This window comes from Littorina saxatilis, linkage group LG14 (genome assembly GCF_037325665.1).
Source record: "Littorina saxatilis isolate snail1 linkage group LG14, US_GU_Lsax_2.0, whole genome shotgun sequence".
Classification (NCBI taxonomy): domain Eukaryota; kingdom Metazoa; phylum Mollusca; class Gastropoda; order Littorinimorpha; family Littorinidae; genus Littorina; species Littorina saxatilis.
In genome coordinates, this window is record NC_090258.1 from 42,845,571 (window position 1) to 42,914,972 (window position 69,402).

The 69,402-nt window shown below is 40.5% G+C and overlaps 3 protein-coding genes across 3 annotated transcripts; 1 reads left to right on the plus strand and 2 right to left on the minus strand.

The window, feature by feature from the left end:
* Positions 1–28,125: 28,125 nt before the first annotated feature.
* LOC138946609 (uncharacterized) lies at positions 28,126–34,547 on the minus strand. Its single transcript, XM_070318054.1, has 4 exons — positions 34,543–34,547; positions 29,371–31,066; positions 28,385–28,634; positions 28,126–28,154 (listed from the first exon to the last, which is right to left on the minus strand). The coding sequence occupies exons 1-4, from the start codon at positions 34,545–34,547 to the stop codon at positions 28,126–28,128; spliced, it is 1,980 nt and encodes a 659-aa protein (XP_070174155.1).
* A 331-nt stretch (positions 34,548–34,878) lies between these two features.
* On the plus strand, positions 34,879–43,219 carry LOC138947818 (uncharacterized). Its single transcript, XM_070319373.1, has 19 exons — positions 34,879–35,395; positions 35,589–35,660; positions 35,806–35,934; positions 36,045–36,116; positions 36,260–36,388; positions 36,593–36,649; positions 36,895–36,939; positions 37,240–37,275; positions 37,534–37,656; positions 37,868–38,171; positions 38,478–38,684; positions 39,262–39,337; positions 39,732–39,755; positions 40,037–40,261; positions 40,632–40,702; positions 40,836–40,940; positions 41,091–41,302; positions 41,671–41,835; positions 42,038–43,219. Exons 1-19 carry the CDS (start codon positions 35,073–35,075, stop codon positions 42,285–42,287), a joined length of 2,625 nt encoding a protein of 874 aa, XP_070175474.1. The 5' UTR covers positions 34,879–35,072; the 3' UTR covers positions 42,288–43,219.
* Positions 43,220–44,084: 865 nt separating this feature from the next.
* On the minus strand, positions 44,085–46,003 carry LOC138947819 (uncharacterized). The gene is made up of 5 exons (XM_070319374.1): positions 45,894–46,003; positions 45,400–45,573; positions 45,176–45,266; positions 44,758–44,906; positions 44,085–44,207 (listed from the first exon to the last, which is right to left on the minus strand). Exons 1-5 carry the CDS (start codon positions 45,986–45,988, stop codon positions 44,201–44,203), a joined length of 516 nt encoding a protein of 171 aa, XP_070175475.1. The 5' UTR covers positions 45,989–46,003; the 3' UTR covers positions 44,085–44,200.
* Between the last annotated feature and the right edge of the window lie 23,399 nt (positions 46,004–69,402).

Consider the following 69,402-nt stretch of genomic DNA (forward strand, 5'->3'; position numbering starts at 1 on the left):
GGAGAAAGGGAGAATGTACGTTCTGGCTCACCGATTCCGACAGACCCTAAATATTAACGCAAAATAGGCTTCTGGACTAAACTTTTACTAAAATGAAACATGCGACAAAATCAGAAAAATACTGCATAAATCCATACAAAAAAAATACAGTAAAGTAAGGTTGTTTTGAACCAATCCCGGGTCTGTCGGAATCAGTAACCCAGAACGTACATTCCCCCTTTCTCTCTGTACAACGCTAAATTTAGTTTCCATTGAAATATTAACCAATCAGCCAGTCGTCGCAACACTGCCCGTATTGATCGGTAGCCAAACACTAGCCGCGTGTGTTTTGCGAAACCAGCAAGCTGTCTTCTATATTCCTCCAATGGCAAGACAAGATTAAATCATGTGATAGCAACAGTTACGTCACGTCCGCCCACCACTTGGTGTTGATTGTAACATAGCCTGGTGATTTTGTCATTTCATTCCGGACTCGCCAACCGTGCAGTTGTGTTTTCTGTGAGAGAAGTGTTTTTACTGTCACTATATTTGCTAAATATTTAGTCTCAAGATAGCATTTCTGAAGAATAGAGAGAGAACTTCTTCCTCAAGATATGGATCAAACAAAGCAGATGGAGTGTAGAAAAACTTGGTATCATTGAGGAGCAATATTCATCATAATAATTATGTTGATGTATTGAATAGAATGAAAAGAGAAGGGCCATCAGAAAGTAGGAAACTACCTAGATTTCTCTCCCAACCAAAAAGAAAACTGACATCTCTGTATGGGGAGCAGGTGAAAAAACGAAGGTTATGTCACCAGAAGAACTCCATCAATACTTTGCAGTCAAAAGAGGTTGATGTGAGTAAGACAGTTAGGAAAGAAGTTTTCTTTTTTTCCTCAGAGAAAATAGGGTCATCAGATGCTGCTATTGAAAGCTGAAGGAAGGATACAGGCAGATTCAAAGACAGGAGGCCACCAGTATGTGTTTTAAACTTCAGTATGGTTCTCTTCTGGATGCATCTTTCAAATTCTTTCAGGAAGAAAAGGAACGAGGAATTCACAAAAACAAGTGGGAAGAGTGGTTGCAGGCAAACATTGGCATCTCACCAGCTTATTCACGCAAACTGAGAGAGATTGCTCGTTTGCTGAAACCATACTTTAGCAGGTTTTCTACAGTTGTCTGTCTTTTCATTGAAATCTACTCTCTGAAAAAGATTTGAAGACAATGTTTGAAAGTAATGAGGAGATCAGAAAATATTGGACTTCTCCCATGCAAGAACCACTACAACTCCAAACACGATCCTCTCAGGTAGAAACACTCAGTGTGAGAAGTCAGTCACGGTTGAGTAGAGCGCTCCAGGCTGGAGCGCCAGGTCTTTGTATTGCCTGCTATTGATGTTTCTTCCAACCCGTACTCACTCAGTTGTGAGAGTCAGTCACGGTTGAGCAGAGCGCTCCAGGCTGGAGCGCCAGGTCTTTGTATTGCCTGCTATTGATGTTTCTTCCACCCGTCAAACAACTTCTAAAGGCTGCCTTTTCAGGCGGCCGCCGAGTGCACTTTATTCAAATGACTTGTTTATTGATTCAAGCTTTGACAAGTGTACTTGGTGGCTGCTTTGAAACTCAACAAAGCCTAGTATCCCCTTTCACAAACACTTCCCAAACGCAAGCAACTTCCTTTTCCCCGCTGCAGTCAAAACAAAGCTGTCATAGCGGGTTTTCCCGATTGACAAAAATTCTTATTACACACTCAGACTATTTGGAGCCGCGTTTATTCTCCAGTGCCCAATTGCATAAGAATATTCTGGTGATGAATAAACGCGCTTTGTGTCATTAGCATCTAAAGATTTCTTGTTTACAATAGTTGTGTTGATCTGATGAAGCGCGGAACTGATCTTAGGGTTGTCATGGTGAAACACTCGCTTCTGAAACAGTGCTTCCTTGTAGTTATCATGCGATATGCTCGACTTTACAACCTGTTTGCTTACACCCTTTGCTTTTTTAACCACCCCTTTCTCACTTGCAACACTGTACATCTTTGCACGCAATCCAACATACTCCTTAATTATCTTCCCATTCATTTCATCTTTCATCTTTCCAATAACCTTCTTGTTAACATTTGAGTGCAATGGTGATTCTTTAGGGTAGTCGCAAGTGTCATAAAAAGAATCTTTTCCTTTTACTGCAGGACTTTCAGCTTCTAGATCTTTGTAAATGTCATCCGCTGGAATGTCAAGTAAGAATGAATCTGTGTCTGTGTAAAGTACTCTCGATTTGGGATATCTTGGTTTCAAATAATCATACAAAAACTCAAGCATCAACAGTTTTGACAACTCTAGCACAGTAAAGCCTATGAATACTGGTTTGTCAAGCTTGACTACAAGTTTTTTCATTAAGATACCATACAGCTGTTCATGAAAGTATTTAAAGTTTTGATACTGTGGTTTGGATGTCAGCTTGATGGCCTCATTTTCTCTTGTAACAAGTCTAACATCCTTTCTCTTGTGTGGGTTTTCCATTGTCTTACCAAAGCAACTGTTGTTCATCAGTTTAAAAAAGTCTTTCTCTGATGCATCAGCGGCTTTGGTTCTCAGTTCTGTGTTTTTCATGATGTAAGGTTTCATAAACTGTTCTTGATCAAATAAAATTATACGATGAACAGCCTTCAAAATTAATCCATGTCTAATGTAAAACTGTAACAGTCTGTAGTGACACACATACTTCTTTTTGTGAAACAGATTGGGCACCAGCTTTGGAGGTTCTCTTGGGTTTACTTTTAACCTCTCAGCCGCTAAAGGATAATCATTATGTAGATCATGAAGTGATAGTGGATAGTCTAAGTCAACTTCTAGTATCCATCCCTTTCGACTGTCTGGGCCTGCTTTTAATATTGTCAGCACAACACATTGTGAAAATGGTCCTGAATAGATCTTAAAGTTCCGAAGTGGAAGCGTCTGACACATTGCCCAACCATACAAATTGTTTGCATCTAGATACATGATGTAATTAGAAGGTTTCATAGGATCAAAGTCGTCCAAGTATTTGTTGTTGGCTTTGCAGTAATTGTGTGAAGCCATACTGATTCCTCCACGTAGTCCATTTTCAATCATCTGAAGTGTAGGTAGATCTGATAGCAAGTCAATCTTTACTCCTGTAAATCTAAGAAATGCATCCCAGCTCATGCCTGGTGCAGATATGTAATGTGAAGGATCTAGATTGTAGTGCTTCATACATGTTCTTCTGTAATTCTCAAATATATCTGCAAGTAAACAAACATCAGCCAACAAATATTGATCATGATAATCACCCATTGTATTACATCCTAATTTATTCCATGCAGTCTTAGCGTGTTCATAGTCTTCGTCACTTATACCTTTACCCTTCAGCCGTGAGAAGTAAGCATCCTTTGGTGGTAACTCATCTTCATCAAACCTCTCCCACGAATCCATGTATTCATATGGATAGACTCCCTTTCTAACTAAGTCACTGTCAAAGTACTTACATGTGATTGGGAAAGCAGTTAGTGATGAAGATAAAGACTCAAGTGTTCCCATCAGATGTTGAGCAGAATCGTAGAAGTGTAAACTATTCAGAGTAAAGGCCATGTACTTTTCTGAAGACTGCGCAATGCATCTTGCTTTGTATTCATCAGTTACTGCCTGCATGATCAGATGTGAATCATAACCGCGCAAGTTATGGAAGAAGATTGGAAGCTTCCAAGTCTTAGGATCAAACTTTAATTGTAGATTACATTTGCTGTGTGCTGCTCCTCGGAACTGCCCACTTACATGATCATGATCTCTTACTATTGGATTGTCTGTGTTTGGTGTTAGACTTTGTTCGCATATCCAACACTGTGTGGTAGAGTTAAACTGTTCTTGGTCTTCAGGTTTCATAACAATGTCTGAAAGATTCAGTTGTTTGGAGCAGTCATTTCGCACTTGGTTCATTTGCTGTAAGAAGTTCTTTGCTGCATTAGGTCCTCTGTACAATTGCGGTTTAGAATGTTTACCATCTGAACTAACAACAATAAATGCATATGAACAGACTTGATGATTACTTAGAGTTACTGTTTTAGGTAGGTCTTTTGGTAAAGGTCCTTCATATGGCACAATGATAGATTCAAAGTCAGCATAAACAACATAAGGATTTTTCTGTAGTTTGCATACATTCTTAAAATACACTTTGCTGTCTGGCGGTGGTGTTGTTAACTTCACAACCGCATCATCAACGCTCTTACAATGTTGCTTGTGTATAAGTGCTGCATGAATTGATGGAATACGCAAGAGACATCGCCTACAAAAGTCTTGTTTACTATTGTGATTGCTTGTGCTCGCCATCAGTCTACTCATTGTACGAATCAAAGTGTAATGATATTTTACACCATCAGTCATTAGTAACATGTCAACATGGTTAGTATCACAATCACCAATCGTTGGTGAGTTCTTTGATATTCTGACTGGTTTCAGTTCATCTTCTTCATCCCACGTGTAAACATTTACGGTGATGGGTTTGTTTTGCTGTTCAAATTTGTCAATGCTTGTAATGCTGACAGGAAATTCAATACCAGTAAAGTTTAGTTTATTTCTGTATGCATGATAGTTAGACACTCTTTCTGCATTTTTCTTTACACTGTACAGTCTTGCCAGAACACACCACATAAAACATTTGTCATCATCATTCTTTATGTTCAGCACAGCACGTTTTTTGACAAGAGCAGGAGGTAAAGGTATGTAACTTCTACCTCTGATGGGGGCAAATTTACTTAGCTTCAATTCTATTTTTAGAATTTCACCTTCTGACCATCCGGATCCTTTCATCTTTGCATCCTCTGCAGCTTGCTCAAACCGTTTCATCATTTCATCTGCCCAGTTTCCATTCAATTCTGCCATAGAATTAAGTGCTAGTTGTCTGGTTGAAACATGAACTTCTAGCACCTCATCACTGACTGTTTTGTATTTTATTAAACTGACTATCTGCACTTTTACTGGAGGTTCAATCAATAAATTGTTTGGAATTTGTTCAATGGCGTCTTGCACACTGGACTGCACATTTTGAGGATCCGTTACTTGTAATTCAACGGTGTCAAATACTGTCGATAAAGATTCTAATACAGAGTTTTCCATCGCTGTGAGTTTGATTTTATAACTCAAAATAAAAATATAAATTAAAAAAATGAAGTTGCTTAGAATTCTTTCTCAGAGCTTCCATTTTTGTTAACACTATAAAATCTGAAATAAAAAATCATTTAACATTTGTACCACGTGGAACTAATTGTAATTCCTCTTTTACAAAGGCTCTTTGCGGTGCTGGTTCTCTCAAGTAATATATAGGTGGATTTGTCTCTACTACTCTCTTGATTTCATGAATGTCAATACTCCAGATTGGATCCGTTGCACGCTTCCTGCTGTCACCCTCAGCTTCACCGGGTGCATATAAATATCTGACTTTCTGATTGAAAGGTAGTAATGCCACTGGTGTTGTTGACTTTGGAGCAACAGGTATTGTTTTCTGTTTGATTGCATCAACTGGTCTTAACCCTGTAGCTTTAAATACCTCCAGATTCATTGCTCTAAGTACTGATGGTAATCTTTTGACCCATTCAGTGTTACGCAATTTACTTTCTGTGTCCAAAAATTCCTGATGGTACTGATATGAAAACAGTTTTTCTGCCAACTGTTTGTTAAAGCTCTCAACAATAGCCTGTGACCTGTGGTTTCCTGGAATACCTCTCTTCACTGTAACATGATGTTTTAACAGAAGCTGGTTGACAGCTCCTTTAAACTCCTTACCATCATCGCACTGAATCATTCTGGGATACTTTAGTGGTCCACGTCTGTAAATTTCTTGCAGGGCAACAGCTGTAGCTATAGCACTTTTCTCTGTCAACGGTTCAGCATCTTTGTATCTTGTTGCAACATCAACTACAGTCAGTGCATACTTATATTTCTTCCTTCTGACTGTGTCATGCGGTAAATAGAGCAGGTCTATTTGATGAGTGTCATTCGGTTTAATGTTAACAAAGTGTGGTCGTGTAATTTTTCTTGGTGCAGGTAAATAGATCTGCCAAACTGCCTGCTTTGACAACCATTTCTTTGCTATATCTTGAGAAACACCTGCTGCGTCACTGAGCTTGTCAATAGCAGTTCTTCCTTTCCAGTATCCTTTTGGGGAATAATATATTTTAGATAACAAAGCATCACTCATGGTTTTTTAAATGACAGAATATTAAGATTTGACAGCACGCGCAATAAAGTAAACAACAGCCATACCAATAACAATGAAAACAATCTCGCCCACCTTCTGCTCTTCTGAAGGCTGATAAAAGTCACCCAGTTTTGGAGGAGCACTTGTCTTCATTTTCTTTCCAGTTACAAGATAGTATTCTTGAATGGCTGCATCAACATTGGCAAAGGTTTTGTTTGCATGTCCTTGCTGCCTGAGTTTATCATTCATAAAGTCTAACTGCGCAATTCGTTTCTTCTCGTATTCATCCTGTGCTTTCGCCAGTTGTTCCATGGCTTTGTTGTGCCTTTCCCTCTCTTCACCATTTTGCAGTTTAGAAAACAAATAGTTGCTGCCAGAAAATGCAAGCGCATTTACAATCGCACCTCCCACCATCATAACCAAGCTAGCCATTTTATTGTCTTACATGTTTATATTTTCTGGAATAATTCCTTGCTTCACCAGGAAGTCTTTTGTTGCAAAGGAAGCTGTCACAACACCAATTAGTTTAGCACCGTCTTCGAAGTCTAACTTTCCCAAGTCGGCTGGTTTCATTCTGAGGAGACTTTTACCCAGCATTGTGTAACCTACACTCAAGCCTCCAATCACTGCAGCGTGATAAACTAGATTAACTATTGTCTTTTCAGAACTCATTTTTATGTTATCAAAATTAAAATATTAAAATTATTCCATATGAAATGAATCCACTGCAGGTACTACTGTGGGCTTTTTTATTGTTTGTACTGCTTTGTTTGTTGGTTTTGGTGTTTCTGATTTTGGTGTTTCTGATTTTGGTGTTTCTGACACTTTATATTTGCCTTGCCAAAGTTTGTAAAGCAAGTATCCACCTCCTCCAACAACAGCTGCTACAGCTACTTTTCTGTATGATAGAAATGAAGATTTTAATTCTTGATCAGTTTGTGTGACCTTAGTCACTTCAGGAATGTTTGGTGTCTGCTCAACTTCAGACATAATGTTCTGCTTTGCCTTTTGATTTAACTTTTTTTGTCTGTTCCATTCGGCTAGTTTTTTTCCTGCTTCTACTCTACCAGGTTTCTTTGTCACTGTGTTCACTTCTGGTATTTTCGTCTGCTCCACTGTCTGCTTCAACTGATCCGTCATCTTTTTTATTCTGAAAATTAATGTGTTTGAAAGTAATTAATCCAGCAACAAATGGTACTAATAAAGCACCAAATCGATAATACAGGCCACAGGCAAGAGATTCGAGGGACTTGGAAACAACAGGGTCATGAGTTAGATCATGTGTTAAGTCTTCCTCCGAGTCGAGAGGTGTAAAATGTCCAAAAATCTTTGTGTACAAACCTATAACAGTCTGTCCAATACTTCTAACCATCTTAGAACCAAGCACTGATTCATACCGTCCATGATACTTTTCTATATCTTCTGAGGAAAGATGTTGTACTTCTTCCACAGTTAACTGCTGCCCAAGGTAGTGTTTTGTTTTTCCACAAACAGCAAGTGAATACAATCTTTCTTTTTTATCAGGTATAGTCCTACTGTCACAGATTTCAATATCTGTAGCAGTCTGCATCAGCAATTCATCACAGTTCATTTTATTTTGATGCAGAATAAAATTAAAATCTAGTAATTAAACTTGAGTAAGAACTTAGGTAGGAACTTAACAAGAACTTAGGTAGGAACTTGAGTAAGAACTTAGGTAGGAACTTAACAAGAACTTGAGTAAGAACTTGAGTAAGAACTTGGGTAAGAACTTAGTAAGAACTTGACAAGAACTTGACAAGAACTTGACAAGAACTTGACAAGAACTTGAGTAAGAACTTGACAAGAACTTAGCAAGGATTTCTACAAACATACATACTGAACTGGTTGATCAGTTTTTAAAACCAGTTTCGAGTGCTTAGAAGATTTCAGATTATTCTTTATTCTTTCTCTCTCCTGTTTGTTTTCAATGACATCATTTTCTCGAAGGCACTCTTCAAAACTGTCACGGTCCTTTGAATAGAACAATGTTATTGTTTTGAGTTGCTCTCTAAAGTCTTTCAGAACTGCATTGTATTTTTGTGTTAATATCCAAACTGATATTAATGCATGTCGTCCACTGAATGCAAGCTTTGCTAGTGCACTTTTCTTTCTAACAATGTCACGTTCTGCTGCACAGTCATCAATAATAAACAGTGTTGGCGTGTTCTGAAAAAGATCGAAATAATGCTCCAAGCAAACATTTAGACGATCAGAAGGATTTACAATAAATATATTTTGATCAGACCATATGAATTTTCTCTCCTTGTATGTTCTGTTATGCTTTATGGTTGGACAGAATATGACTATGTGTTCAAAGTGATTTATGTAAACAGTTTGTAATAAATCCAAAACATATCTTGTTTTGCCGCAACCTGTTGCCCCACAAATCAAAGAACAGTGTGGATCTTTTGGAAGAAAATCTAGATACTTCATTTTAACACGTTCAATAAACAATATCCTGTAATCTGCTTTCAGAGATGTTTAACTGCGCATCTGACACAACAAACACGTAGATCTTAACTGATTTACTACTACTCCCTACTTCCTTTTCAATTTGTATTGTGATTCCTTCTGATCCGTTTTCAATTCGCCTTCCACTTCCATGCAGTTTGTTGTCGTCAGTTGTTCTGAGATCCAGCCATAACGCATATTTATTTGTCAAGAAATCTTCTACGCCAACACCGTGTAAATGTAGATCTTTAGCCACAAGATCAGATGTTGGGTCTTTCAATCTTCCTCCAGTAAAGTACTTTCTTGCTTCATCATAGTGTTGGTATGGCAGCATGCCAGATGCAAATATTTGGTTTGGCTGCCCTTCAATTGTGCAATATACTCTATTGATTAGTGGATTGTAAAACTTTTCTATTTGCCTTTCATATGAATCTTTTGGTTCCTCAAACAACATAAGTATTCCCTTCATTGACCTAGCTGGTGTATTCAAGTTAATGTTCCAGATTGGATCAGCCTGGCTTTTTGAAAGTGTACTGTGATTCAACACTCTTTCATAATAGATAGGCAGCTTAGAACTGTACTGATTTTCTATAAGTCTAGCCAGTTCAGGATGGTTTACAACATCAAACTCTAAAGAAATTCCAGACACCTTATACTTTGCTTCCGGGTCTTGTGAAAGCATAACACGATCATAACTATTGAAAGTCAGGTCGTATGACAGCCTGTCACGCAATGCTCCTTGATAGAAGGGAGGATGTGAATTTATGAGTTCAAAGTCAAGTGGAATACAAAATTTGTTTCCAAAAGCAACATTGACAGCGTTATCTTTTTTGTTGTCAGCTTTATCTCCTGCTCCTATTCTAACTTTTATCCCATTGTCTGACTGAATCCCTTGAAACACTCTGTTTTTCTTTTCATTGTCAGTCAACCAATTATCTGCATAAACTAAAAATACATCTGCATTATTCAATGACATCACTTCCCGCCCTTCCAGTTTGACAGTAATCTTCCTCACAATTGCTCTTCCTACATTATAAGCCAAAGTCCTATTTTCATCTGAGCCAGATTCTAATTCTAATTTGAATGATAGTCTTACAGTGCCTGGTACAATAACATCGTTCTTACCTAGATTAGGAAACCTAACAGTAAGTATTTCATTCTGATCAATAGTAGAAGGATTATTTGTAACTATAACTGTTTGCCTTATTCCTTTTACCCCGAGAGGTTCTTTCAGCCTTCTGTAAGGATCAAGAACAGAACCGAACGATTGTGCCATCTTTTTTTATTTTCAAAATAAAAAATAAGTTACAAATGGCAGAAGGTGGATTTGAAGATTTATTTGAGCCAGCGGACGACATGAGCGAAGCAATCCCTTTGGTTCCCTACCATCATTCACTGCATTATGAGGTGGCACGACATGAACTTCTGGAAGGTAAAGTTAGAGATTTCTACAAAAGTTTAGGAGAAGAACCTGATGTTTTAGATCCAAACCAGTTCAAAATGGAAGCAAATCATTTATATACAACTAGCGATAAAGGAGAAAAAGTCCAACTTACATATAAATCTAATCCTGCTAAGTTTCTATCAAAAGTTTCACTAAAACAAAAACTTACTGCTAATCGACTTAGGCAATTAGATATTGTGCCTAGCACACGGTCATCATCTTCCCATGTTGTTTCCTTACTTCAACAAGCAGAACTAGGACTACCAACTGCTACTCAAATAGAATCTGTTCCATTGCAAGATCTTAATAAACTTGCAGATGAGGCTGATCAACTTATACAAGAGATAGAGACTTCTTTTTCTGAGGAAACTTCACTGAAGACTCCACATGAACTATTACCTATGAGAGAAATAGAAGCCCTTAATCAATCACTACAAACCATCAGAGGTGAAATAGCAAATAATCTGTCAAAACTAGGTCAGCTGGATGAAGATATAAACAAAGAGAAACAAAAACTTGCTGATGCTGATGATTTGAACCTAGAACAAGAAGTAAAAAACAGAATTTCTAAGCGTTTAAAAGATTTGCAGGAGGAGAAAGCCATAAGGTTAGAAGTTCTAAGTAACAATAGAGAACAACTGAGAACACAGGTCAGCAGAATAAAAAATACAATTCAAAGAATCCTTTACGAAGACACAACTCTTGCTGAAAGAATTAGAACGCTTTTCAGAGAGCAGGGAATCACAATAGCTAGTATACTAACTGCGTTAGGATTTGCAATAAGCACATTAGTGTTAACACTCACAGGTGGCACTGTCACACCTCCACCTCCACCTTCACCTTCATCTCCATCTGATCCGGGATGGGTAAAGAAACAACTCAAACACATTGCAGAACTATTAAAGAAACTAGCAGCAAAAGCTTTGGATGCACTTCCAGGAATCATTGGTTCAATTGTTAGCTGGCTGTTATCTTTTGCAGGTAAAGTTGTTGGTTTCATGGCTGAACATCTCTGGACTCTAATAGTTTTAATTGCAGGTGTTCTGCTAACGAGAATAAAGCAAAAGTAAGCCTACACCCACTCCACCAATTACTAGAGCAGTCTTCTGCGATTCATGATCATCACTAATACTAACAGCTTGATCATCCCTAGTGACAGAATGATCTTCACCTGCAGCGTGATCTTCACTTGTCACGCTTTGTTTCTGTTCATTGTGATATGGCTGTAACATCGTTCTGATTTCTGAATTCAGTTCTTCACCCTTTCCAAGCGGCTGGGTGTCACTAGCAATAATGATTTCATTGTTATAATTTGTTATTGTTCCAATCTGCAGCTGGAGATCAGAAGGTAACATGTAAAGGCCGTTACCAACAGCAAAGTCAACTTTTGATCTTGCATAACGGAGAGAGTCTTGATACCTTTTGATGCTGGAAGGCAGATCAACTGCAGAGTTTATGACATCTTCTAAATTTGATAACAACTGTTTCTGTGCACCAAACCCTGTGCTTGTTCTCATTATGTTTGATCGTGTCTGTGCCTGCGAGCCTAGCAAGCACCACGCATATGTTCGGATAGATTCATTGATCCTTTCAACACCTGATCCAGTGAAACCTTTGCCGGTGTCTAATATAAAAGTAGTCCATGCATTGTGGTGCTGTTGTTCTATTGATCCTAACTGTACCTGCACATTTGAAGAAAAAGATGTATGACCTGGCCAGTAATCAAAATTATACCTCCTGTGGACACCCCATAAATATAGTGTTCCCATGCCATGGTTTTTGTCTTGCTTTTGCCTAAAGTCGGTCTTAAAATCTATATTGAATTCATTGCAGAGACGCTCATACACTTTCATGTTTATCCTATTGTTGAATGGGTTCCAGCTCTTTTCATGCGGCATTGGTGCCTGAAGTTCAGACAAGATTCTCCTGCACTGATAGTAAACGTGAAATGTGTACACACACTTTGTCAGTAAGTTTGAATTATTCATGTGGTCTGCATAGGACACTCCACATCCTGTGGTTGCACAGAATATTGCAAAGTTTAACTGATTCTGATAGAACTGAATTGGGTGAGAGTTCCACATCTTTGGAACACTATCATTTTTGATTGGGGGATTTAGGTAAGAATGGAATGGGTCAGGCACTTTAACGCGAATGGATTCTGTTTCTGTTACAGCAAAGTCCAACTCATGGAAAGAAATAGTCTTTGGATTGTAATATGGTCCAGTTTTGTATTTAACGTCTTTGTTGAATTTATACTGAATCATTTTTGTTGTTGAATAAAAAATGTTTATCACACTAACAAATGTGAAGACTGGTGTGCCAGTTAAACTTGCAAACCCTATCAACAATCAAAATGGAGGAATGAAAGTTGCACTGCATGAAATTATGTACAAGGTTACTTGGTATAATATCAGTAAAAAAAAGAATAACAACTGGGTTAGAATTAATGGTAAAACACATTCTGTAGAAGATGGTTACTATGACTTCTGCACTTTAGAGAAAGAATTGTTTGCTCCAGTAGGTATTACAGCGAGTTTAAATCATGCAAGTCTCATTGCTACTCTTACTTTGCCCAAAACTAGAGAAGTAAACGTTTACTTTCCAACCAAACTCCTTGATATGCTTGGAATTACAAAAATATACAAGGGAACACGTCCCATTGACATGGATGTTAACAGTGTACTGTTTGTTCACATGAGAGAGCTTAACACATCCTATAATCTGTTTAATGATCAGCGTTCTGATCTGCTTAGAATTCTTCCACCGAGTGATGCCTCTTTTTGTAAAATGCACGTGCCAACATTTAAGACACTGCAGTTCAAGGACTTGGAGGAAGGGTGTCATGAATTCCTACACATTGATCTGAAAAATCAAAGTGGACAACCAGTTGATTGTTTGTTTAACATTACATTGGAAATAGTTCCATAAAATATTGAGTATTAAAATGTCGAGTGGACCTACAATAGTTTATCCTGTTGCATGTTCAACTATAGAGTTGAAAGATTTAGCAGACGCTATCGACTTTGAGAGCAATGCTGAAGTTGGTGCAGTGTATGCATTCGAGTTTACAGACACTGGTCATTACAAGAGAAAGGAAATCGACGATGAAAAGAAACCAAGATTCCTCAAACTAGGTCAAATCCGTGATGTTAATGTACCTGATCCAATTGTCGATGACATATACTACATGTGGAAACATCAGAATAAAAAATGGGTACTTAGTCCTGTTATCAAAAAGATTGACTGGGAAATGAAGTTTGAATTTGTGAGTCCATACACTCTTGTTGGAAAAGACGACACATTCCGTAAGTCAATCAATGCTGGACCACTAATTGTTAGCCTTGTTCCTGCGATTAACAGCAGGGGAGAAGTTGCAGTTAAACCTTTCCATAAGAACAACTATCTCATTCACAGAAAACAAAGTGTTGAAAAGGACGCTGACACCATTGTCGATTTTATACCCAAGCTTCCAATAGGGCAGAATGCAACTATGATATTTGATATAGTTGTCAGGAAAAGGGAAGAAACCACAAACACTGTTCTAATGAGAGGAATAAATCTCAACTGGAGACCATTAAATGTTGAAGAAGTCAGAGTATTTATTGCTGTTCAAAAGGATTCTAACACAATAAAAAAACAGACGTCAAACCAAAATGTTGTTGTTAACGCAGATATAAATAATTTAACAGAAATAAGAAGTATTAATCTTACTTATCTTGATTTGATTGCTTTCTACTATACAGATAAGGTGTTAAGCAATGAACAGCTTCAAAGCTTAGCAGAAACACTGGCCAGTGAGAATTAAGATAAATATTTTATATTTTGCATTAAAAAGATGACTAGCAGTGTGAAGCTTTATCCTAATATTGATGAAAGTGCAGCAGAAAGTCAACAATTCAGACTGGCACACATTAGTAATATACAAAAACAACTAGAAGATGAATTAGAAAAATATTCTCGCGCTAGACGTAAGTACTCAACAACTTACAACAGCCTTTCTAATGCCAGCACTGGTTCTACTATCCTTGCATCAGCTGCAGGTGTAACGGGAACAATTCTGTTAGCTACCGGAGTAGGGACTCCAGTTTCTCTAATCCTAGGTGGTGTCGCAGCAGCAGTTGGTGGTTTATCATTTATAGCATCAGCTATAATGAAAAAAATTGTGAAAAAGCTTGAAAAACACGAATCCATTTCCACTCTTGCATCATCAAAATTGTCTAGCCTAAAACTGTCTATCAGTAAAGCACTTGAAGATTCAAAAGTTTCTGACGAAGAATTCAAACAGATACAAACAGACTTTGATGACTACAAAAGTAAGAAAGCAAGTATTCAAACAAAAACACGAGCTGAATATAACAAGCCACTCGATATAGAAGATCTGAAAAAGCAGTTTTTAAAAAAGGGGATTCAAATAGGACGGGAAGAAAAAGTAAAAATAGAATCACTTGTAAAGAGTTAACTATTCGTTTAGACAGTCACATTGCATGTATCAGATATAATTCTAACAGTGAAAGAACATATGAAGTAAAGTTTGTAAATGAGAGAGCGTATTGAGCTTAAGAATGTTGCATAAGAGAAAGGGAGAATGTACGTTCTGGGTTACTGATTCCGACAGACCCGGCATTGGTTCAAAACAACCTTACTTTACTGTATTTTTTTTGTATGGATTTATGCAGTATTTTTCTGATTTTGTCGCATGTTTCATTTTAGTAAAAGTTTAGTCCAGAAGCCTATTTTGCGTTAATATTTAGGGTCTGTCGGAATCGGTGAGCCAGAACGTACATTCTCCCTTTCTCTGTTTGACATTATCGATGGTGTCCACCAGTTCTGGTGCATGTTTCAATGCAAAAAGAGTTCGTTTCTGAGCAAGCATTCTTTACAGCAGTCCCTGCAATGATGAAGGCCCTCCGAGAAAGAGAGTGAAAAATCGGCCACCGTTATCAGCATCGCGTATCTGTGTGTAACGTCTTTCATTGACAAGATACTCTTGTTTCCCCGCAGCCTTGACCAGTGAGTCGGTTACCTAGTGTGTGAACCCTTCAGATGTGTTGCTTTGTCAAAAGTTAGACACAGTCAACTAGTTTTGCTCTGAGTGAACAGTGCAGCTGGCCTCAATAAGCCGGTGACACCTCTCTGGCCACAGCACCAAACAATACATGGCTGGTGGGAGGGAGATAGAGAGAGAGATCTGGGGGGGGGGGGGGGGTAGCTGGTTAAACTCAGGGGGGTGTCCGGTGTCACTGCATGTCAGCAGGAAGAGCATTGGGGAGAAATAGAGAGGTGTACTCTTCCAAACAATTTCCAAGGATCAGTTGTCACGGCTTAGGGTATAGTCAGTGAGGGAGAGTGAGAGCGGTGTTGTGTACAGTGTATTTCCGACTGAAGAGTGAAAAGTCACTGCCACACGATCGGCATGCAGAAAGCCAGACAAGAAGAATGATTATGACATGCGGCTCTATCTGCTGTTTTTTTTACATTTAGTCAAGTTTTGACTAAATGTTTTAACATAGAGGGGGGAATCGAGACGAGGGTCGTGGTGTATGTGTGTGTGTGTGTGTGTGTGTGTGTGTGTGTATGTGTGTGTGTGTGTGTGTGTAGAGCGATTCAGACTAAACTACTGGGCCGATCTTTATGAAATTTGACATGAGAGTTCCTGGGTATGATATCCCCGGATGTTTTTTTCTTTTTTTGGATAAATACCTTTGATGACGTCATATCCGGTTTTTTGTAAAAATTGAGGCGGCACTGTCACACCCTCATTTTTTAATTAAATTGATTGAAATTTTGGCAAAGCAATCTTCGACGAAGGCCGGGGTTTGGTATTGCATTTCAAATTGGTGGCGTAAAAACTAATGAGTGAGTTTGGTCAATAAAAATCGGAAACTTGTAATTAAAATTATTTTTTTTATTAAACGATCCAAAAACAATTTCATCTTATTCTTCGTCATTTTCTAATTCTAAAAACATATACATATGTTATATTTGGATTAAAAACAAGCTCTGAAAATTAAAATTATAAAAATTATGATCAAAATTAAATTTCCGAAATCGATTTAAAAACACTTTCATCTTATTCCTTGTCGGTTCCTGATTCCAAAAACATATAGATATGATATGTTTGGATTAAGAACACGCTCAAAAAGTTAAAACGAAGAGAGGTACAGTAAAGCGTGCTATGAAGCATAGCGCAACAGCTGCCGCGCCAAACAGGCTCGTCACTTTCACTGCCTTTTGCACTAGCGGCGGACTACGTTCAGTTTCATTCTGTGAGTTCCACAGCTTGACTAAATGTAGTAATTTTGCCTTACGCGACTTGTTTTTAATTCAAACTGGTTTTCAACGCTTATTCTCACAAAGCATCTGCACACCTGCCTCTGCCTAGTGTTTGTGTGGCTGCTTTCGTATGATGTCAGTGCATAGTGAGTGCGTTCACTGCCTTGTCACGACTTTCCCACCTTTTCAGAATGTTTTCTTTGTCTTGAATAATTCGTTGAATTTGCGATTTTCCAACATCAAGACTTTTTGCAATCACGATGGCAGTTTCTCCCTTTTTGTGTCTGTTCACAACATTCACTCGATTTTCGAGAGTTAAATATTTTCTTTTCTTTGTAGACGCAATGTCGATCTCCACTGCTCTTCTGTCCAAAAGACTGTCTATTCTGACTGAATTGAACGGTGTATGTTGGTCACGTGAGCTTGTTTTCTCGATTATTGGTTTGTGATGTTTACTCAGCCCACCCAACCATCACACCTCTCTCTCAGCGGTTCTTACGCGAGACGGTTATAACCGGTTTGTCAGTCATGCGTTACGCTGACTGAGAGGCTTGGCTTTGTCTGACAAAGTCGTTACACAAGCTGTTAAACACATCGGTTATGCTCGCCCACCGCCCGCCGCGTTATCCAAGATGGCGGCGGTGTTTACAACTGCGATGCCGTGTAGCGTGTTTCCATCTTCTCGGCGTGGTTTTCGACGTGACCCGAGGGATCCACCGCTTTTCAAGGTTCAGGGACTACCCCAGCTAAATTTCCCATCATAACTACATTCTCTCTGACGATTTCACTGACCGAATCGTCTACTAGTTTAAGAAGTACAACTTTTTTTTATATCTTGCAGCAATCGTGCTTTCTTCGTCGCCATCGTGAAGCGATTTGCCTCGTTGTGAGCCCGTTGCATAGACCAATCCAGAGCGACTTTTCTCTTTACTTTTCTTTATTTGGTGTTTAACGTCGTTTTCAACCATTCAAGGTTATATCGCGACGGGGAAAGGGGGGGGGGGGTGGGATAGGGGAAAGGGGGGAGATGGGATAGAGCCACTTGTTAATTGTTTTTTGATCACAAAAGCACTAATCAAAAAATTGCTCCATTTAATAATAATTACACCTGTAAATATTTTTAAATACACCTGTAATTGATTTTAAATACACCTGTACTTTATTATAAATATACCTGTATTTAATAATAAATACACCTCTATTTAATAATAAATAAACCTGTAATTACTTTTAAAATGCACCTGTATTTAATAATAAATACACCTGTATTTAATAAATACAGCTGTAACAAATTAAAACTTGAATCGGAAAATGTACGACTTGCAAAGCGACAATGTTAACCATGGGACATCATCTACACGAAAGAGTTGTCTCCCTTGTCCGGTCACACGGATAATTCTTTCTTTGAGTTTGACCCATGTAAACGAAATGCATTCGTACAGTTCATCGGAGTTCATTCCGTAACTTCAAAGGGATCTAAAATGACTTGTTATGATTACAAGTACAGGTTCTACAAATTTGGAGACTTAAATGCCTCTGAATTATAAGCTATGAATTTAACACGCTAACGTTCAAGATTACCAGCTATGAAGTTAACACTCTAAAGTTCAAGATTACCGATAACACGATATAGCGCCTAACATCTTTGGTCAAAAACGCGCACAGGCCTCCGTTCAAGTTCAAATTCAAGTTGATTAGATCTGGATGTGGATGCCCCACTGACTCAGAGTAGATCGTGGGGAATACGTCACAAGAACCGAATTCGTCTGATAAAACAATTAACTTACCCACCTCCCCTCCCCTGCCCCCCCCCCCCCTCCCAGTGCTCAGCGAGCCTGGGCAGCAGCGTTAAACTGCACCCGCAAACCTTCCAAAACATCCGGGACATTTGCCGCCCCCGCCCCCGCCATCTTAAGCTGTTCTGTCAAAAGGCGGCGAGGCGATGAAGACGCTTATAAGCTTAGTGTTTTTCATGTGGATTCCCAGTCCAAGTTTTTTAGTCGCTTAACCACGTGACTAATAACTGATTTATGCAGGTGTATTTATTATTAAATACAGGTGTATTTATGTAGAGGTTACATGCCGAGTCTCAGTGATTATTAAAAATAATGGTCGAAGTTGGCGGATCATGAAAAATGCGAGCTTCAGCGAGCTTTTTCATGACCGCGAACTGAGACCATTATTTTTAATAATCACTGAGACGAGGTGTGTAACCTCTTTATTCCTCCTTTCTTCAGTTATTCAAAGAAAACAGGAGTTTTTGTGCGAAAGTTTGATCGAATCCGAATCACTCAACCAGTCAACCTGCGCAGGCGATCGATTAATGCGCGGTTGTATAGTTCCGTGCAAATCATTCCATTCTGTTAGCACTTCTTGTCAGTTTCCCTGTTTTAGACTAAAATCAAGTACACAGATATGCTGTTATTCTGCTGTGGCGGTAAAGGCAGATATTGTGTGTTCTGTTTATGTTTTAGTATCGTTTAAGGATAATGTTCTTTCGTCAAATGGGACTAGCAGACGAACTTTTGCACCCGTGTTCCAACGTTAATTACTGTATGAAGTTCAGTTTTCTGGGGAAAATAGTGTATGAAACCGCTTTATGTTGTTTAAATTGATGAGATGTGTGCATTTGGTTGCGTGTGATCTGTTTATAAAATGAAATATTGTTGAAAACTGACCGTCGGATTGCAGTCAGTGTTGTCGAAGAAACTGCGTTAAAAGAAGGGGAACTACTCTTGTCGGCAAGAGTATGAGTTACTTGCCTTGGGAATTTGCTTGTGATGAACGGTGTGTGCACGGCAGATCTAGATTCAGAAAACAACCCAACTCATGGATTTTATATGGAGATTCATGTGTTCAGGCCTGTAGTTGTTAATTTAAATGCGGTATGTTTGTATTGTGTGCTCCAGAGATGTATATTTCGTACGTATAGAGCGTTCGGAACTTTTCAGTCGCAAAAGTAGTACCAAAACAGAACAGCTTCTCAACCCATTGCACTATCGAGGATTCAGGCTGTTGCTGGCTCGTTATTTGTTTGGTTGCTGGGTCATTATCGAAAAATAACTAGCTCTACAAGTTTACAGAGGTAAAGAAGCAGAGGGGGGAATAATTTATAATAAATACCCCTGTTATTAATAAAAAAAATACACCTGTAATTATTAATGTATACTTATTGTATACGTTTAAGAAATAAATACAGGTGTATTTATTATAAAATACAGGTGTATTTATTTTAAATCACAGCTGTAATAGTTATGAGCCAAACGGCTTTCCATAAGTACGAGCGCGCGTGTGTGTGCCGTGTCAGAGACAACGTGTACTCCACACAACCTCCCATCGTCCAATCAAACACAGCTTCACAAACGCCAGCTGCACACACGAGCCGAGGTAGAGGACCGACCCCACACATTTCTTTTCCAGTCTCCAGCGCAGAAAGACTTCGGAGCTCCCGGCCATTTGCTCAAGCGCTGCTTTGCAAGCCGAAATCATCTCCGAGATGGCCGCGCAAGCTCAGTTGTCCGAGATTCACCGAGATTCACCGAGATTCACCGGCGCGTTCCACCTTGAAGTCACGTTGAACGTTGGCAGAAACGCTAACATCCTGCACACAAAGCATCAAACTAGGTAAGATTTTGAATTGAATTGATCCATTTACGGTACGAACATATGCCGCATGCGAAGGATGCCTAGCACTTCGAAAATGCATCATAACTCCCCTATTTTTTTGTTCTGTGACTTAAAACTTGGTTAAACGTGAGAAAATACTGTGAAGATACTACAGCAGAGCGGCAGCAACACTATATCACTCAGTATCAGTCTACGTTCTCATCATGAACTCAGGTCAAAATGAGTTCGGCCTTGAGTTTCCTTGTCTGAACCGATTATTTTTGGTTTTTTGTTTACATATTTGGAGCTTTTTGTAATGTAATATTGATATAAGCAGATTCGCGATCGTCGATAATGATTTTTCATGGTGTTTTTTAATTTTTAAATTACAAAGGAATTAAGGCAATATCCCGATATACCCCCATCTTGAACACAAGGCCAGTACTGTAACTGCCCTTGATACGGATCGATCCAAGGGGGGACAATCTCAGTCATCTCAAAGAGGGAAATCCAAACGCTATCAGCTTTGTTCGATTTTATGGGCTTGGACGATAGAGAAAAATAAGAAAAGCTAACAGTGGGGTAAACCTGGACGAAATTGCTATCAAGAACGCAGAATTGATTTTTTCTGATGTTTTTTTTGGCCGTAAGCGCCATGTTTATCGCGTCTCGCACATCTGATGTCAACAAAGGGGCCTCACTGGAAGAGTTTCCTGCTCCGATAAACATGGCGCTTACGGCAAAAAAAAACATCAGAAAAAATCAATTCTGCGTTCTTGATAGCAATTTCGTCCAGGTTTACCCCACTGTTAGCTTTTCTTATTTTTCTCTATCGTCCAAGCCCATAAAATCGAACAAAGCTGATAGCGTTTGGATTTCCCTCTTTGAGATGACTGAGATTGTCCCCCCTTGGATCGATCCGTATCAAGGGCAGTTATTACAGTACTGGCCTTGTGTTCAAGATGGATATACCCCCACCAAAAATTATTCTCAAACGGAACGAAACCAGTTTGAACAGTTTGAACAGTTTTTATTCACAAAAAGCTCTTTTGAGCCACATAGTGAAAACAATTTACACTTAATGAACATGCAAAAGTACAAATGGAAAGATGGCATGAAGCGAAAACATGGTTATGATGTAAACGAAAAAGAGATTTTGGGAGGAAGAAACAAGTATAAACAGATCAAGAGCAATTTAAAAGATCAACATGCATTTGTGACATCGATCATACATATCAGTGTCAAAATGTTATAGAGAAAAATCAAAGTTGGAGTGAGTGACAAAAACAAATAAAACTGAAATACTGCACGGTAAGACTAGATTAAATAACAAAGAGATTCAAATTGTAAGACGCTGCACACCCCTCACACACACACCTTCCCTACAAATGAACACATCCAAGGGAAGCAATAGTTGAAAAGAAAATTTGTGTCACTGGTACTCTGCCTTGAGGAGTTGCTTCCCTTGTACCGTAGAGAGCTTTGTTCGCAACAATTTGCATGTGTTGATGCATCACAGCGTCGCAACCTCTTGCGTGACGTGACATAAAACTGGAAACCAAAGAATGTAGCATGCAGTTGTTCAGCGAGAGCGTAAAGCACATGCAGTAGGATGTCATGTTTGCTAGGTCTTTTTCTTTACAGGGGAAAAATTGACTGACAAGATCTTCAATTGCATGATGTCACATATTTTCAGTTGGCACATTTAGGTATAGTCGTGTACACACGCACACACACATTCACAGAAAAAGTATATATTTACACATTGTACACTGATTTTTAATCCCATGCAGTGGGGGAAAAAAACCCGCTGAAGTCTTTCCTTATGCAGCTTACTTATAAAGTTTAAAGCCCTCTGCCACAAATTTACCCAGGTTTAGCAGCTTTTTTCGATTCGGGGTGGTCATGAGATTAGAATACTTGAAAAAGTTGGGATGTTGTCTAAAATGAGGGGGAATGAATTTCTCACGGATTTCAGCTAAGGCAGGGCATTCCAAAAGAAAGTGAAATTCGTCTCCAACTCTATTTAGGTTGCACTTTGTGCAGACTCTTTCATACTTTGGGAGGTTGGTGTATCTGCCTTTCTCAATTGGAAGCTTGTGGTTACTCGTTCTAAATTTTGTTAGAGCGATTTTGTAGCAATTAGGTAGTTTATCGAGATAGCTCTCATAATGAAAATTCATCTTGAAGAGTGAATAATTATCAGCCTTACTGCATTCATTACAGGCCTTGGTCCAGTCTTGTATATATATAGATGTCTTTGAGCTTTTGCGCAAGAGTATTTGCCAGCCAATTGGTTGACACGGAATTAAGGAATAACCACACAAATGATAAACCACAATCATTTAGAATAGATTCTATCTTTTTGAGCCACTCACTCTTGTACACATCATAATTTTTATTTGGCACACTCATTGAGAGTGCGTAGCATCTGGCACGAATATTTTTTACTACAAGTAAGGTCTGTTATCAATTTATGCCAAAATGTAACCATCCTACAGTAAACATGGATATACAAGGGATACTGTCCAGTTTCCCCATAGACCATGCAGTTTGGTGTGGACTTTTCAGGTGTACATGTAGTAAGCACTTGCAGAATTCAAGTTGGAGAGTTTCAATTATTTCTATTCCTGTGTAACCCCATACTTCACAACTATAGGTCAAGATAGGTGTGACTAGTGTTTGGAAAAGTTCCAGCTGGGTTTTGATTGGGAGATCCAGTTGTCTACTCTTTCTAAGGAGGGACATCATTGCTTTTCGGGCTTGATCTTTAAGAAGTTTAATGCCTACTTTGAAGTTTCCATTAAAATTAAATGTTAAGCCGAGGTACTTAAACGATGAGACATGATCAAGTTTCTGGTTTTGGAACTTAAAGGGAAACTGGTAGTTTGCTTTCTTTCCACAGAAAATCATGACTTTGGTTTTAGAGCAGTTCACTTTCAGTTTCCAATCATTGCAGTATACTTCTAGGTTATCCAACATTTTTTGAAGGCTGTGTTCAGTATCTGCAAAAATCACAGTATCATCAGCATACAAAATCAACAACATCTTTAAATACGAAGTGAATCTATCATCAAAGTCTAGTCCCATATCAACAGGTGAGCAGCCTTTGGATTTCAGGTATTCTTCAAGGTCATTAACATACAGAGCAAACAGGAACGGGGAACTCCTTGGAATATGGGGAAGGACTCTGATGTCACACCATTAGATGAGACACATGACGTAATATTTCTATACATGTTCATTAGCACTTCAAGAAATTACCACCCACACCACACCGACTTAATTTTATCCACAAACCAGTGTGCCAGACTTTATCGAATGCCTTTTCATAGTCCACAAATGCGCAAAACAATTTCTTTTTTCTGTTACGAATAATGTCACAAAGAGATTTCAACACAAAAATATGTAGTAGAGTGTGATGGTCTGAACCCGGCTTGATTTTCTGACAAGATATTGAATGCTTCGGAGAATGCTCCTAATCTATCATTAAGTGCTGCAGTGAAAAATTTTGCACTACAAGACAGGAGAGTAATGCCTCTATAGTTACCAGGATCTTTTTTATCACCTTTCTTCTTGTATATATATGGGTATGATCATACCATTCAGCCACTCATCGGGCATTTCTCCACTGTGAAGAATCTTATTGAAAAGACAACACCAGAAATGTTGCAATTTATCAAATGTATGGACAATTATTTCATTGATTATTCCATCAACACCAGGTGCTTTATTATTTTTTAGTTTTTTCACAATTGGAACAAGTTCCAGTGAGGTAAAGTCTTTATTCAGAATAAAATCAGCTTCTTCTGTTGCAGAAAAGTTCTGTAAAAGGTCATCTAAAGTTGAGTCAGTAATGTCATCAGTTGCTTGTTCAGAATTTTTGCCAAGCTTTTCAAAGTGGTCTTTAAGTTCTTGAGTGGAGACATCTGGATTCACGGTTTTGTTTCTATTATTAATGATTCCCCAGAATTTCCTTGGGTTACATTTTTTTGCACTCTGCAATTCCTTGATAATACAATTTCTATGTTTCTTTTGCGCTTTTCTACGTGCAGAATTGAATTGTCTACTGGCCTCATTCATTGCTTCAAGATCATCATCCGATTTGCTATCATGGTACACACTGCGTTTCATGTGAAAAATTTCCGTTTTTGTTTACATTCCTCATTGAACCAAGGCTTTCGTTTGTTTTTCGGTCGCATTTTTTGTTTTTTCCCAATTCGGATTGGTTTAAGCAAATCACATTTTTCACAGCATTTAAGCATTATGGATTTCAATTTTTCATTGAGGGTAGCAATTCCCACGTCATTATCAAGTAGGGTTTGCAATGAGATGATATCTTCCTCATTTATGTAAGAAGCAACTTTTGTGGCTGCATCTTTGCACCAACTTATTTTACTCTGGTTGCTATTACAACGTTTTGAAACCAAATCAGTGTTTTCAGATTGTATATTGACATCTTCATTATTGTTATCAGTGCAAGTAGCCATGTGGAAACTGACCGCAAGCGGGCAGTGTATATCAGAAAGCAACGGGTCAAAATCAACAACTTCAAAACTGACCACTGACAACATGAGCTCAACATCACTAATAACATAATCGACAGTACTTTTTGCTTTAACATTTGTGATATTACCGACATTTTTATCCACACCCATTCTTCCATTGTAAATGCACATTGTATTGGTACGACAAAAGTCGAGCAAGGCATTTCCAAAGTTATTCACACGATGATTGTCTTGCGAACATCTTATTTCATTTATTCCAATATCACACAGTCGAGGTGTTGTACTGTCCGATGGTAGTGGCATATTTAAAAACTGCAAGACATCATAATTTTCGTCGCTTGGTACATCACTTTGTTTACCCACATGGGCGTTAAAATCACCTGCAAGCAGCACATAATATTCTTGTGCATGGTTAATGTGGAGAAGTTCCCGTTCGATATCTGTGTAGCAAGTATTCGATGCATATGGAGTCCCCTCGGGTGGGGTGTAAACACCTCCAAAAAGCACATCTTTATCACAGCTAAACAATCGTCTATCAAGTACACACCACAGGACAAAAGGTGATTTTGACTTAATTTCTTTGCACAAGGACAGTATAGATTTTCTAACACACATTACTATTACACCAGATCTATGAAAGTTGAGTTCTTTTCGATGTTTAAGAAAAGGAAAAAATCCATGTTTTTCAAAAAAACCTTTTAAAACATCATCACAGGAGCTGTCAGTTTTAGTCTCACTGAGGACAATAATGTCATAATGGCTGATTTCCTCTAACCAATCTAATTTAGACAACAGGCCGCAAACATTAAGAGATAGAATATTGTTTGAAAGTGAAACTTCCTCAGGTGTGTCCTATTCAACATCATGAAGGCCAAGGTGTTTGAGGATCTGTTGAGATGACAAGTTGTCTGTCACCTTCAGCAGGTCCTCTGGTCCCTCCAGAGGGATGATAATGTTCTTGTCACCTTTCTTTTTATGCATCACACAACACACACGGCCGTTGGATGTAGTGACATTTCGCACTTTATCAGATTTCCTTGCAAGCGCTGACATTCGCGCCCTGAAGTCAGTGAGGTCCTCGCTGAAATATACCTGGTCCAGTCCAGGGGTCTTTTTTGCCTTCATCCTCGCCGCCTTCAGCACTTCCTCTTTCTTCTTTCTGGTGGTCAGCTTCAGCAGAACCGGGCGGTGTTTTTCAGATGCTTTCCGTCCAACTCGATGGCAAACTGACACATCGGTTGACGAAATGTTAATCTCCATTTTCTTGGTCAAATCAATGAGGACTTTCTCGGTGTCCTCCCCCAATTTCTCCTCAACCCCTGTGATTCGTATAGCAGACCTGGGAACCCATACGATTTCGCCGTATTTTGTACGCATGATTGTCGAGAATACGATCAGTACGGTCAGTGGGGAAAAAATACGACAAGAAAAATTCCTAGACAACTTTCCTTCACACGCCCATCCCGAAGCCGATCCAGTATTTTGTCACATGATTACAGTTTTTGTCAGTAAACATTGAAAAAAGCATTTGTTTTAAATGTATAGGTAAACTTAATTAACGGTGTGACGGACGCGCGAGGCATGTTTTAATCATGGATGTTCAAACGCTGTGTGGAGTACGCTCATTTTTCTGAAAATACACCAAGTTTGTTTGAGAATAGTCGAAGTGCAAAACAGGGGTTCCCAGGTCTGGTATAGTGTCTCTTCTTGAGTACTGCTCATTCCTTTCACTTCTGAGGAAAGCCTCCACTCTGTTGTTTCGGAGAGTTTGGCGCAAAGTGCCATTTTCTTTTTTCAGCATGTCTATCTCACGATCCTGAGATTCCAACACGGTCTCCATCATCTTGAACTTCTCCTCGAAATTATCCAGCTTCGCCATAATGGCGTCCAGCTGGTCAAGCATACTGAGCTTGTCAAGTTTTTTGGACAGCATGTCCCACTGCGCAGTGTTGATGACATGTACCGTCGTTCCTTTTGAGCCACCCCCGGCACTGACCTCGTTGTTGTTGTCGGCTGAAGTGCCGTTTTCTGTGCCTGTGGCCCCTCCTCCGCTTCTCCCACTCACACCTTTTTGCACCACAGCATTTGTAGACGTCACGCCTCTGTCAGGTGCAAACTTCTTGGGCAGCTGGCTGCTTTTCGGCGTGGCTGCTTCAAATTCCCTCGCACGTTTTCCACTTTCGTCTTTCTTGGGCGCCATCTTCTCACCCAAGTGATTCTGGTTTGTTATTCCGGGGAGAGAACCAGTTCAAGTAGACTGAACTTGTCTCACCCAAGTGATTCTGGTTTGTTATTCCGGGGAGAGAACCAGTTCAAGTAGACTGAACTTGAATGCAGTGCTACTCTCCCCTGGACTGTCTATATATACTCCCGATATACCCCCAACTCAGTACTTTCTGTACATAGCGCCCACAACTCAGTACTTTCTGTACTATCTACTTTAGCGTGTGAACGAACATGTTCGCAAATAACATGTCTCTTGCCTGATGTCTGTGCATTCCGAGTCGAAATATTTCAGGTAAAACTTGTGTTGTGGAATTCAGAAAAAAAAGCCAACATAAAACAACTCTGTAAAATAGCAGCCCAACTGTCTATGCTTGTGGTTGTACGCCATGTTATTTAAAGAAGATGTTTTTAAATAGAAAAAGCATGTGTCGAGAAAACTAGACTTATCTCGATGTCTCTGTTATGATGGTAAAACAGTGGTTGATCTTCATTTGCAGAATGGCGGTCGTAGGAGCTGGGTGTGTTCACCATTCAAAAAGAGGTGAGATGCGTGCGTGCTTGAATACCAGACCCCCAAGCCTTACACGATCGGAGAGAGAGCGAGAAAGAGGGTTGTTCTAAGAAGAAAAAATAAGCAGTATCTTTGTTTAGCAGAAAGAACGTGGCAGGGTGATGCTGTAATCTCTTGCCTTTCAATATGACGTCGAGAGAGAGAGAGAGAGAGAGAGAGAGAGAGAGAGAGAGAGAGAGAGAGACAGACAGAGACAGACAGAGACAGACAGAGACAGAGAGAGAGAGAGAGAGAGAGAGTTGGTTTGAATTGAATTGAACTTTATTTTACAAGGGTAACAGAATAAGCAATGTATACATGGTGCTGTATCAACATAGCCTTTGGTGCTGTATCAACATAGCCTTTGGTGCTGTATCAACATAGCCTTTGGTGCTGTATCAACATAGCCTTTGGTGCTGTATCACTCTTGTTGCGGCAGCGGGGAGAGCACAACCTGACCATCCATTTTGATCTAAAATCGTGTCCTTCACGATCCGGTCGAACGGGTTGGTAGGAACAACAGCGATACTACACTAACAGCTTCATTTTTCCTTTTTTTTTTGCGTGTAATATGTCTAACCGCCTCTAGTCAAATCTCTCAAATGTATTGGGGGGCCAGATAAAAACAGGGATGGGCCGACGTCGAATTCTCTCAGTAAGTTGATCTACCCTTCTTCTGACAAAGTTTTAAAATGAGTGGGTGACGTTATCTGGCATGATATAGTCTCCTAAATCAAAAATCAAATTCCAATATAATCTATCGTACAAAACCTCAACTACACTAACCGTTCCCACTCTGTATACATTGGAAGAAAACAAATCTAAAGCTTCTTCTAACTCTTGAGAAAAATCGTCAAAATTTGTTCGGATCATCGTGGTGCTCTGCAATTAAAAAAAATATAAAAAAAATAAACACACAATATTAACAAACGGGTCCACAAGGTACGAACAATATTAAGAATACAAACGCAACCAACAATTTCTTCTTTTATGTAGGGTACACTATGAGAGGAATCATACAAAAGGGAAAAAACAGAACGTGCCTACTAATAGGAAACACAATCCACCATAAACAAAACACCATTTCAACAACACACAAAAACTACTACAACCAGAATTGCGTGCAAATGTGTGAGCCATTTCATCCTCTGGCAAGGAGCTGGCTGGAACCTCAGCTGTGGAGTTTGAAATTATCTTCACAACGCCTGTGACGAAGTCCTTTTGCTTAGTGATCTTGGCTCCGTCACAGGCGAACCTCAGCGTCAATTCCTTTGTCTCTGGCTTGAGGAGCTCCGCATGCTTTGGGTGTGTCAACATGATTTGCAGGAGCTCCTCAAGGCATCGCATGGTCCCCAGAGCTTGCTATTGACATGTCAAAACACAGATATAAAAATAAAAGAACTGGTGTAAAAGATACAAAAACAAGTCATCAAAAAGAGGATATCATCATGGACACAGCAGCACAAGCATGTAATATTTTAATAGACACCTTAGAAATATTAGCCAGTGTTTTTTTTTTAATAAATATCTGCACAAGTGCAAGTCGTTGGTGCACATATTGTTATTGAAGTTTGAACACATGGATAAAAAAGTTGTATCTGAAGATCAAGCCCAAAAGTCTGATCACTGAAATGATGATCATTTTAATGCTCCAACACAATCAGCTCAGTCACTATGGAAAATGTTATTTAAAACTGTGTGCATCAAATTTGGAAATTGAATATCAAGTAACAGACTTGTGTTAGTGAAAACTATGTTTTTACCTTTAGTCATGCAGTGAAGCAGTTCAAATTATGGCTAATCTGACATGAAACTAAATTTCTTTTCATTTGACCCACATTTACTTTGCTCTCAAAACCAGCTTCTGAGGTAATCTTAGATTTGAGTACTTATCCACACACACATGGCATACACAAAAGATCATGACAAAATTTTAACTTACGTCTTAAAAGGAAAGGGGAAAAATGTCCAAGATTGTTGCGAGTCGCTGACTTTCTTCTCGGAGCCTTTTCTTGGACGGAATATTTGGAAACCCAGCAAGCCGCAACTCATGAAGGCCTCTGTAACTAATGCGGTGTTTAGCTTTTGTAAACAGAACTGTCTCTAATGTTTTTTGCTTGATTTTTTGCTGTTTCTGCAGTTCTGTTTCTTTCAGCTCTGCTGCACTAGTGTTATCTCTCTGCTGGACCTGTGTTGCACTAGTGTTATCTCTCTGCTGGACCTGTGCTGCACTAGTGTTATCTCTCTGCTGGACCTGTGTTGCACTAGTGTTATCTCTCTGCTGGACCTGTGTTGCACTAGTGTTATCTCTCTGCTGGACCTGTGTTGCACTAGTGTTATCTCTCTGCTGGACCTGTGTTGCACTAGTGTTATCTCTCTGCTGGACCTGTGTTGCACTAGTGTTATCTCTCTGCTGGACCTGTGTTGCACTAGTGTTATCTCTCTGCTGGACCTGTGTTGCACTAGTGTTATCTCTCTGCTGGACCTGTGTTGCACTAGTGTTATCTCTCTGCTGGACCTGTGTTGCACTAGTGTTATCTCTCTGCTGGACCTGTGTTGCACTAGTGTTATCTCTCTGCTGGACCTGTGTTGCACTAGTGTTATCTCTCTGCTGGACCTGTGCTGCACTAGTGTTATCTCTCTGCTGGACCTGTGCTGCACTAGTGTTATCTCTCTGCTGGACCTGTGTTGCACTAGTGTTATCTCTCTGCTGGACCTGTGTTGCACTAGTGTTATCTCTCTGCTGGACCTGTGCTGCACTAGTGTTATCTCTCTGCTGGACCTGTGTTGCACTAGTGTTATCTCTCTGCTGGACCTGTGTTGCACTAGTGTTATCTCTCTGCTGGACCTGTGTTGCACTAGTGTCATCTCTCTGCTGGACCTGTGTTGCACTAGTGTCATCTCTCTGCTGGACCTGTGTTGCACTAGTGTCATCTCTCTGCTGGACCTGTGTTGCACTAGTGTTATCTCTCTGCTGGACCTGTGTTGCACTAGTGTTATCTCTCTGCTGGACCTGTGTTGCACTAGTGTTATCTCTCTGCTGGACCTGTGTTGCACTAGTGTTATCTCTCTGCTGGACCTGTGTTGCACTAGTGTTATCTCTCTGCTGGACCTGTGTTGCACTAGTGTTATCTCTCTGCTGGACCTGTGTTGCACTAGTGTTATCTCTCTGCTGGACCTGTGTTGCACTAGTGTTATCTCTCTGCTGGACCTGTGTTGCACTAGTGTTATCTCTCTGCTGGACCTGTGCTGCACTAGTGTTATCTCTCTGCTGGACCTGTGCTGCACTAGTGTTATCTCTCTGCTGGACCTGTGTTGCACTAGTGTTATCTCTCTGCTGGACCTGTGTTGCACTAGTGTTATCTCTCTGCTGGACCTGTGCTGCACTAGTGTTATCTCTCTGCTGGACCTGTGTTGCACTAGTGTTATCTCTCTGCTGGACCTGTGTTGCACTAGTGTTATCTCTCTGCTGGACCTGTGTTGCACTAGTGTCATCTCTCTGCTGGACCTGTGTTGCACTAGTGTCATCTCTCTGCTGGACCTGTGTTGCACTAGTGTCATCTCTCTGCTGGACCTGTGTTGCACTAGTGTTATCTCTCTGCTGGACCTGTGTTGCACTAGTGTTATCTCTCTGCTGGACCTGTGTTGCACTAGTGTTATCTCTCTGCTGGACCTGTGTTGCACTAGTGTTATCTCTCTGCTGGACCTGTGTTGCACTAGTGTTATCTCTCTGCTGGACCTGTGTTGCACTAGTGTTATCTCTCTGCTGGACCTGTGTTGTCTCTCTGCTGGACCTGTGTTGCACTAGTGTTATCTCTCTGCTGGACCTGTGTTGCACTAGTGTTATCTCTCTGCTGGACCTGTGTTGTCTCTCTGCTGGACCTGTGTTGCACTAGTGTTATCTCTCTGCTGGACCTGTGTTGCACTAGTGTCATCTCTCTGCTGGACCTGTGTTGCACTAGTGTTATCTCTCTGCTGGACCTGTGTTGTCTCTCTGCTGGACCTGTGTTGCACTAGTGTTATCTCTCTGCTGGACCTGTGTTGCACTAGTGTCATCTCTCTGCTGGACCTGTGTTGCACTAGTGTTATCTCTCTGCTGGACCTGTGTTGCACTAGTGTTATCTCTCTGCTGGACCTGTGTTGCACTAGTGTTATCTCTCTGCTGGACCTGTGTTGCACTAGTGTTATCTCTCTGCTGGACCTGTGCTGCACTAGTGTTATCTCTCTGCTGGACCTGTGTTGCACTAGTGTTATCTCTCTGCTGGACCTGTGTTGCACTAGACTCCCCACCCCTTTTGCCTGAAAAGTGTGTACAGCCCCATTTGTGTACTGTAAGGAAACGGTGACCTTTTCTATATCTGAGTTCTCATCACCCTGCACATCTAAGCTACTTGTAAGATCCCTAAACGATTTTTCTATCTCAATTTTTCTTTGCCTTCTCTGATTCCTATGGAGTTCTGTGAGTTTTTTTCTGGTGTCTTTTATAACTATCACTTTGTCTTGTGTCTGTGTGCATTTTTCCGTTTTGTGTTTTGCTGCTAATGTCTGACTCAGTGAATGTAACTGAATGTCTTTGTGTTTTGCTGCTAATGTCTGACTCAGTGAATGTAACTGAATGTCTTTGTGCCTGATTGCTGTGTCTCTTTGTCGAATTGTATCATCTTTTTCTCTGATCTGTTGTTCTAATGCTAAAATTCTGTGATGCATGGCAATCATTTCATGATGTACGGGAAACATGCTTGTGGTCGAGATTTCTATACTACAACGTAAAAATAACCCTACAATTAACAACAAAGCCAAAACTTAATTTCCCGCGGTTAGAAACAGAACCTTTCAACAGGAGCACGCAGCTTGCAGAGAATTTGTTTGCCTGAAAGCTGAATGGATGTCACGTTGTGAAGATACTCGACTGAAGTTTGATATATATCTTGTTATCATGCAGTGAATAGAGACCGGTAAACAGTGCACACACGCGAAAAAATATATTTTTTATAAAAAAGATTGAAATCCGGCAGTACTGAAATACTATCATTTTAAGTTTTCTCTGAGTCAGTTTACGACATAACAGGAATACGGCATAGCCTCAATACCAAAACATGCAACAAAGAATAAAGCACACCACAGACAAAACACTGCAAAACACAACTATAGTTAACAGTTTATTACATACAATGACTTTAATTTGAAAAATGGGAAGGAAAATAATACTTGATGCGTAAACAGACACGAACTCTCCGACAAATTTGTTTTTGGGGATAACCGGAACTTTCGGGCTGTTGCTATGTGATAGAAGCAAGATGTCCGAAGTCGGTGTATTTCGTCTATTTCTAAGATGTACAAGAATAAAACTACGATATAACCTTCGTGGTTGAAAACGACGTTAAACACCAAATAAATAAAGAAAGAAAGAAGTAGTTGGTGTGTTGTTTTTAACACGAGGCTTATCTGTTTGAGTACTTTGGTTTGGTGTTCTTCCTCCACCTCTTCTCTTTTTTTCATCCTATTGTGGTTTTTCTTCTGTACTTCTTCCGCTTGGTCGCGCAGTTTTCTTAATTTGTATTCCATTTCACGCTGCTCTTTTTTAATCTTCTTAAGTTCCGCCATAATGGCGGAATTATCCACTACTTCCCGTCTCGTTTCTGCGAGACATGGTGCCGGACGAATTTCTCGCGGCGGCTGACTTCTTCCTCTTTCTTGGTGTCTTCCGACACTGTTGTTGTTGTTTCTGGCCTGGTAGGAGTCCCAGGGGGCGAACGGACGGGGGCTAAGTCGCCGAGAATGGTTAAATGATTTTTTTGTTCCTTGTTGGAAGTTAGTGTTTGCTGTAACAGAAATGCCAAGCAGATGTTCACGTCCCCCGTGTATACTTCTCTGTCAATATGCTATATTTTTATGCTGTATCTAAATACAAATGTGCGACAGAAACACTTTGTAAGGTCTGCAACTAAACACAACATTGGAGAAAAAAAAATCCGAACGCTATTCCAATCTTTTTTACCCCCAAATTTCTATTCACTACATAACAACTTATCCAATTTCGAATCTGCGATCAATCCTCGCCCGCTCGGATGCATACAACAAAACTCAACAGTGCCGCGTGTTGTACATTTCGCGGCAGAGGAATTCTGTTCGCGGAAGAAGCGCTGACAACACATGTGCGATTAATTTGCAACCCGGCAAAGCTCTACTTATAAAACGTTTAAAGTTCGTAAATTAAAGTCTACCCTATAAGTATTCTTATTAATAGAATTCTATTAGTCAACTCAAAAATACAGCTCTCTCGAAGGAAGGATCTCCCCACCTTTTTTTTTTGTGCTCGTTCACAAAAGCACTAATCAAAACAAAACAAAAAAGTTGCTCCGGAGGAAGGGGGGCTTACAACGTATAGTACACTATATTACCTTACTTGGAAGAATGCAAGTTTACAAAGGACTTAACATTTCTGACATACTACTTGACAAAAAATCCATACAAACATTGACTATAATTATATACAAGAAACACTTAAGGGGGCACTGTACGTCATGTCACCTGGATTTTGTCCAAAAGTGAGGTTTTTTTTATTACCCAGTATGTTTATAATATTCAGAAAGCTTATCAAATACAGTTTGAATTATTTGCCTGAGAGCATCCCTTTTCCAGCAAATAGGGCGATTGAACAAGGTGAGGGTATGCCAAAAAAATAACTAACCTGTGTAAAATATTTTCTATGAACTTTACCAAAAATCGCGACATGAGCCTGGTTTTTGGGTCATAACGATTTTTTTAAGTCATCTTCATAACATTTTGCACACAAACGTGTGATGTCAATACCTTTGGTGTGTTCTACCACAACTTTCCTATCTATCTCCCTTTATGAGATATTAGAGATTTGAGGAGGCTAAAATGTAACTCAAAACGGCAAATATTCGGTGCGTAACAAATAAACAACTAGGAGAAGTAAAACCTTTTCGGTACAACACATCGTGGGAGTAGCCTTTAAAAGTATACTGACCAAATATAAACTTTAAATTACATAAAAGAGCCAAAACTCAAATGTCGTTTTCAGACGTGACATTTTTATAAAAGCCATCCAATTTACAGGCAAATAAGTTACATTTCTGAGAAAAATACCAACAATGTTTTCTAATGATTATCTCCAAATTTGACATTGATCAATTAATATTTACTAAGTTAACAATTTTAGTTAAAAAAGGACATGTTCCACTAGGTGACAGTGTCCCCTTTACGAGTGTAAAAGGAGAAACAGAATCCGTTAGTCGCCTCTTACGACATGCTGGATTGCATCGGGTATATTCTTTCTCGTCTCCACCAATATATTCGAGACGCCCCCTAACCCGCAGGGGTAGGATAGACTAATCTGGTAAAAGGGCCGCGCTAACTGTCATGTTGCAGAACTTTAACGGGACCTCGCTACCTGACACACTCGGGCATGACAACTTTCTCCTTTTCACGTCCTGCTTTGTTCTCTGTGTGTGGTCACACTAACGCTTTTATTTTGTAAATGTCCGCCGATTTTGTTGTTATTGATTTAAAAAATAAAAAAAAATAAAACATGGGCGACATTTGTCTTAACACAAACATACTTAACTTAAAGACTCCCATTGAGCTCAACCCATAGGTTTAAGGCTTTTTCAGCTGTTGCAGCGTATAAAAATTAGGTGTTCTACCAACTGGGGCTATTCAAATCTTTGTAGTTTGTCAGAAATCAATAATTGAAGATAGTTTCGAAATAAACCCATACCCTTCGCCGTGATATTTTTAGAACAGTCACGTGACAGTGTATAGCGAGGCGATTCTATGTTTAGAACATTTACCGGAAACGGATTTCCCCTACAAACAAAGATGGCTTCTCAAGATGTGAAAGATCGTCTTCGATCTATGCCTCCAAAAGTATGTTTGCCTCCTACACCACCTGCTGTGCCTGTTGCCAGAGTTGCAAGCACGGCTTCGGCCAAGAAAAAAAAGAAAAAGCTGAGGGAGAAATTGAAAGTTTGTTTGACCAGCCAATTCGAACGATGGGGGGCCCTCCGAGGACAGGTGTTTGCCAAGACACCTCATTTGTTGAAACCTCACAACAGATCAAAAGCAGACACGGAACTTTCTAGAATCCTCATGGACGCGTAAGTATCGTTTAAATTCAATTCAAATTCCTCCTTTGTTCTTGTCATTTGCTTGTTTTGTTTTCTCTTTGAGTACCATGTTTTCAAATAATAATTTACAGTGACAGTGTGACGAACATTCGTTTCAAAACCAAAGTGTTGTTTCCAGTCAATCAGTGCTTTCTTGACTACTGTACTTCTTTTTCTGTTTTAGGTACGAACGAACTCAAGAGGCCGCATTGACTGACCCTCAACCAGGATGTTCTACTTGGGATATTGAAAGCAGGTCAGTGTCAATTGATACATTGTGAAAGTCAGCTTCACACAGAGCTCTGATGTACATTTACCAATTTGCTCAGCTGGGTGTAGTGAATGTAGGAACCGAATTTATTTCAAAGTGCATGGATTTTGTTTTTGTTCTTATTCAACAGAGCTGTGCAGAGACCAGACTTTGCTAAACAGCCTCCGCAGAAAACTTCCACCCCAGGGCAGCTCCTGCAGCAAGCAAAAGTCAGCACCACCCCCGACCTCTCCTCTGTCCCTAGTTCGTCCAAGCCGTGGTAAATGTATTTTGTAAACTGATAATTATAGATGAACATTCGTTTCATTTTTTTTTTCAGTCAATTAGCGCTGTATTGACTTCTGACTTATTTTTATGTTTTACTTTTAGCTATCAACAGATTCAAGAGGCCGCATTGACTGACCCTCAACCAGGATGTTCTACTTGGGATATTGAAAGCAGGTCAGTGTCAATTGATACATTGTGAAAGTCAGCTTTACACAGAGCTCTGATACATTTACCAATTTGCTCAGCTGGGTGTAGTGAATGTAGGAACCGAATTTATTTCAAAGTGCATGGATTTTGTTTTTGTTCTTATTCAACAGAGCTGTGCAGAGACCAGACTTTGCTAAACAGCCTCCGCAGAAAACTTCCACCCCAGGGCAGCTCCTGCAGCAAGCGAAAGTCAGCACCACCCCCGACCTCTCCTCTGTCCCTAGTTCGTCCAAGCCGTGGTAAATATATATATGTACTTTGTAAATTGATACTCATACTCATAGACCGTTTATTGACAGTAAATGGGGTTCACAAAAACTTAAAAAAGAAATGTTGGGAAGATTGGTTTCAGATTTTGTTCAGTTTGTCAGTTTGCTAGTTTCATGCATTTAAACACATTTTAATCAGGTGATGGTCAGAGTTGATTGTTTGACATTTTTCAGTACACCTTTATCAGGTGTGGAGCCATTCGAGGAGGAGCCAGAACTTGAGATTGAAAAGTGAGTGCATTTACTGAACATGGTGCAGTGTTGATTTTGGTTGGCTGGTTACACCGGTTGTATATTGTCTCCCTTGCACAAATAACTGTCTTGTTTAAATCAAAAACCGCTATCTATTTACAAAGTTCTAAATGCTAAACTTTAAATCGTCTCCACAAGTGCCAGTGGGTTCACATTATCGATTGATTCAAGGTGTGTTAAATAGTCAAATCATATTTATAAATAACTTTTTTTTTCAATTATAGGACTGATCAGCCTGCCAAAGAAGGGAAAGGGATGAGGTCAAAACGGTAAGCTTGTCATTGTTTGTTATCTGCATTTGAGTTGAGTTGGCAAACTGTCGGCCAGAGATCAACACCAGCCGGTTACCTCAGTTTACAATGACGGCAGTCATTAGTGTCTACTATTGTTGATTGTTGAGTTGGTTGCTGGTTTAGTTATACCAATTATTACTTCTTGTTTTTTCAAGATAATGAAATGTAATGTCAACAGAAACTGGATACTGTTGAGGGGTGTTTTGATTTACCCAGTACATCTAGTTCTTGTTTGCATGTTTTAATACATTATAATTACCATTTTTATGTTTACAGGCAGAACATTGACCGCTCCTTTGTCAACCCTCTCAAGTAAGTGTAGTATTATTAAAAAAGCTAATTTGTAAAGAACCATGTGAAAATAATAATGATGAAAAACAAGACACACACACAAACAATGAGAATATTCTGATAATAAAGGTCATTTGATGATTTTTTATGTTTTCGGAGATACATGTAGTAGTATTATAGATTGGCACTGCAGGCACATTTTTTCTTGTTTGTCAGTTGACAACTTACATTATTATTTTGAGTGATGCTAACTTTGTTTTCAATGTCTCTCTTGTGCAGCATCACTGTTGAATTCAGTGATTTAACCTGTGATGGTGATTTAGATGGTGATGACAGCGACTTTGATGTCGATGATATCGAGCTGGAATCTCAAGACGCCAGTTTTTTTCTCACCATGGATGTGTATGTTTTGCATTTCTTATTAATGTGTTGCTTTTGTAAGAATAAAACAAATTCTAATCTATTTCATTTGTATGTAATGTATACATGAATTTATACATTTATGTTGTAAAATGATTAAAATGGTTTCATTCTTCTAGGGAAGTCTAATCTACATCAGACTGTATTGCACACTGAATGTTATTATTATTTTTTATTTATTCCTATGTGTCAGGGATGAAAAGTATGCCAAGGAGGCAGACGAGGTGGCCTTTGAGGAGGTGGCGTACGGCCAGCAGGAGGACGAAGAGACAGGTGATGCTGACACTGCGGAGGAGGTGGAGTTAGGACCAGGCATCACCAGGATAGCCACAGCAGACCAGTGCCAGGACATTTGCAACAGCACACTGTGCCTAGCATTTGTCCACCAACTAAAGGCACTGGCTGCTGTGAGCATCAGGAAATGCTCCACTGCTGGGTGTGAGCATGTTCCTGCCGTGAAGGAGGGCTTCACAGGCTCAGCACTGTACCTCAGATGGGTGAGAACATTTTATTTTTTACTCACATGCGAAGCAAAAGTCAGTCTATGTACTCACCTGGTTCATCTGTCCGTCTGGCCGTTCATTCGTTAAAAACTAAAATGTTGAATTTATCTTGGACACTACTAAGTCTAACAGCACTAAATGTGGCATGATGGTTCAGATTTCAGAATGCACTTAGGCTTCATCAACTCATTATGTTTGTACATGTATATGTTCCTAGTAATCCTACTGACAGTGACACATTGAATTTTTATAAAGTCATTTGCATTTTTGTTTTTTTCAAATCTGATCTGTGAATTTCAGGAATGTGTGAAAGGCCATGTGAGCCACACATGGTGTGCCCAGCCCACCCTGCCCAACAAAATTCACTGTGGTGATTTTCTAGTCAGCACATGTATCCTCCTAAGTGGAAATAATTATGCCAAGCTGGCGTTGTGGGCGAAGGTGCTGAACCTGCCCTTTCCTGGTGCTACCTTCCACCAGGCTGTCCAGAAACATTATGTGGTGCAGGTAATTAAAAAACAGTTAAAAAATAATTTATAATGTGTGTGTATAAAATGGAAAGAAAATGGAATTTGGATATTGATAGTTGTGTTGTTTATGTTTGCCTGCCAGTTTGTGTTAATATCTATGCATGTTTGTTTTTACCTGTTTAAATATTGTAAAGCGCTATGAGTAGATTGTCTAGAAACGCGCTATATAAATGTCCATTATTATTATTATTATTATTATTGATCTCTATCTTTATCTCTAGCAAACTCAAAGCGCGGCAAAGGTTGCACTATACAGGCGCCCTACTCACGGCCCAACGGGGATTTGAACCCGGGTTGCTGTATCCCTGGGGAATCGTGTTCACCACAGAACCAACCGGCCACCCTAGTTACAAATGATGTTTAGAAACTAAAAGCAACCCATTCTCGTTATGTATTCAGATGTTTTGTAACAAGTATGGCATTTTTTGTTGTTGTCTAGAACAGTTGACATAGTCTAGTCTGTGAGGCAAAATTCTTGCTTTGTGTGTCCCTCAGTGACTGTCCCAACTCACAAGAATATAGATATATAACTTTGTTTTCCATTTATCATAAAGGCTGTGAAGGACACATGGAAGGACCACCAACGAGCCATCTTCGACTCATTGGCAGAGCAAAATTTGGTTGTTCTGGGTGAGTGTTTGTTGTTCTTTTGTGATTTATGTTTGACCCCTTTGTCACTGTTGTGCCATTTCAGAAATATAATGTATCCAATGCTGTAGACTTAACCCAACCCCACCCCCCACCCCCCCAACCCCACAATAATATTGAAATGAATGTCTAAAATCAACTTTATATTTTCTATTTTATTTCTCAAAAGCAAAACATGATGTGATGCAGGACATAATATTCAATTTTGGACATTGTATCAAGGCGTGCTTGCTTTTGAGAAATAGACTGAAAGAAAAAGTTACATTTTCATGTAACCCACTGAAATTGACTTCCTGTTGTCAAGTGACGGCAGAGCACTTTTTATTGAACATTTATTTTGTTATGTCATTCCATTTTTGTGTGTGTGTGTGTGCAGGAGATGGACGCAATGATTCACCAGGTCAGTACGATTATTGCAGACCTGCATTATTCAATGACCCAATATATACCATGTCCCCAATTTTACATAGTCATTGGAATATTAGAATGTGCTATTTACCATCATGTAGAATGATATAGTCTAGGCGCTTGAGTAATTGGCTTGCCTGTGTTCTCGTAACCATGTTAACAAACAACTGAGCTTAGAAAAGCCTTGCAATTTTGATGTCCGGTCAGAGAATATTGTTTGCAGGTTTCATCATAAATGGTTACTTTTTAATGGTGCATTGAATTTTCAAATAGGTCATTGCGCACAGTACTGCAGCTACACTCTTATGGAGGCTGAGACCACAAAGATTCTCTCTGTCCAGTGTGTGGACAAACGGGAAACACAGCGAAAATCCACGAACATGGAAAGGGTTGGATTTAAGAGGGCACTGGATGAGGTAGTGCTTGAAGGTGAACGGGTGGACACCACTGTTGATGAGGTCGTCACTGATGCCCATGTGGGAATAGCTGCAGATATGAGTATGTTCTGTTTCCTCTTTTCCCCCCTTTGTGTGTGTGTGTGTGATTAACAGTCAATTATATGTTAGCGGTAATTTATTATGCAACATTTATTATCTATACATACATCAGTCCCATCTGGATGGACAGTGCAGTGAGTTAGAATGCTTAATTTCAAGATAATATACCTCTTGCCCACTTTGGGGATACAGTTTAGAGTGTGTCACCATTATTGTCTCTTTAGCAGCTGTTGTTCATTGTATTATGTGTGCATTGCTAAGCCCTTTTCATTTAATTTGGGCTGGTCATTTTAGCAAACATTTTAAAAATGTATGCACCAAATATTTGATATTGCAAATGAATATATTTTGTTCTTTGTTTTGTCAAAAAGAGGCGATCGGAAAAAAACATTCCCTTGATGTGTGGCATGTTGCCAAAAATATTGGCAAGAAGCTAGCCAAGGTACGTATGTTGTAATTGTGTTATAGTTTGATACAATTTTGAAATATTGTGAATGCTTTATTGGTTTTCTCATGTTTTCTTTGGTTTGTTTGTGTGTGTATCTTTACATTTTACATTTGCATTTTCTTCTTAGATTGCTGCAGGCAGTAAAGGTCGCAAGCTGCAAAAGTGGATCCCTTCGATAGTGAACCACTTTTGGTTCTGCTGCCAGAAGGCTGACACCAAGACAAAGTTCATGGTAACCTGTTTGGTCATTGTCTTGTTTGGTTATTTGTACGGTTTCATTTACAAATAATAATAGCACGTCAATCACAATTATGCACTAATTTCAATAGTTTGAAAAAAATCAGGCATGTATAGTTTTCTGAATGTGTCTGTTCCATTCCAGGGTATGTGGCGAGGAGTTTTGCAACATGTTTGCAACATACATTCTTGGGATGCTGGTGCCTGGTGCTGCGACCATGAAGACCTGGGCGGGGAAAGGGAGGATGGGAGGGCCTGGCTTGATCCTCAGGAAGACCGTGCCCTAGTGAAACAGCTCGCCTCTGTGGTCTTAGACCAGACTCTGATCCAGAAAGCAGAGTTGGTCATCACAAACAGGTTAGAAGATTATTATTACTCACTATTGAGGGAGAAATCAGGGAACTGTTTACAGTGTGCATGAAAGGAGATTATGTGGGTGCAACAAGTATGAACTTGTTTGTGTGGTTTTGTAATTACTAATACTCGATGTAAAAATCAGGAGTTGTAGTGCTCATACTGATGTGTGCTGGCCAACATTATACAGTGGAACTCTGTTATAGTGAATATAAGAATTTCGCTGTAACAGGGTTGATTTATATCATACAGTGAGGTAAATAAACAAGAAAACCTATCGCTACAGTATCAGCAGAACATCACTGTAAAATATTTAATGATAAGCGTGTTCACTTCTACCATTATATATAATACTTTCTTTTTACATACAGGAGCACATGCCCCCTGGAGGTGTTTCACCAACATTTGTTGATGTATGCGGGCAAAAGGTTTGCGTACACACCTCCGGTTTATGAAGCCAGGATTCTGTTGGCAGCCATGGACCACAACACTCATGCTGGTCGACCCTTGGCGACTTCAAAGGATGGCAGAAAGAAGTAAGTACATGTATTGAAACACACTCAATGCAATGTTTTTGTTGTTTGTTTTTTTCACAGGCCAAACATGTAAATTCAGGCTTCAAGTTCTAGATGTATGATCATGTCCTTGGCATGTTTAGTTATATTATGACATTCAAGGCCATTACAAGGGTTAGTGTCAAGCATTTTAGTCATAATTGTTCTTGTTCTATGTTGATAGGTATCACAGATGCTTCAATAAGAAAACCGGCCGCTGGTCGGTATTCCCTGTGAAGGTCCCAAAGACCTACCACCACATTCCAGCCCTGAAGCTGCGAATCATGGAGATGAGACTACAAGACCCGTTGCCACTGCACAGGAAAAAACCTCTGGCACAAGAGGACCCAAGGAGACTGTCAACACACCTGGCAGCAACCTCCCCACCTCCAACTAGTGAACTTGTTGCACAGAAAAAATCTCGTTTTACCTGAATGACGGTAGCAGTTGAGCTGGTAGTAGCCCAAAAGGAGGCAGAACATAAGGAAAGAGTGTCAAGTGGGATAATTATTACCTCCCTTTTTGTCTGCGGTTCTGTTACAGTTGTTTTTGACATGTGGAGAGGTACAACAATATGACACCAGTGGACTTTTGAAAGGCCCTTTTCAAGACAGCAATGTTTGTATGTGTGGGTAACCAGTAAAAATGCATAGACCCGCATAGTTCTATGGCATGGCTGTGTTTAGTTTTTTAATTTAATCTGCTGCCTTATCATGGACCCTAAATTGCGCTATTTCACCAATATAGATGGGAGGCTCTTGTATACATTGGCGAATAATGATTTTAATAATAACTTTGAAAAATAGTAATAACTTTGTGATTATACATTGGCAGACTAAATTTGCAAGAAAAGCATTTATCAATAGTTTCCAAAGCTGTATCATTTTAGTTGAGACTGTGTTGTATGATTTTCACTTCAAATTGATATCAATTGCCTTAGACTACATTTTGCTTCACAGGCTAGATTCAGGCGGCATAGAATGGCTGCAGGCACAAGAAACTCACATTGCAACACATATTATAATTGAGCATGTTGGAATGTTCGGCTGAAAATGTACCTCCCATTATAATTAAAGGAATGTCAGCGACAACCCACCTCTCAATGCAGGGACTGAGGGAGTGGTTGTGACATGGTGATCATGTTTTTTTTTTCTTTTCTTGTTTAGTTGAAAATATTGCTTGTGTACAATAATTGTTTATTCATGATACTAATGTGTGTGCGAGAGAGACTGAGGGTTTGTACAACATGTGTTAGTATATTCTTATTATGTGTGGCTGCAAGCGTGACTTAGCATATCTGTTTAGTTGGCTTTTGTACATGTTTACCTGGAAACAATATGAGAATAATGGTGGTAACGATACTTGATATTTGTCTGTCTGTTCATTTGTTTTTATGAGTGCGTTGTGGTGTGGTAATTGTGCAACAGTATGTCTGCTGAAAGAAAAGAAAAAAACAAAAAACAAAGACAGAAACTGTTTGTTGTCTGCAGATAAAGGGATGTACACCACTTTGAAAATGACTAAAGACTATTGTGTGTTTGTTGTGTGATATAAATTTAAAAACAATAACATCATGTTTCTTTTTCTGAACCCATTACAAAAAGTGGAAGTGATTCAGATTCTGTATTCAGAATTACACAATTTCAAAATCTGACAGCATAATTTACATGATATGACATTGTGTCACTGCTGGCACATGAACTTGTTTTGTTGTTGGTCAAATATACATTTATTAAAATTAACTTGTGGAGTCATACTAGTACATACAAAGTAAATGAACACAAACTTGTACAAAACAAACAGCTCAGCTGAAGAAACCATTTTAACATAATTTTCTAGTCAACCAAAATAACATTCTCATTTTCAAGACAAAATGTTTCTGTAATATTTTTCTTGCACTCAAAAAGTAATGTGTGCAAAAACCCATGGAAACAATCAAACAGCTGTTACAACCATACAGAGAGGCAATTAAAAATTTGAAAACTAAAAGTCAAACATGTCCAAGTCCTCAGGACATTTTGGTGCTTGAGGAAGAGACAGACGAAAAATATCCCTCCATGTTGTGTGTCGGTATTCAAGAGCAATTACCCCATCTACTGCAAGCGCGCTGGAATGTATCCTGTATAAACATTGTTGGGACTGGGGTAAGTATCCCGAATGGCCCACACACAACATGAAGGGATAGCCCTCCTGTTACCAGCCCCCAAACGACCATGCTGCCAGAAAACAAACTGGCGATAGGCAGCATGGCGATTGGAGGCGGCTTCGCCTCCCTCTTCCGCAAACACCAAAATGTCCACCCGCTGCCTCCTGCTCAGGTGTAGCACGAACGGATGTAAAATGATGTTCATCTCCTGCAAAAGAAAAAAGAAATAATAATTGTAATCATCAAAGTAACAACACATCACATTGACCCGGGTTCGAATCCCTGTTGGGCCTTGAGTGGGGCGCCTGGTAAAGTGCGACCTTTGCCGCGCTTTTAGTTTCCTACACAGCAAAGATAAAGCGCGTTGTAAATATCCAAATTTCATTTTTTTTCAAATACAAAAATAAGAAATACAAAAATAAATAAATAATAATAATTGGACTCCAAGGACTACATACCAATGTGAACTTCAAGGGAAGAGGAAAGTCGTTCACTAAAAGAAATTTGCTATTACAGTTTAGATTTTTGTCTAACAGAGAGAACCCAAGGGGGAAAAAAACCCTCTTCATTATAAGTGGAAAATCACAATAATAGAGTCCACTATAGTATGAGTACTAGCAGGTTCCACTGTATATCATTACATACAACTATATTACCCTGCACAAGTACACAATCTGACCATGACTGTGTTTATCTTTTTTTTCATGTAAATATTTTTTTAATAAATACTTTTTTATATAAAAAATGGGCATACGTACAGGCATTCTTGATATGCACTGAGTGCGGCGCTGGCAGCAGATCCGTTCTGCAGGTGTGGGCATGTGCCGACAATGTCGGCACACACACCAGTCCGGCCAGGCTGCATGGTCTGGTGATGGTGCAGGTGTTGGCACAGACGACTGATCGGCTGTTTTCAACAGAAAGCATTTTTATTTCTTAATTTATGATACATATTTTATGATTACCAATGTCAAAGTAAAAAAAATCAATAATGCACCATGGATGTAAATATATTTTTTTTGTTTTGTTTTTTGTATACAACAACAACAAAACCATTGAAAAAATACTTTCAGCAGAATGCAGAAACAAAATACTACATAGAGAGCTCACACAAAATACCACAATAATGACAAGAGCAAACTTATATCAGAACACCATAAAGCAGAAGTTACTTACCAAGCATGTCAAAAACAAGACCTGGTTGTGCAACAGCCAGGTCGAGGGCCAGTTGTCGCAGTTGTGCAATATCCAGCTGTTGGATCTGAGTCTGTAATAATGTAAAGACAACAAACATGTTTTAAAATGAAACATGTGTGCTGTTATCATTATCTGTGTATACATGCGAAAGACTTTGCTATTCATATCTCCTCATAATAATGTCAAATTAATTAAAAACACACCTGCAAGTTATTCCTGTGCTGCTGCGCAGTGGGGATGCCGGCCACATCCCACCTCCCTCGACCACCTCTCCCCCTGCCACTTGAAGAGCCCCGCTGCTGTGCTGTCGCCCCTCGTCCTCCTCTCCTCCTTCCTCTCCCCCTGTCTCCTCCTCTTTCGTTACTTGTGGAACATGTCTGAAAACAGCATTAATAAAACATTTGTGTCTTCAACATGAAGAACTAATTTACATCTAATGGTAACTTCTCCAATTCTCTCATCTATGTGTGCCAAACTAGCACATTTTCTCCTCAAACTATAGCGAAACCTGTGGTATCCAACAACGAAGGGGCCCAGACAAAAAGAGTTGGATACCACAGGTAGTTGGATACCACAGGTCAGATTCAGACTAAGTAATACGTATTTGGGTAATTCCCCAGTTGTATATCACAGGGTATTTGGATAAGACCAGTATGGATACCACAGATTTCACTGTAATGTACACATGAAAACACACCTGATCTTGTTCTTGAGGCTGACCACCTCCTCTTCCCCCTCCCCTTCCTCTCCTCCTCCCTCTCCCTCTGTGGGGTGCAGGCGAGTCTGTTTCATGATCACTCCGGCTTGTCTGAAATCAACAATAATAAAATAGTTGTATCTTCAGCATGTAGAACTAATTTTCATATAATTAATTGTAAGCTCTTCAGTCTCATCTATTAGAGCCAAAATAGCAAATGTTCTCAAACTAATGGACATGAAAACACACCTGATCTTGTTCTTGAGGCTGACCACCTCCTCTTCCCCCTCCCCTTCCTCTCCTCCTTCCTCTCCCTCTGTGGGGTGCAGGCGAGTCTGTTTCATGATCACTCCGGCTTGTCTGAAATCAACAATAATAAAATAGTTGTATCTTCAGCATGTAGAACTAATTTTCATATAATTAATTGTAAGCTCTTCAGTCTCATCTATTAGAGCCAAAATAGCAAATGTTCTCAAAGTAATGGACATGAAAACACACCTGATCTTGTTCTTGAGGCTGACCACCTCCTCTTCCCCCTCCCCTTCCTCTCCTCCTTCCTCTCCCTCTGTGGGGTGCAGGTGAGTCTGTTTCATGATCACTCCGGCTTGTCTGAAATCAACAATAATAAATTAGTTGTATCTTCAGCATGTAGAAATACATCTGGTAAGCTCTCCACTCTTTTTGTCATCTGTGAGTGCCAAACCAGTTTTTACTAGCAAATTTTCTCATCAAACTAATGTATATGAGAACACACCTGGGGGTATGGGTGGGGTTATGAGAGAAATACTTAGGTTAGGACTGCTAGACAGTCAAAGTCTTCTTCTGTCACATTCTTTGCACATGATTCTAGAGGGAGCAAAGAGGGAAGGAGGGCATCATCCATCAAACAAGTGATGACCAAGGAATAATAGAAAATTAAAAACCAACCGAGTACTTTATGCTGTTTACATGTTCTGAGCAAAAGTCCACAAGTACATTGAATGATTGATGTAGTGCTACAGGGATTACGACAGATCTAGAAGCAACCCATCGAAAGCAAAAAGAAGCTAAGAGGCATACAGCCTATGCTCCAAAGTTCATGAAGGCTGTTACCCTTTATAATTATCAAGATCTACGAGTATGCTTACTCTTACCGTCAAACTCAGAAAATGCGAGTGGGGCGGTTTTTGCGGTAGTGACATGAATGACTCTCACTCTGTCACTCTCATGTCGACAGATTGCTTCCAGTTCTTCTTCTTCTTGATAATGTAGAACACTTTTGGATCCCAAATCTAAATAGACTTAAGTTAGGGGCGAAAAGTTATTGCACGGCCTTTGAAACTTACCGATGGCGACGACATAGTGATGTTGTACTTGTCAATTGATAGCGGCAGTAGTGGCGGAAGTAGGGAGTTCCCTTGACTTCCGGTGACGATTACGCCAAAGGCCTTGTTGAATAATGTTTAGGCCTACGAATTCTTTTTCTCGAAAATATCGTACCAACAATTTTTTTCTGTGTTCGAATACTGTAGCCAATCCTCCTTCTATCAACTTTAAAGGACGTTTATGAGATTATTTGTACAAGTGACCAAAATGAATTAATTATTGAGCTACAGCCACATGTGTTACTTTAAAACAAGTCAAAAAATACTGGAATATAAAAGTGGTGTATTTAAAGGTAGCCCTTACGTTTAGCAACAACTTCTGTAACAATCTGCATACCCCCAATCTTACCAAGAATTTGTTAGAATGGGGGTATAAAAGAGGAAAAATATTAAAAGTATAAGGAAATAACTTCATCAAATGACACTGAACATAAATAAATTGCGGTACACAACACGCAATAAACGGAAAAAACTAACTCCAATCCCCATCACCCGATCCCCTGCATTGTGATAAATTCTACTGGTGAACTAAAACGATTTGAGATTTGGGGAAAAAAACACACATTATCGATCTACTAAGCTAGCCTAACTGAATCTGATCCTACATTAAATTCTCTATGATCCGTTCCTTTTTTTTTCTTTCTTGTAACACAGCTCCATCATCTATACTGATTATTATATATAAAAAATTTTAAAAAAAAACGACTTCATCTAATCTAATTTTCTTTGACCCGCCCCCGCCCTGGTTTTCTTTACTCTAAATCTATACGGGCCTGTGCCACAATTTGGCACAGCCTCTCCTGCTCGGCCGGTGTCAATGGATCCTCTGATGTCGGACTGGGTACGACGGCGACGGAGAGGAGCAGGGTGTCGTCTCGCCATGGTGTTAGCGAGATCACCGCCTCTCGCTTCTCACTGATTTTCATCGTTTCATTGCGCCGGGGCTACTTTGGAGCGACCGGGGATTGTCGGAGCCGGACGGTGGTATGCACGCTGTTGGTATGCCGCCACCTCCGTCATAATAAACGCCGCTCTTTCGCCCCGGCCTCGTCCTCGGACGATGGGTCTGTCCTGCGGGGGGTCTTCGAATGAAATGAGGTCCCCGTTTGGACAGGGGACCTGTGGAGCGTTTGCTCTGACGCATGCCCTCAACGGGAGGAGCGTCAGAAACATGTCACGCTCGCGTTTCTCGCGTCGCCCGACCTCTGCCTTCAGCCACAAATACCAGGGCGAACGGCCTCTTCCTCGATCCGATTCCTCCCCGAGGAAGGGGGACTGAGGTGGGGGAACACCAGCGGGGAACATCCGTAAAATGGCGAAGAGGTAATAGCAATTACGTTAATGAGAGCCACTTTGGTTTCCTACCCTACAATAACTTTAATCAATACAATTAAATAAAAGGATGAATAACATAATGAGGAGTTAATTAATGTAACGCTGGTTTGACTTAAAAAAATCCACACACAGTGGGTGTGACCTGTCGTCTCCGAACGTTGGCCAATCATAGCAAAAAAAAAAGGATTAAAGCCCGGAGACACCGCACAACAACAGCAGCTGAACTGCCGTGACCTATATAGGTGCGGGCAGCAAATTAGTCACCTCACTTCCCCCCCCCCCCCTCCCCCTTCTGAATTTACAAAGAGTTAAGGAAACGGTTCAACTCCAAAAGCTCGGCCGGGTCAATCGTCGTGCTTTCTGCCATTCCACCCCCCAGGTCCAACCAAGATGATAGATCCGCCCCACCAGTTTCGCTAGAACGCGGGATGATCAGTTGGTGGGGAGGTTGTACGACGTCATTTTGGGACAGGTAGTGGGTGCCAGGGACTGTGATGGATGGATATGTCGCGGCAAGAAAGTCAATTTGCTGGGGAATATCAGCGCCCGGGAATATCATGGTTGCTATTGCTTGGGGGAGTGGGGGAAGGAGCTGGGCATCAGCGTCGGACGAGATGCTGGGCGCTGCTGTTTGGGGTGGGGCCGGTCTCTGTCGGTGTGGTTGGCGTTGAAGAGAACCATTAGATCTCCGACGCCCTGCCAGCATGCGTATAAATTTGCGTTTTGCCGCATCTAAAAAGATCGGCGTTTTGTTTTTCAAACAGAGTTTCAGTAAAAAATCGCAATGATACTGGTACTTTAGGGAAACAAACCGTTCATCCCCTTTCCCAATAAGTTTTGTTTTGTACGGGAGGGTAAACACTCCCAGTAGTTCCGTTAATTGCTTAACCGGTAAGCCGATGTAGTCCGAATCCGGGACCCAGCACATACTCAGATTCCCTGAACGAGCAGGGTCAAATGGCCGATTGTCACCAGCCGTGTCTCTATTCAATGTTTCTATCGTTATCTTTCCGTCGACCTCTGACTTGACGTATTTATAGTTTCTAATAACGGTGTGCTCCATGGTGCTCCTTCCCTTTCCTAAAATAATGGGGGGTGTTGTCCTTACAAATAGAGTCTCTGAAGGGAGAGGAGAGGAGGGGGAGAGGGGTGCCTTTTTTTCTTTCTTCCTGAAACAGTATATAATTATTCCAAACGGATTATCTTATAAGCATCAAATATCTATCTCTCAACAAAAAAATGACTTGATCTAATCTAATTCTCTCGTCGCGATATAACCTTCGTGGTTGAAAACGACGTTAAACACCAAATAAAGAAAGAAAGAAAGAAAGAAATCTAATTCTCCATGACCCGCTCGCCCCCTGGTTCTCTTTACCCTAAATCTATACGGGCCTGTGCCACAATTTGGTGTCGGACATGGAACCACTGCGACGCTTAGAAGTAAGCTGTCGTCTCTCCACGGCGTTATGGCGATGATCGCCTCTCTTTTCACTCATGCGGACAGTTTTTACCTGTTCGGCCATGGTCACTAAGCAACATCAGATTAATAACCTTATCAAAATCTTGCGTGATATTATAGTCAGTTCATAAAAGTTTTATTCGTTGGAAAAACGGGAGTAACATCGATGGTGCGATGTAAAAAAAAAACCACACCAGACAAGCTGCGAAAAATATAGCTGGGACATATCAGGGACCACAAAAATAAGAACGATAGTAGGAGTAAAAATGAATAAAAGGGCGGACATCTGAAACAGTACCGCACCACCCAGTATTACATGGACCAGCCTTTTTTTCTTCTTTTTTTTTTTTACCCTTTTGAGAGTACGGACTCGGAGGAAAGCCAAAAGTGCTTGTTTTTGTTTTGTTTTGTATCAACATAGCCTTTGGTGCTGTATGAACCACAGAACTTATATTAGACAGAAGGGACAAGCCCTCTTAGCGAGGTCGAAAAACGCGTTCTGGTTGGCTCGGCCGGCCGCCATCTTGTTAATGCTGAGACTGACCAGCGATCGCGGCGAGCGACACACACACGCAGTGCGCAGTTTGGTCTCACGGTGTGCCTTGTCTCTGTTTACGTTTATGACCTGACGTTTACGTACTGTGTGAATAAAAACAAGTCCATTTACTTACTAATTTACCGGTAGTAAGGATTTGCTGATGTATAACTTTTGAGGTTTAACGTCCTTGTCAACCACGAGGATTATTTCAAAGACGGTGCTTTTAGACATTTACTGAACATGCACCACAACGGCATAAGACAGAAGTCGTACCGACGAGACTGATTGCGTTTTACACCGTCATTTTTACTGTGAAATTGCAACAAATGTTCGGCACTTCAAAGTGTTTGCCTGCTGTAAACAACAACATACAAATTAAGTAGAAGTGCAATGCCAAGGCACTGCATATACCCCCAGTGAAGGACAAATCCGCTCTGCAGTCTCTCTCTCTCTCTCCCTCTCTCTCTCTCTGTCTCTCTCTCTCTCTCTCTCACACACACATTCAAACACATACACCCACCCCCCCCCCCCCCACCCCAAGTCACACACACACACACACACACACACACACACACACACACACACACACTCGGCTCATTCACACACAAACATAGGCCCTACACACAAACTTTATAGCTTTTGGTGCTGTATCAACATAGCCTTTGGTGCTGTATCAACATAGCCTTTGGTGCTGTATCAACATAGAGCCTTTGGTGCTGTATCAACATAGCCTTTGGTGCTGTATCAACATAGCCTTTGGTGCTGTATCAACATAGCCTTTGGTGCTGTATCAACATAGCCCTTGGTGCTGTATCACTCTTGTTGCGGCAGCGGGGAGAGCACAACCTGAACATCCATTTTGATAAAAGAAATAGGTTTATCTAAAATCGTGTCCTTCGCGATCCGGTCAAACGGTTTGGTAGGAACAACAGCGATACTACAATAACAGCTTCTTTATTCCTTTTTTTTGTGCGTGTAACATGTCTAACCGCCTCTAGTCAAATCTCTCAAATGTATTGGGGGCCAGATAAAAACAGGGATGGGCCGACGTCAAATTCTCTCAGTAATTTGATCTACCCTTCTTCTGACAAAGTTTTAAAATGAGTGGGTGACGTTATTTGGCATGATATAGTCTCCTAAATCAAAAATCAAATTCCAATATAATCTATCGTACAAAACCTCAACTACACTAACCGTTCCCACTCTGTATACATTGGAAGAAAACAAATCTAAAACTTCTTCTAACTCTTGAGAAAAATCGTCTAAATTTGTTCGGATCATCGTGGTGCTCTGCAATTAAAAAAAATATTAAAAAAATAAACACACAATATTAACAAACAGGTCCACAAGGTATGAACAATATTAAGAATACAAACGCAACCAACAATTTCTTCTTTTATGTAGGGTACACTATGAGAGGAGAGAGAGGCAGAAAGAGAATTTGATTTCCAGCATATGAGTTTCTTTCAACCGCACACATACACATACACACACACACACACATACACACACACATACACATACACATACACATACACATACACATACACATACACACACACAAAACATAAAAGCGGGGAAGTCACTAGAGTCTTTATATATTGGTTTATTATACTAAACACACTTATTATATTATACGCACAACAACATAAACCAGACATCTCCTTGTCTGTGTCTTCCACCCGACCACCACCTGAGGATCTTGAACATGGACTGTTGGGTTCAGTTTGTTAATCGTTCATCATTGTGTGTTAGTGTCCTGGGAGGGGGCGCTGGTGCGGCCACACTTGGGTGCAGTAATTCATTAACAGCAGAAACACCGGCTTTGCATTTCGCGTCAATATTACTGAGAACTGGTTTCAGTCCCTGAATCGTTTCCGCGTCCATATAAAGTGTTGATATCGACGCCAACCTTTTAAGAGTTAAGGAAACGGTCCAACTCCAAAAGCTTGGCCGGGTCAATCGTCGTGCTTTCTGCCATTCCAGTAGCCTTTGGTGCTGTATCAACATAGCTTTTGGTGCTGTATCAACATAGCCTTTGGTGCTGTATCAACATAGCCTTTGGACGTCCCCTAACCCGCAGGGGTAGGATAGACTAATCTGGTAAAAGGGCCGCGCTAACTGTCATGTTGCAGAACTTTAACGGGACCTCGCTACCTGACACACTCGGGCATGACAACTTTCTCCTTTTCACGTCCCGCTTTGTTCTCTGTGTGTGGTCACACTAACGCTTTTATTTTGTAAATGTCCGCCGATTTTGTTGTTATTGATTTAAAAAATAAAAAAAATAAAACATTGGCGACATTTGTCTTAACACAAACATACTTAACTTAACACAAGTCAAAAAATACTGGAATATAAAAGTGGTGTATTTAAAGGTAGCCCTTACGTTTAGCAACAACTTCTGTAACAATCTGCATACCCCCAATCTTACCAAGAATTTGTTATAATGGGGGTATAAAAGAGGAAAAATATTAAAAGTATAAAGAAATAACTTCATCAAATGACACTGAACATAACGAAATGACACCGAACATAAATTGCGGTACACAACACGCAATAAATGGAAAAAACTAACTCCAATCCCCATCACCCGATCCCCTGCATTGTGATAAATTCTACTGGTGAACTAAAACGATTTGAGATTTGGGGAAAAAAACACACATTATCAATCTACTAAGCTAGCCTAACTGAATCTGATCCTACATTAAATTCTCTATGATCCGTTCCTTTTTTTTTCTTTCTTGTAACACAGCTCCATCATCTATACTGATTATTATATATAAAAAATTTAAAAAAAACCGACTTAATCTAATCTAATTTTCTTTGACCCGCCCCCGCCCTGGTTTTCTTTACTCTAAATCTATACGGGCCTGTGCCACAATTTGGCACAGCCTCTCCTGCTCGGCCGGTGTCAATGGATCCTCTGATGTCGGACTGGGTACGACGGCGACGGAGAGGAGCAGGGTGTCGTCTCGCCATGGTGTTAGCGAGATCACCGCCTCTCGCTTCTCACTGATTTTCATCGTTTTTACATGCTCGGCCATCTTTTTGGAATTCTGATCACCAGCAACGTCAGAAAAGAAACACACAACAATGATTCTTAGAGAATTTTACTATGCTCGATGGTAGTGTCTCTCATATAGTGTAGAGCAATGACTTCGAAGAGAGTCCCCGTTTGAGATTTGGGGAAAAAAACACACATTATCAATCTACTAAGCTAGCCTAACTGAATCTGATCCTACATTAAATTCTCTATGATCCGTTCCTTTTTTTTTCTTTCTTGTAACACAGCTCCATCATCTATACTGATTATTATATATAAAAAATTTAAAAAAAACCGACTTAATCTAATCTAATTTTCTTTGACCCGCCCCCGCCCTGGTTTTCTTTACTCTAAATCTATACGGGCCTGTGCCACAATTTGGCACAGCCTCTCCTGCTCGGCCGGTGTCAATGGATCCTCTGATGTCGGACTAGGTACGACAGCGACGGAGAGGAGCAGGGTGTCGTCTCGCCATGGTGTTAGCGAGATCACCGCCTCTCGCTTCTCACTGATTTTCATCGTTTCATTGCGCCGGGGCTACTTTGGAGCGACCGGGGATTGTCGGAGCCGGACGGTGGTATGCACGCTGTTGGTATGCCGCCACCTCCGTCATAATAAACGCCGCTCTTTCGCCTCGTCCTCGGACGATGGGTCTGTCCTGCGGGGGGTCTTCGAATGAAATGAGGTCCCCGTTTGGACAGGGGACCTGTGGAGCGTTTGCTCTGACGCATGCCCTCAACGAGAGGAGCGTCAGAAACATGTCACGCTCGCGTTTCTCGCGTCGCCCGACCTCTGCCTTCAGCCACAAATACCAGGGCGAACGGCCTCTTCCTCGATCCGATTCCTCCCCGAGGAAGGGGGACTGAGGTGGGGGAACATCCGTAAAATGGCGAAGAGGTAATAGCATTTATGTTAATGAGAGCCACTTTGGTTTCCTACCCTACAATAACTTTAATCAATACAATTAAATAAAAGGATGAATAACATAATGAGGAGTTAATTAATGTAACGCTGGTTTGACTTAAAAAAATCCACACACAGTGGGTGTGACCTGTCGTCTCCGAACGTTGGCCAATCATACCAAAAAAAAAAGGATTAAAGCCCGGAGACACCGCACAACAACAGCAGCAGAACTGCCGTGACCTATATAGGTGCGGGCAGCAAATTAGTCACCTCACTTCCCCCCCCCCCCCCTCCCCCCTCCCCCTTCTGAATTTACAAAGAGTTAAGGAAACGGTTCAACTCCAAAAGCTCGGCCGGGTCAATCGTCGTGCTTTCTGCCATTCCACCCCCCAGGGCCAACCAAGATGATAGATCCGCCCCACCAGTCTCGCTAGAACGCGGGATGATCAGTTGGGGAGGTTGTACGATGTCATTTTGGGACAGGTAGTGGGTGCTAGAGAGTGTGATGGATGGATATGTCGCGGCAAGAAAGTCATCTTGGTTTAAACAATGTTTTATTAAATCAAACATGATACAAAAATACAACGATAAACAATAGGGACACGAACTCAAGCAAACGCTTATATTACGCGCCCTACGTAGTAGGAAAATAACGCAAATATGATGTCGGACAAGCAATACTTATCAATTGTTGAACTATCTACAAGAAGAGCATAGTTAAAGTAAATCAGAAAGAATAAGAAAAAGCTAGCAGGAGGAAGAGGGGGGAGGGTGGAGGAGGGAGGAGAAAACAGTAGGTACATATAAAAGATGAAGTTGGCAGCGCATATAAATAAGAATATACATAGTACATTACAAACCATAGTCTTGTGGCAAGTAAGCAGTAGCTCGCTAAATATACATTTGAACAATGCATATAAAATAAGGTTTGTTGGCTTGAATATGGTTACTGAGTCAAATCAACAGAAACGACCAGATTCATGGATAAACGATTGGACACTTTCAAAAACAAGCTTGTTAGTGCAAAGAGAAAGGTTTTCGCTACCATTTAACAATATTTCAACATGTCTGTAATTAACAGGAAGTGCGTTTATTGTAGACAGGCGAGCATCTACGTACAAAGGACAATGTGTCAAATAATGGTCAGCTGTTTCGTTCGGGTAGCCGCAAGCGCACTGTGGGTTTCCCTGTAGGTGGCGTTTACACATGTCAGAATTCAAATTACTCATGTTTAGGCGCATTCTGCAGTGGTGAATCTCTTCCAGTCTTTTACCACAGTAATAATAGGCAGGTACGTTATAATCAGGAGTAGATAAATAGCGTTTGAAATCGCTGATTGAGTTAGTTGTTTTGATGTTGTCTGGCAAGGTGTTCCACAGGACAGTAGTAGATGGTATAAAAGATCGACGGTATAATTCAGTTTTGCACATGGGGACTCTTCTTTCTAATGGTCTTCTATGATGGTAGGGGTTAACATCAGAAGTTAAAGGTGGCAAGAGATCTGATAAGTAATGAGGGCATTTGCCATATACCATCTTGTAATATAAAATCAGTTTGTGTCTGCTCCGTCTTTCTTTTAGGTTACAAAATCCGCTTTCTTTATACAGTTTATCGTGGCTTGTGCCGCGCACACCACCGATTATAGTCCGAATGGCTTCCAAATGTAGTTTTTCGAGTGCAGTTGACCAGTACTCTGTGCAGTTGTCCCATATGATGTCTGCATAGTCAAAATGTGGAAGAACAAAAGATTTATACATAGTTTCCAGACTTTTACGATTTAATCTATATTTATAATATCTTAAACAATTAATTAATAAGGTGACCTTTTTTATGATGCTTCTCACTTGGAAGTCCCACTTACAATCATTCTGCAAGATTACGCCAAGGTGTTTATGTTGGTTCACGTTTTCCAAAACAATATTATTAAAAATGATTGGTTCGGTTGGTATATTATCACGTTTTATGTCTAACAGTTCCGTTTTTGCTTCGTTAAATTTAACTTTCCACTGTTTTGCCCAGGTATTAATTTTATATAGGTCTGCATTCAAAATCTGTGCTCGTCTAGTTGGATCTTCTAAGGACATAGACATGCTCGTGTCATCAGCAAACAACTTTATAACAGATTCAGTTTCATTCACAATGTCGTTAATATATATCAGGAATAGCAAGGGGCCTAGAACAGAATCTTGTGGAACACCTGCCGGGATACATTTTAATGCAGACTTAGCACCCTTAATAACAACCGCCTGGTGGCGATTTGTTAAATAATCGTGAAACCATTTCAACAATTGTCCTCTAATTCCTACTAGTTCCATCTTGCTGGGGAATATCAGCGCCCGGGAATATCATGGTTGCTATTGCTTGGGGGAGTGGGGGAAGGAGCTGGGCATCAGCGTCGGACGAGATGCTGGGCGCTGCTGTTTGGGGTGGGGCCGGTCTCTGTCGGTGTGGTTGGCGTTGAAGAGAGCCGTCAGATCTCCGACGCCCTGACAGCATGCGGATAAATTTGCGTTTTGCCGCATCTAAAAATGTTGGCGTGTTTTTTTTCAAACAGAGTTTCAGTAAAAGATCGCAATGATACTGGCACTTTAGGGACACAAACCGTTCATCCCTTTTCCTAATCAGGTTTTTTTTGTACGGGAGGGTAAACTCTCCCAGAAGTTCCGTTAATTGTTTAACGGGTAAGCCGACGTAGTCTGAATCCGGGAACCAGCACATACTCAGATTCCCTGAACTAGCAGGGTCATATGGCCGATTGTCACCAGCCGTGTCTCTATTCAATGTTTCTATCGTTATCTTTCCGTCGACCTCTGACTTGACGTATTTATAGTTTCTAATAACGGTGTGCTCCATGGTGCTCCTTCCCTTTCCTAAAATAATGGGGGGTGTTGTCCTTACAAATAGAGTCTCTGAAGGGAGAGGAGGGGGAGAGGGGTGCCTTTTTTTCTTTCTTCCTGAAACAGTATATATTCCAAACGGATTATCTTATAAGCATCAAATATCTATCTCTCAACAAAAAAATGACTTGATCTAATCTAATTCTCTCGTCGCGATATAACCTTCGTGGTTGAAAACGACGTTAAACACCAAATAAAGAAAGAAAGAAAGAAAGAAATCTAATTATCCATGACCCGCTCGCCCCCTGGTTCTCTTTACCCTAAATCTAGGTGCTGTATCAACATAGCCTTTGGTGCTGTATCAACATAGCTTTTGGTGCTGTATCAACATAGCTTTTGGTGCTGTATCAACATAGCCTTTGGTGCTGTATCAACATAGCCTTTGGTGCTGTATCAACATAGCCTTTGGTGCTGTATCACTCTTGTTGCGGCAGCGGGAAGAGCACAACCTGAACATCCATTTTGATAAAAAAAAATAGGTTTATCTAAAATCGTGTCCTTCGCGATCCGGTCGAACGGTTTGGTAGGAACAACAGCGATACTACAATAACAGCTTCTTTATTCCTTTTTTGTGTGCGTGTAACATGTCTAACCGCCTCTAGTCAAATCTCTCAAATGTATTGGGGGCCAGATAAAAACAGGGATGGGCCGACGTCGAATTCTCTCAGTAAGTTGATCTACCCTTCTTCTGACAAAGTTTTAAAATGAGTGGGTGACGTTATCTGGCATGATATAGTCTCCTAAATCAAAAATCAAATTCCAATATAATCTATCGTACAAAACCTCAACTACACTAACCGTTCCCACTCTGTATACATTGGAAGAAAACAAATCTAAAACTTCTTCTAACTCTTGAGAAAAATCGTCAAAATTTGTTCGGATCATCGTGGTGCTCTGCAATTAAAAAAAAATATAAAAAAAATAAACACAATATTAACAAACAGGTCCACAAGGTATGAACAATATTAAGAATACAAACGCAACCAACAATTTCTTCTTTTATGTAGGGTACACTATGAGAGGAGAGAGAGGCAGAAAGAGAATTTGATTTCCAGCATATGAGTTTCTTTCAACCGCACACATACACACACACATACACACACACATACACATACACATACACATACACATACACATACACACACACACACAAAACAAAAGCGGGGAAGTCACTAGAGTCTTTATATATTGGTTTATTATACTAAACACACTTATTATATTATACGCACAACAACATAAACCAGACATCTCCTTGGTTTAAACAGTGTTTTATTAAATCAAACATGATACAAAAATACAACGATAAACAATAGGGACACGAACTCAAGCAAACGCTTATATTACGCGCCCTACGTAGTAGGAAAATAACGCAAATATGATGTCGGACAAGCAATACTTATCAATTGTTGAACTATCTACAAGAAGAGCATAGTTAAAGTAAATCAGAAAGAATAAGAAAAAGCTAGCAGGAGGAAGAGGGGGGAGGGTGGAGGAGGGAGGAGAAAACGGTAGGTACATTTAAAAGATGAAGTTGGCAGCGCATACAAATAAGAATATACATAGTACATTACAAACCATAGTCCTGTGGCAAGTAAGCAGTAGCTCGCTAAAATATACATTTGGAAAATGCATATAAAATAAGGTTTGTTGGCTTGAATATGGGTACTGAGTCAAATCAACAGAAACGACCAGATTCATGGATAAACGATTGGACACTTTCAAAAACAAGCTTGTTAGTGCAAAGAGAAAGGTTTTCGCTACCATTTAACAATATTTCAACATGTCTGTAATTAACAGGAAGTGCGTTTATTGTAGACAGGCGAGCATCTACGTACAAAGGACAATGTGTCAAATAATGGTCAGCTGTTTCGTTCGGGTAGCCGCAAGCGCACTGTGGGTTTCCCTGTAGGTGGCGTTTACACAGGTCAGAATTCAAATTACTCATGTTTAGGCGCATTCTGCAGTGGTGAATCTCTTCCAGTCTTTTACCACAGTAATAATAGGCAGGTACGTTATAATCAGGAGTAGATAAATAGCGTTTGAAATCGCTGATTGAGTTAGTTGTTTTGATGTTGTCTGGCAAGGTGTTCCACAGGACAGTAGTAGATGGTATAAAAGATCGACGGTATAATTCAGTTCTGCACATGGGGACTCTTCTTTCTAATGGTCTTCTATGATGGTAGGGGTTAACATCAGAAGTTAAAGGTGGCAAGAGATCTGATAAGTAATGAGGGCATTTGCCATATACCATCTTGTAGTATAAAATCAGTTTGTGTCTGCTCCGTCTTTCTTTTAGGTTACAAAATCCGCTTTCTTTATACAGTTTTTCGTGGCTTGTGCCGCGCACACCACCGATTATAGTCCGAATGGCTTCCAAATGTAGTTTTTCGAGTGCAGTTGACCAGTACTCTGTGCAGTTGTCCCATATGATGTCTGCGTAGTCAAAATGTGGAAGAACAAAAGATTTATACATAGTTTCCAGACTTTTACGATTTAATCTATATTTATAATATCTTAAACAATTAATTAATAAGGTGACCTTTTTTATGATGCTTCTCACTTGGAAGTCCCACTTACAATCATTCTGCAAGATTACGCCAAGGTGTTTATGTTGGTTCACGTTTTCCAAAACAATATTATTAAAAATGATTGGTTCGGTTGGTATATTATCACGTTTTATGTCTAACAGTTCCGTTTTTGCTTCGTTAAATTTAACTTTCCACTGTTTTGCCCAGGTATTAATTTTATATAGGTCTGCGTTCAAAATCTGTGCTCGTCTAGTTGGATCTTCTAAGGACATAGACATGCTCGTGTCATCAGCAAACAACTTTATAACAGATTCAGTATCATTCACAATGTCGTTAATATATATCAGGAATAGCAAGGGGCCTAGAACAGAACCTTGTGGAACACCTGCCGGGATACATTTTAATGCAGACTTAGCACCCTTAATAACAACCGCCTGGTGGCGATTTGTTAAATAATCGTGAAACCATTTCTCCTTGTCTGTGTCTTCCACCCGACCACCACCTGAGGATCTTGAACATGGACTGTTGGGTTCAGTTTGTTAATCGTTCATCATTGTGTGTTAGTGTCCTGGGAGGGGGGCGCTGGTGCGGCCACACTTGGGTGCAGTAATTCATTAACAGCAGAAACACCGGCTTTGCATTTCGCGTCAATATTACTGAGAACTCGTTTCAGTCCCTGAATCGTTTCCGCGTCCATATAAAGTGTTGATATCGACGCCAACCTTTTAAGAGTTAAGGAAACGGTCCAACTCCAAAAGCTTGGCCGGGTCAATCGTGCTTTCTGCCATTCCAGTAGCCTTTGGTGCTGTATCAACATAGCCTTTGGTGCTGTATCAACATAGCCTTTGGTGCTGTATCAACATAGCCATTGGTGCTGTATCAACATAGCTTTTGGTGCTGTATCAACATAGCCTTTGGTGCTGTATCAACATAGCCTTTGGACTTCCCCTAACCCGCAGGGGTAGGATAGACTAATCTGGTAAAAGGGCCGTAACTTAACACAAGTCAAAAAATACTGGAATATAAAAGGGGTGTATTTAAAGGTAGCCCTTACGTTTAGCAACAACTTCTGTAACAATCTGCATACCCCCAATCTTACCAAGAATTTGTTATAATGGGGGTATAAAAGAGGAAAAATATTAAAAGTATAAAGAAATAACTTCATCAAATGACACTGAACATAACGAAATGACACCGAACATAAATTGCGGTACACAACACGCAATAAACGGAAAAAACTAACTCCAATCCCCATCACCCGATCCCCTGCATTGTGATCAATTCTAGTGGTGAACTAAAACGATTTGAGATTTGGGGAAAAAAACACACATTATCAATCTACTAAGCTAGCCTAACTGAATCTGATCCTACATTAAATTCTCTATGATCCGTTCCTTTTTTTTTCTTTCTTGTAACACAGCTCCATCATCTATACTGATTATTATATGTAAAAATTTTTTAAAAAAAACGACAATCTAATCTAATTTTCTTTGACCCGCCCCCGCCCTGGTTTTCTTTACTCTAAATCTATACGGGCCTGTGCCACAATTTGGCACAGCCTCTCCTGCTCGGCCGGTGTCAATGGATCCTCTGATGTCGGACTCGGTACGACAGCGACGGAGAGGAGCAGGGTGTCGTCTCGCCATGGTGTTAGCGAGATCACCGCCTCTCGCTTCTCACTGATTTTCATCGTTTCATTGCGCCGGGGCTACTTTGGAGCGACCGGGGATTGTCGGAGCCGGACGGTGGTATGCACGCTGTTGGTATGCCGCCACCTCCGTCATAATAAACGCCGCTCTTTCGCCCCGGCCTCGTCCTCGGACGATGGGTCTGTCCTGCGGGGGGTCTTCGAATGAAATGAGGTCCCCGTTTGGATAGGGGACCTGTGGAGCGTTTGCTCTGACGCATGCCCTCAACGGGAGGAGCGTCAGAAACATGTCACGCTCGCGTTTCTCGCGTCGCCCGACCTCTGCCTAAAGCCACAAATACCAGGGCGAACGGCCTCTTCCTCGATCCGATTCCTCCCCGAGGAAGGGGGACTGAGGTGGGGGAACACCAGCGGGGAACATCCGTAAAATGGCGAAGAGGTAATAGCAATTACGTTAATGAGAGCCACTTTGGTTTCCTACCCTACAATAACTTTAATCAATACAATTAAATAAAAGGATGAATAACATAATGAGGAGTTAATTAATGTAACGCTGGTTTGACTTAAAAAAATCCACACACAGTGGGTGTGACCTGTCGTCTCCGAACGTTGGCCAATCATACCAAAAAACAAGTCGCGTAAGGCGAAAATACAATATTTAGTCAAGTAGCTGTCGAACTCACAGAACACGTGGAATTGACAAGAAGAGCGGGGTATTCGTTGCGCTGAGAAGGATAGCACGCTTTTCTGTACCTCTCTTTGTTTTAACTTTCTGAGCGTGTTTTTAATCCAAACATATCATATCTATATATTTTTGGAATCAGGAACCGACAAGGAATCAGATGAAAGTGTTTTTAAATTGATTTCGAAAAAAAAAATTTGATAATAATTTTTATATATTTAATTTTCAGAGCTTGTTTTTAATCCGAATATAACATATTTATATGTTTTTGGAATCAGCAAATGATGGAGAATAAGATAAACGTAAATTTGGATCGTTTTATAAATTTTTATTTTTTTTTACAATTTTCCGATTTTTAATGACCAAAGTCATTAATTAATTTTTAAGCCACCAAGCTGAAATGCAATACCGAACCCCGGGCTTCGTTGAAGAGTACTTGACCAAAATTTCAACCAATTTGGTTGAAAAATGAGGGCGTGACAGTGCCGCCTCAACTTTCACGAAAAGCCGGATATGACGTCATCAAAGACATTTATCAAAAAAATGAAAAAAACGTTCGGGGATTTCATACCCAGGAACTCTCATGTCAAATTTCATAAAGATCGGTCCAGTAGTTTAGTCTGAATCGCTCTACACACACACACACACACACGCACGCACACACGCACATACACCACGACCCTCGTTTCGATTCCCCCTCGATGTTAAAATATTTAGTCAAAACTTGACTAAATATAAAAAGGATTAAAGCCCGGAGACACCGCACAACAACAGCAGCAGAACTGCCGTGACCTATATAGGTGCGGGCAGCAAATAGAGTCACCTCACTTCCCCCCCCCCCCCCCCCCCCCCTTCTGAATTTACAAAGAGTTAAGGAAACGGTTCAACTCCAAAAGCTCGGCCGGGTCAATCGTCGTGCTTTCTGCCATTCCACCCCCCAGGTCCAACCAAGATGATAGATCCGCCCCACCAGTTTCGCTAGAACGCGGGATGATCAGTTGGTGGGGAGGTTGTACGACGTCATTTTGGGACAGGTAGTGGGTGCCAGGAACTGTGATGGATGGATATGTCGCGGCAAGAAAGTCATCTTGCTGGGGAATATCAGCGCCCGGGAATATCATGGTTGCTATTGCTTGGGGGAGTGGGGGAAGGAGCTGGGCATCAGCGTCGGACGAGATGCTGGGCGCTGCTGTTTGGGGTGGGGCCGGTCTCTGTCGGTGTGGTTGGCGTTGAAGAGAGCCGTCAGATCTCCGACGCCCTGACAGCATGCGGATAAATTTGCGTTTTGCCGCATCTAAAAAGGTCGGCGTGTTTTTTTTCAAACAGAGTTTCAGTAAAAGATCGCAATGATACTGGCACTTTAGGGACACAAACCGTTCATCCCCTTTCCTAATCAGGTTTTTTTTGTACGGGAGGGTAAACTCTCCCAGAAGTTCCGTTAATTGTTTAACGGGTAAGCCGACGTAGTCTGAATCCGGGAACCAGCACATACTCAGATTCCCTGAACTAGCAGGGTCATATGGCCGATTGTCACCAGCCGTGTCTCTATTCAATGTTTCTATCGTTATCTTTCCGTCGACCTCTGACTTGACGTATTTATAGTTTCTAATAACGGTGTGCTCCATGGTGCTCCTTCCCTTTCCTAAAATAATGGGGGGTGTTGACCTTACAAATAGTCTCTGAAGGGAGAGGAGAGGAGGGGGAGAGGGGTGCCTTTTTTTCTTTCTTCCTGAAACAGTATATATTCCAAACGGATTATCTTATAAGCATCAAATATCTATCTCTCAACAAAAAAATGACTTGATCTAATCTAATTCTCTCGTCGCGATATAACCTTCGTGGTTGAAAACGACGTTAAACACCAAATAAAAAAAAGAAAGAAAGAAAGAAATCTAATTCTCCATGACCCGCTCGCCCCCTGGTTCTCTTTACCCTAAATCTATACGGGCCTGTGCCACAATTTGGTGTCGGACATGGAACGACTGCGACGCTTAGGAGTAAGCTGTCATCTCTCCACGGCGTTTCCCGCAGTGGGGCACTGCGGTTATGAAATTAAAAGCCCCTCCTGTTTTTGGAACCGCAGGAGCTTTCTAGTTTGCTGTTAGGTAGATTTTTGGTTCCTCTTTCCTGTCATGCTCTCTTTTTCTTCATGAATTCTTTTCTTTTTTCTGCCTTCTTGCTCATTCACCTGTATTTTTTCCAAAAATCTCTTCTCTTGCCGCTTGTCTCGCGATTCATGTATAGTTTAATCTGTTAGTGTTCTGATGTAAGTCCAGCAGTAGATATAGGTTAAGCCTATTTTAACATACTGGAAACTGGTAATCTTCCAGTAGGTATTAATTTAGTTTTACTAAAGCCTGCTGGGACACAAGTAATGGGTTAGTGCATTTGTAAACAGGAATCGCTTGACAAGTGGCCCCCTTCATCCCCCCCTTCCTTGTCCTGATATGGCTCTGCGTAGTCGGCTGGACGTTAAGCAACAAATAAACAAACAAACAAACTCCACGGCGTTATGGTGATGATCGCCTCTCTCTTTTCACTCATGCGGACAGATTTTACGTGTTCGGCCATGGTCACTAAGCAACATCAGATTAATAACCTTATCAAAATCTTGCGTGATATTATAGTCAGTTCATAAAAGTTTTATTCGTTGGAAAAACGGGAGTAACATCGATGGTGCGATGTGAAAAAACCCCACACCAGACAAGCTGCGAAAAATATAGCTGGGACATATCAGGGACCACAAAAATAAGAACGATAGTAGGAGTAAAAATGAATAAAAGGGCGGACATCTGAAACAGTACCGCACCACCCAGTATTACATGGACCAACCTTTTTTTCTTCTTTTTTTTTTTTACCCTTTTGAGAGTACGGACTCGGAGGAAAGCCAAAAGTGCTTGTTTTTGTTTTGTTTTGTATCAACATAGCCTTTGGTGCTGTATGAACATAGCCTTTGATGCTGTATGAACATAGCCTGTGGTGCTGTATCAACATAGCCTTAGGTGCTGTATCAACATAGCCTTTGGTGCTGTATCAACATAGCCTTTGGTGCTGTATCAACATAGCCTTTGGTGCTGTATCAACATAGAGCCTTTGGTGCTGTATCAACATAGCCTTGGGTGCTGTATCAACAGCCTTGGGTGCTGTATCAACATAGCCTTGGGTGCTGTATCAACATAGCCTTGGGTGCTGTATCAACAGCCTTGGGTGCTGTATCAACATAGCCTTGGGTGCTGTATCAACATAGCCTTGGGTGCTGTATCAACATAGCCTTTGGTGCTGTATCAACATAGCCTTTGGTGCTGTATCAACATAGCCTTTGGTGCTGTATCAACATAGCCTTTGGTGCTGTATCAACATAGCCTTTGGTGCTGTATCAACATAGCCTTTGGTGCTGTATCAACATAGCCTTTGGTGCTGTATCAACATAGCCTTTGGTGCTGTATCAACATAGCCTTTGGTGCTGTATCAACATAGCCTTTGGTGCTGTATCAACATAGCCTTTGGTGCTGTATCACTCTTGTTGCGGCAGCGGGGAGAGCACAACCTGAACATCCATTTTGATAAAAAAAATAGGTTTATCTAAAATCGTGTCCTTCGCTATCCGGTCGAACGGTTTGGTAGGAACAACAGCGATACTACAATAACAGCTTCTTTATTCCTGTTTTTTGTGCGTGTAACATGTCTAACCGCCTCTAGTCAAATCTCTCAAATGTATTGGGGGCCAGATAAAAACAGGGATGGGCCGACGTCGAATTCTCTGAGTAATTTGATCTACCCTTCTTCTGACAAAGTTTTAAAATGAGTGGGTGACGTTATCTGGCATGATATAGTCTCCTAAATCAAAAATCAAATTGCAATATAATCTATCGTACAAAACATCAACTACACTAACCGTTCCCACTCTGTATACATTGGAAGAAAACAAATCTAAAACTTCTTCTAACTCTTGAGAAAAATCGTCAAAATTTGTTCGGATCATCGTGGTGCTCTGCAATTAAAAAAAATATAAAAAAAATAAACACACAATATTAACAAACAGGTCCACAAGGTATGAACAATATTAAGAATACAAACGCAACCAACAATTTCTTCTTTTATGTAGGGTACACTATGAGAGGAGAGAGAGGCAGAAAGAGAATTTGATTTCCAGCATATGAGTTTCTTTCAACCGCACACATACACATACACATACACACACACACACACACACACACACACACACATACACACACACACACACACACATACACATACACACACACACACACACACACACACACACACACACACATACACACACACAAAACATAAAAGCGGGGAAGTCACTTGAGTCTTTATATATTGGTTTATTATACTAAACACACTTATTATATTATACGCACAACAACATAAACCAGACATCTCCTTGTCTGTGTCTTCCACCCGACCACCACCTGAGGATCTTGAACATGGACTGTTGGGTTCAGTTTGTTAATCGTTCATCATTGTTAGTGTCCTGGGAGGGGGGCGCTGGTGCGGCCACACTAGGGTGCAGTAATTCATTAACAGCAGAAACACCGGCTTTGCATTTCGCGTCAATATTACTGAGAACTCGTTTCAGTCCCTGAATCGTTTCCGCGTCCATATAAAGTGTTGATATCGACGCCAACCTTTGTTCTCTTTCGTCCTCTCCTTCCTCCTCTTCTCCTCCATCTCTTTCACAATCAATTGCTATTTCATCATCACTGTCACCACCCCCCTCCTCCTCCTCCTCCTCCTCCTGTTGCTCGGAAGTATGTTTGTTTAAATCATCGTCATCTTCGTAATCATCCCGGTGTCGGACATGGAACGACTGCGACGCTTAGGAGTAAGCTGTCGTCTCTCCACGGCGTTATGGTGATGACCGCCTCTCTCTTTTCACTCATTCGCACCGTTTTGATGTGCTCAGCCATCTCAGTGTCGTAATTCTGGTCACCGGCAACATCAGAAAAGAAACCCATAACAATGATTCTTAGAGCATTTTACTTGGCTCGATGGTATAGTGTCTCTCATTATAGAGTAGAGTAGTGACTTGGCTCGATGGTATAGTGTCTCTCATTATAGAGTAGAGTAGTGACTTCGAAGAGAGTCCCCGTTTTAATAAACGGGACGTGAGTTCGAGGTATAGCTTGCCCACCGTGACAAATTAATTATTAGACAAATCCCGTTAATCCCGTTAAATCGTCGCGATATAACCTTTGTGGTTGAAAACGACGTTAAACACCAAATAAAGAAAGAATCCCGTTAAAGCTAAAAGGCAAAGGGTGCTATGACAAGTAAATCTAGTTAACTCAGTAGACAAAGGGGCGCTATACCGTCATCTTGCAGAATTAACGGGACCTGTCCCGCAGTGGGGCACTGCGGTTATGAAATTAAAGGCCCCTCCTGTTTTTGGAACCGCAGGAGCTTTCTAGTTTGCTGTTAGGTAGATTTTTGGTTCCTCTTTCCTGTCATGCTCTCTTTTTCTTCATGAATTCTTTTCTTTTTTCTGCCTTCTTGCTCATTCACCTGTAGTTTTTCCAAAAATCTCTTCTCTTGCCGCTTGTCTCGCGATTCATGTATAGTTTAATCTGTTAGTGTTCTGATGTAAGTCCAGCAGTAGATAGGTTAAGCCTATTTTAACATACTGGAAACTGGTAATCTTCCAGTAGGTATTAATTTAGTTTTACTAAAGCCTGCTGGGACACAAGTAATGGGTTAGTGCATTTGTAAACAGGAATCGCTTGACAAGTGGCCCCCTTCATCCCCCCCTTCCTCGTCCTGATATGGCTCTGCGTAGTCGGCTGGACGTTAAGCAACAAATAAACAAACAAACAAACGGGACCTGTGGATGCTAATGGCCACAATACAATAGCTAACACAACAATGTGTATAGACTTGACAAACTAGTCTCGTCAAATCCACTGTCACTACCCCCTCACCAACTGCTGACAACTTCTTCCTTCCGAGTCTTGCCTTCTTTGTGTTTTACTTCTGTCTGTTTGGAGCACTGTAAAATACCATATTATATACCCCCCCACAAAAAAACAGTTCCAGAACTCACGTGACTTGCGTGAATAATTTGAGCAAAGTTTCTGTCCGTTTTTAGAAAATAGTGAACGTGACTAAACCATGTGAGATGGTGATTGGTGGATTTGCTTTTTACAATAAGTCAAGTTTTGACTACTCTCAACACAGCTCCGTCGTCTATACTGATTATATATAAAATTAAAATAAAAAACACCGACTTAATCTAATTTAATTCTCTATGGTCCGCTCCCTGGTTATAGGATATTCTCCATCTATTCAGCCTAGATCTATGCGGGCCTGTGCCACAATCTGGCACAGCCTCTGGCCTTACCTCTTCATTTTTTTTTTTGAAGATTTGAGGTGAAGATTTGGCTGGCTGGAGGAGTTGTAGGCTCGGGTTCCTTTCCTTTTTTTGGTGGTGGTCGAAAGTTCCTTTTCTGCGTGTAAAATATAAAAAAATGATACTGGTGCTGTATCAACACTATAGCTTGTTTTGCTGTATGAACATAGCCTGTGGTGCTGAATCAACATAGCCTGTGATGCTGAATCAACATAGCCTGTGGTGCTGTATTAACATAGCCCGTGGTGCTGTATCAACATAGCCTGTGGTGCTGAATCAACATAGCCTGTGATGCTGAATCAACATAGCCTGTGGTGCTGTATCAACATTAAATTATCTATTACCCGTTCCTTTTTTTACAGCTCCGTCGTCTATACTGATTATTATATATATACCCCAAAAAACTGACTTAATCTAATCTAATTCTCTATGACCCGCTCGCTCCCTGGTTCTCTTCACGCTAAATCTATACGGGCCTGTGCCACAATTTGGCACAGGCTCTCCCGCTCGTCCGGCGTCATTGGGTCCTCCGGTGTCGGACATGAAACGACTGCGACGCTTAGGAGTAAGCTGTCGTCTCTCCACGGCGTTATGGTGATGACCGCCTCTCTCTTTTCACTCATTCGCACCGTTTTGATGTGCTCAGCCATCTCAGTGTCGTAATTCTGGTCACCGGCAACATCAGAAAGAGACCCATAACAATGATTCTTAAAGCATTTTACTTGGCTCGATGGTATAG

Bases quoted from the DNA above. Each gene is read 5' to 3' on its own strand.
- LOC138946609 (XM_070318054.1), bottom strand. The intron at 28,635-29,370 runs GTTCTGTTTACA...ACATGTCAATAG, and splicing joins AGCAAAAAACATTAGAGACA to CAAGCTCTGGGGACCATGCG. The intron at 28,155-28,384 runs GTTGTAGTAGTT...TTTTAATTGCAG, and splicing joins CACATTTGCACGCAATTCTG to AGCACCACGATGATCCGAAC.
- LOC138947819 (XM_070319374.1), bottom strand. From the start codon at position 45,988: ATGAAACAGACTCGCCTGCACCCCACAGAGGGAGAGGGAGGAGGAGAG. The intron at 45,267-45,399 runs GTGTGTTTTTAA...ACATTATTACAG, and splicing joins AGCACAGGAATAACTTGCAG to ACTCAGATCCAACAGCTGGA. The intron at 44,907-45,175 runs GTAAGTAACTTC...TGTTGAAAACAG, and splicing joins TCTTGTTTTTGACATGCTTG to CCGATCAGTCGTCTGTGCCA.
- LOC138947818 (XM_070319373.1), top strand. From the start codon at position 35,073: ATGTTTAGAACATTTACCGGAAACGGATTTCCCCTACAAACAAAGATG. The intron at 36,389-36,592 runs GTAAATATATAT...GACATTTTTCAG, and splicing joins CCTAGTTCGTCCAAGCCGTG to TACACCTTTATCAGGTGTGG. The intron at 41,836-42,037 runs GTAAGTACATGT...CTATGTTGATAG, and splicing joins TCAAAGGATGGCAGAAAGAA to GTATCACAGATGCTTCAATA.